Below are 71,310 nucleotides of genomic sequence, written 5' to 3' on the forward strand. Positions count from 1 at the left end.
ATCCGACAGTGTACACGGCGCTAGCGTAGCGAGGCCTGGCGCTGGGCGGGCGGTAGCGGCGCGGCCAAGAGAGGTATTTCACCCGGCCCCCGCTCGCGAAGCACATGTTGTATGCACATGTATGCACTGAAAGGGGTGTGCTAGATAACAAATTGTCCAATCGGAAGCCCTGTGGGATTTCTATGCATGGATTCAAGGATGGCTGCGCTGCAATAGTCAAAAGTACGTGCTAAACCTTAAACGTGCTAAACCTTAAAGTGCTAATTTTGAAAATCGGCAAAATCTGCAAAATCCGGAATTTATGGTATGAAAATCGTACCACCCGTAATCGGCCGATTTCCCGTAGAAATTACGGGAAATCCGTACTAGTTGGCATCTCTGGGGGCCTCAAGGCAAAATAGCCCTCGAAATGCCCAAAAGAGCCCCCGAAAATCAGAAAAAAGCCCCTGCAAATTTGCACAGAGTTCAATGCAAAACAAATTTTAGAGTGTTAATTTCATGCAGGCAAGCTTGAAAAGTAGCCCCCGAAAAATAAATATTAATTTTTTCCCTATGACCTCCTTCATTGTTAACCGATAGAAAACCAGATAAAGTTAATTGTTTTTTGTTTTTTTTACAAGTGTTGGTATTGATGTTAGCGAAGGCTTTAAGCTTGAGTTGAGTCAGGAGGAATGCAGAGATGAGTCACTCCTAGTTTTGAGTTGAGTGCAGACAGTGTTGATATTGAGTCTCTGCAGATTTCAGCTCGAGTTGAGCCAGAAAAAGCAGAGGTTTCACTTCACTTCACTTCAAATGAAACCTAGGTGAAGTACAAGTACTCAGCTCCTACAAGTTTTAAGCTTGTATTGAGTCAAAGGGGCTAAATACATAAAGTTGAGTCAAGTCTCCTAGTTTTTATTTTGAGCTTGTGTTGTAATTTGTAATGCATACAATGATAACACAGAAGAAAAAAGGCTTCACAAACATGAGTTGTGCATGATTTATCTCAAAACTCTTTCAAAAAGTAAGCTCAGAAAATTCAAAATAGGCCTTAGAAGAAAAAAATAAATAAAAATTGGGTTGTAAAACACTTTAAAACGTAATCTTAAAGGTTCTCAAGCCCCCTCCCCCCAGTATACTTGCTTTATGAACTGCATTTAGGGACCCATATCATTTAGTTTTCTCTTTTTATATTTGCAAGTCATGAATGAGGTCTTCTTTTTCTCTCAAAGATAAGCTAGAGTTCTGGAAATGTTAGAAGATAAATTCTCACAGAATCCAACAAAAATTACACTGAATGTTCTAGATTACAAATAAATGACATGTGCCAAACGATTTTGGTTGAAAATGTGTAGGGGCTGAGTAATGAGGAAAGAAGGATAAGGGAATCAAGGGACATGTAAGTAGGTCCGGCACCATGTGCTTAACACAGATTACGATGTGCAATTGAGAGTTATACTTTGGTTTTTATTAAAAATTAGTTTTTGTGAGGTTGTTTTTATTTTCTGGTTCAATCAATCAACCTACTGCAGGATAAACAATCCATAAAGAACTACATGTTCATGTATAGCCATGCTCTCTCGACATACGATGCCCATACCAGAGCTCAAGATTAGCTATACAAATATGTCAGAGAAAGTACGCTACAGGAACTTAAAAAAAATATGGTACACATAAGAACAAGTCTCAGCTTTCAAACCCAAAACACAGAACGAAAGAACAATACAGATTCGACCGCACGCATAACCTACCTACAAAAATCGGAGGAAATGAGAAACAAGAGAAAATGATGAATCGCCATGACGATCATTAAAATCTCCCCCAACCTGACTCAAATTTGGCCTGTAGACGGAAGCTGAGACCGGAAATTGTAATTTGACTGTAGCATTCAATTTCCTTCGGGAGCTAAGTGGAAAATTGCGTGTGCACGATAGTTTTTTGTTGTTATTGTTGTTATTGTTGTTGATGCGGTCGGGCCTTTTCGGGATCTATTCTTGGGGGCTACACTTCAAACTGGTTCATGCCGCTACAAACAAGCTGTTTAGTAGCAAACTTTGTATAAACATCTGTCACTGGTGGTTCTCCTTGACTTAATTTCTTCTTTCAGAAAACCATTAAAAAAATAAATATTTCTAAGATTTTTTTTAGGGGGGGGGGGGGAGGTAGTGCAGGTTAAATTAAGTATAAGATGAGCTATTGGTGACACCTGACCAATTTATTAAAGGAACCTGTTGTCGGGCTTGGGGAATTGACAAAACTTGTCACTACATGGTTGAGTTATCTTGTAAGTTTAGAATGACATCATCAAATGTGTCTTGTATTGAGCAGCTCTGATCCACACTGCACAGTGCAAGAGACTACATGTAAGGCACAACAATTGTAGACCCCAAAGTATAATCAGGGGAGTGTTTCACAAGGACTAAGATCAACTTTAAGTTGGACTTAACTATGGCAGGCCGTTCATGCAACTGTTTGCTCTCACAACTTACTGGCATTGGTCTCTCAAGGGATGTAAAAATCGTGGTCACACATCTACAGAATTTACATTTGTTGATAGTTTGTTATTGAAGGAAAAAAATTCATCTAAAGATCATATTGGTGAGAGCAACCCGTGGCATGGGGGGCCTGCCATAGTTAAGTCCAACTTAAAGTCGATCTTAGTCTTTGAGAATCACTCCCCAGGTCTCACCCCATTCCACACTATTCCCAGGCAAACTGAACCACCTAAACAAAACAAAAAAAATAATATTGCAGTTGCAACGATGATCAAAACTGCAACAATTTGCAATACAAACAGTGCACATCTTTCTCCAATCCATTTTTTTCCATTCAGCTTCTTCAACCGTATCGGGTGGTCAGTAAAACTGCCCATAAAGGGCCTGAAGTCATAGATTAAGGATGACAGTATGCGTGAGAACGACCGGCGGACGCACGCAAACTCGATCTCGCCCATGACGCATCGCTCCAAATACTCTCTCAAGACATGTGTGTGAGTAGCAACTGACAGGGGTCCTGTCGCTATAGGCCTACAGTCTTCCATCATTTTTTAGCTGGGAACTAGCTAAACTCGCTCATGGGGTATTTTTGAACGCAGCCTGCTTTTGTTTGTGCAGGTGACACTGCATGTACTAGAACATGATGTAGCTTGTTAAATGTGAAGAGGACAAATACTGGGTAGAGTGAAAAAAAATGTTGAAATGAAAGTTTGAATTCCAACTCTGAGGCCTTTTGCATAAAAAGTTGCATTCAAATGCAACTCACAAAAAGACACAGGAGGCTTGTCTTCATCAGCTCGAGTTTGCCAAATAACCTGCCATTTTAACTGTCCCTATCGCAAATTAGCCAGTTAATTTTTTGCTTCATTAGCCTGCAGTTGCAATTAGCAGGATATTTGGTCGAGAAAATATCCCGAGAAATATTGGTTTTGTTTCTAATATATCCTGCTATTTGGGAAATAGCAGGCTAATTTGCGCCTGTCTCAGCTAGTTTTCGATGAGGGTATCGGTCTGGTGAGGACGCAATTTGAGCTTCGGGATAATATCCAGAGTCTGAAAATAGCAAGTTATTTGGCAAACTTGAGCTGATGAGGACAGGCCTAAAAGTTTTTATTCAGGATTACCTAACGGAGCTATGTAGGTAATTTGTTTTAAGATGGGTTTGAATCAAACTTTTTATGCCGGAGGACATACAGGGTGTAATGCAAAATGGCACAATTTAATTATTATTATCATTTTTTTAAAATCCAATTCAGAAATTCATTGAGGGCCGATATCTACATGTATATGCCTGATCTATAGCGCAAACGACACTGAGAAAATCTAAATAAACTGTCCATGATTTACCTGGGAAAGACTGGGGGAAGTGGCTAAAAAAGCAATGTGGAATAGGTATGGCTTTAGCTGAGTTTTGAAATAAAATAGCAGATTACAAGAACACAAAATGTCACACAAGATCACAAATATTACATAAAGCAATCTAAATTGTTATCAGAACGCTAATAAATCTGAGGGTAAAAATGTTAACATATAAAGGAACAAAACATTTTTTCAATAAAAGAAAGTAACAAACTGTAATTTGTTATGAGAACACTATTCAATCTGAGGGTAAAATGGTAACATATAAAGGAAGAAAACATCGTTTCAATAAAAGAAAGTAACAAACCGTAATTTGTTATCAGAACACTATTCAATCTGAGGGTAAAATGGTAACACATAAAGAAAGAAATAAAGTAACAAACCGTAATTTGTGTCTTGGGCGGCGGAGTTCTTTTCCTCTAAGGTCCCTTCCATGGCTTGGGATTCCCCTAAAAATATGGAGAAAGAAATAAATATAAATAAATGGATAAAAGAGAAACATTTTAATTTTAATTATAGGAGTGTTGAGGCCTAGGGGTTTAAGGCGCTGGACTGGAGATGCGAAGGTTGAGGGTTCAAATCTCAACATGGCACTAATATCCTTTGGCAAGATATTAACCTGCACTTGCTACTCTCCACCCAGGTGTTAAATGGGTACCCGGTAGGATGCGACCGTCATTATTGGTCAAAGAGTTTTTGAGCGTCAAGTAACGCCTGGCTGGAATGCTCCCCAGGGAGTGGAGATTGTGCACACAGTGAGTGCGGGCTAGTATTGAATCCAATGACTTGGGTTTGTCTGTAAAGCACTTAGACACATCGTAGATGTATTAAGTGCTATATAAAAAGGAAATATTATTATTACGTGATGTCCATAGCTATTATTTGCCAAAGGTATTAAAGATATAATAGTGTGTGCTGGCTTTATAAAGAAGGGCACAGCAAGGCCCTGTTTCATAAAACTTGCCATCAAATAACGAGTTACAATAATGATAGGATATCACTTCTCATTCTCTATTTTTTTCAGAACACACAAATAAAAATTGAAAATTTGACCAAATTGTAATTATGTGCTTACTGATACATGAGGATAAAGTTTGTTGCATTGTATGTTACACCATTTTCTCACAAAGTAACATCTTTTAGTGGTTTTAAAATGGGCCTTAAGTTTCCTTTTATAGATGTAACTGATAAGTTTCCTCCTTTCCTCTTTTCTGAAGAAATAAAAAAAGTCATCACACTTAAACATTCAGGCAAGAAAACTTTGGAAAAAAAAGGAATTAAATCAAGGCTCATTGCCAAGAAGATGTCGACAAATATCACACAACCCCTTCGTCTCCTCTAGCACTTGGTTGCGCACTTGCACAAAGTCGACAATAGACCTTTCAAATAATGACTTAAGAACACACTTTTCTTTTCATATGACAAGGTCATGTCACATGTAGGGTGATAAAATGAACAGAAACTTTCAAGAAAAAGTTTTTGTTTAAATCTTTGTCCTTCAAAGTTGCCTACTCCCTCAATCATCTTAAGAAGTATCTTTCACACGACACACGATTAAAATCTGATGCATAGTAGGTAGCATAGTTTAGTAATCCACTAAAATTCAATCAATTAGCTGATTAGCTTGATAAGTTATAAATGAATATATTGTGATTTTTGAGAGAAATATTTCCACTCTCCACCACTTCAAAGGGCCACAACTGGTGAAATGTCTAAGAAAATTATCTTTGTTTATTTTTTGTTTGTGTATGGTTTAAAGATCATAATTTCCTTTGTGAGCTAAAATGGTTTCCCTTCATTTTCTTGTTCTTCTTTTTTCTGGGGGAGGGGGGGGGGGAGGTGCTTGTTTTTTATTTTGTTTGTTTAGTTTAGTTTTTCAATTTACTGTAAATTCCCTCCTCCCTTCAAACAAAAAAATATACTAATTCCTTCAGTTTAATCAAAATCACTAACAGAGGTTTGAAAATACAGTTTCTATGAATAATATTGTACAAAACAAACTAGGAAGTGCTTGCATGCAAAGGAAATCATATAGATTTTCCAATTGGTTAAATGGATCTTCATAACTTAACAAAATCAAAACATTCTTAATCATCAGATTTACCCCCCCCCCCCCAACTTGCACTGACCCATTTCTCTGATTTCCTGCTTTGATTGAAAATCAAAATAAGGTGGAATTCCCCCTCTAAACTCTCCTTCCCTCCACCTAAACTTTTATTCTATCTTTATTCCATTCTCATAACACATTATTATAGGTTTCCCATCCTCCTTTCATCACTTTCTCTAATTTTACTCTCTCTCTCTCTCTCTCTCTCCTACTCTATGTGTCTCTCCCTCCCCCACTCTCTTCTTTCTTTCTCTCTCTCTCTCTCTCTCTCTCTCTCTCTCGTACTCTATGTGTCTCTCCCTCCCTCACTCTCTTCTTTCTCTCTCTTTCTAGTCTCTCTCTGTTTCTATGTCTCTCTGTCTTTCTGTCTCTCTCTCTCTCCCTCACTCTTTCCTTCTCTTCTTTCTCTCTCTCTCTCTCTCTACAGTCTCTTCTCTCTCTCTCTGTCTCTCTTCCCGCCCACTCCACCTCTCTTTCTCTTCTCTCTCCTCTTTCACTCTTTCTCCCTCTCTCTCCTCTCTCTCTCTCTCCATGAGTGTACCTGTTGAATCATTCTCTGTTCATGCTCTCTTCCTCTCATATTTCAGCCCACACTGAGCATGCATGCTTGCAGGCACGTTCCTACGAAGAGGAGTATACAGTACATGTAGGAGTAGGATGACGTGTGCATCTCACATGGAAAACGGTGAATCATGTTGAGCATGTCTATGCTCTAATGTGATTATCGCTAATTTGCTTCTCATTAAAGCTTGGCTTGGAAACAAATTCTATATACACACACTTCAAGTGGGGGCCTTCGATCCGCGTTTTGGCAACAGATGGAAGTGGACTTGAGCAAAAGCTCTGTAATGTGCATGTAATGTTGATTGAAAGGTAAAATAGCAAATTACATGAAAGTTGGATGAAACCTGTGAAATATGACATGTATTGCTAATTAGATTCTATAGCATCTCCTTATTAAACTGGAATTAAAAAGCTGAAATGAATCAGGAAAATTGTCATTAACCATAATGAAAGCTAATGTTTAAAACCTCTTTAAATAGGAATATGGGCACAATTTTACCTAAATATGTACATTGTACATGTACCTGTTGTTACTTGCCCAAATCTATATAAATGGGCCAGTTTCTAAATTGTACTCGCGAGCAGCTGAAGCAAGCGTGCAAAACACTTTATTAAACTTTTATAATTCATATCGAAAATGTAAATTAATTTTCAGAATGAACAAGATATATGAAAAGCGAAAAATTACACACTCAAAACAAATCCACAGTGTGCACATATACATGTAAGACGTGACAGTTGTCAGAAAATTGGAGTTTGAAATTACAAGTTTGGTATTTCAATTTGCAATAGTTAAAGCCGATATAATGAATTCAGAAGAGCAGCCAATGGCCGATTTAAACAAAATCAAAACTGATTAAAACAGGGTGTAAAGCGGTTTCCAATAGGTCCAGTTATTCATCACTGGATAAGCATCTCTCTATCAAGGATTAACCACAGGTAATAGTCTTGAACTGAGACTATGACCAGAAATCCAACACCGTGCAGGTGCTACATAATCTAAGCGGATATAGGCTCCATGTACATTGAAGACAGGTCATTTAGTGCAAATGCAATTTATCCACTATTATTTCAAGTGTAATACACACTTGTCAAACAGGAAATTAAACTTGCCTTCTGGGACCAAGGCTAGTATTGATAATCATTCAACCCTCTCCCCCCCCCCCCCAACCAATCTTATGAATGGATAAATATGCGCATTTGACTTTCAAAAGAGGATGATTAATGACTTACGGTAAAAGAGGGTGGGGGGGGGGGGAGTCAGCAATCATATGACTTAATAATATATACAGGCGCGTACGCAGGATTTTTTCAAGGGGGGGGTTTTAACATTTATAAATCGGTCCGAAAATTTCGCAACGACTCAGCCAGCCGCTGAATAAGCGGGGGGGGGGGGGGGGGGGGGGGGGTAAGAGGACACATTTTTTTTTTTTTGACTCAGCCGACCGCTGAATAAGCGGGGGGGGGGGGGGGGGGGGGGGTAAGAGGACACTTTTTTTTCTTTTTTTTGGTCTCGAAATTTGGAAATTTGACATTTTGCTCCGTTGGGGGGGGGTAAGGTCACCTTTTTTAGGTCGGCCATGGGAATAATTTTTTTTTTTTTTTTTTTTTTTAATAATTAAAAAAAAAAAAAAAAAAAAAAAAAAAAAAATCCAAAAGGGGGGGGGTTTTAGTTTTTTTTTAGGGGGGTTTACACACAAAAAATTTCCAAAGGGGGGGGTTTAACCCCCCAAACCCCCCCCCCCTGCGTACGCGCCTGAATATATATATAATAATGTTTCTGTTTAACATTCCCCTGAGGGATAAAATGGTCTTCATGAAATATCAATAAAATACTGTAGTTCCTTTAATCATAACAAAAATTAATAAAGCAGTACAATAGTTTGCATGCCAAACAGCCAATGTGGGCAATTGTGATTTTTCATGTTTAGGAAAAGCAAAGATATGCCCCCTAAATTGCCCTCCCGGGCCTTGGGTGCACATAACCAAGTTATCTAATCATTCTCTTTTCTGGCACACGCGCAGCCTCTTAAATCCCTCACAAATGTTCCGATAAGACTATATAATGAATCGTTCATGTTTCCTAGCCTAGATCATGCACACATGAACATTCAGGCTCTTCCAAGTTGGGGCCAGCCATAGCTCGGACTTTGGAACTGAAGCTGAAATAATCTAGTTTAGGTTTAATCCAATCTTTGCTCATTCTATAAAGTAGAAAACTTGCACATTTTGAATTTTTCAGAATTCCACTGAAGGTATGAAATTGTTTCCTGTGATGTACCGTAAATCTCCGTGTATAAGGCGCACCTGTGTATAAGGCGCACCCCTATTTGGGGGGGGGGAAATATTTAAAAAAAAAAAAAAAAATTTAAATTGTTTTTTGTTTTGTTGTTGTTGTTTTGTTGCCGAAAACCCACGCGGGGAAGGACCTTCATTTTACATCGAGGTGCAGTTGAAGTTGTGAACTTGTCACAAATAATAGTAACAACAGTCTAAGGCTTCATGATACCAAGTGTCCCACACCAGCCTCATCACATCACCTAGCAGAAGCACTGTGTTCTATGCCAAACATCAATAGTCATGCATGATATGAATAGCATCCTCCATCTTTCTAATAATGGAGTACCTAGGATAGAACCTTGTGGTACACCATTTGTTATAGAAAACATAGAAAACAAAGGAGATATTACCAGGCATAGCGCCATAAATCGAAACTAAAAAAAAAAACTAAAAAAAAAAAAAAAAGTGTGCCTTATACACAGAGATTTACGGTACATGTAATACAGGTATGTATGATATCAAAATTTAGGTATCCCCCCCCCCCCCCCCCCCCCCACCTTCATACTGCAATCATAAGGGAAACTCTCAGGCTAAAAGCTATAACAAAATTATTCATTAACACATGACAAAACCCATGTTGTTCTAAATGGAATTTAATTAATGATAAAAAAACAAAAACAACACCACCAAAATTATGGCAAGCAAAGTCACCTAATGCACTTTATTACAATGTAAGTGCCTGTAGATAATGAGGTATTTGTGGTTGTTAGGTAAGTTGAGAAGGAGGTACAGAACGCAGGATTAAAAATGATAGTGACTTCGGTTGTGGTATTGAGAGGGGTAGCAATGGTTAAAAAAAAAAAAAAATATGGCAACTTGTTGGTAGTTTTGTGACGCCAGGGGGTGTTTCACAAAGATCCTTAGTCAAACTTAATAAGTTGGACTTAAAATTATGGAGAGCCATTTGTAGCCTTAAAATAAAATATACATGTATTCAAAAGCGAAAAATCAAGTATTTGAGACTTTTTATAAATTCCAAATCAAGAACATGAAATCTCCTTGATAATAGAAAATATGAATGATTTGAATCAACATTTTATGCCTTTAAAAATAACTTATTACAAAATATATTGTGAAAGATGAGATTCTCCACTTTAAAATGATATGTTATTTATCACAATTAGATGTTCCAAAAGCGAGGAGAACGTCCAGTCTAAAAATGTTACTTTTGATAGAGGGGAGGCCTTTAAATTCTGTAGTCTTCAAGCACTCTGGCTCCCAGGGATTGTGCAAGGTGACAAGAAGAGGATTAAAACGTTACAAAAATTTCTGTGAAGGGATAATCAGATTGTCCTAAACTTGGCAAGCCAAATAAGCACATCCTGTTCCTTATTTTGTCTAGGTATCTATGCAACCAATTGTTACTCTGTTTTAAAAACATTGGAGATCAAAATGAGACAGGGTCAGAAATATTACAAAACTATATATATATTACAAACTCAAGATTATAAAAAAATGGTTTATAAAACACAGCCAAAATACTACTGTTAGAGTGTCTGGTGCTTCTGGAGTTTGAAATTATTGAACAAATGTTTAAAAAACATTGGAGATCAAAATGAGACTGGTTGCCAGGGTCAGAAATAAATAAAAACTACTATTACAAACTCAAGTTTACAAAAAATGGTTTACCAAACACTGCCAATAAATACCACTTTCAGATTGTTTGGTGCTTCCAGAGTTCGAAATTAAGTAGAAGAAAAATGCTTCAAACTGAAATTTGACAAAATGCACGGTATACAGTGTAGGGTTGTTCAAATACGACGCAACATAGCCGCAGAAAAATTAAATTAGTAGTTACTTACAAAGAGGCTCTTTGCCCATGGCTGGAAGGACTGGCCAGTGGGGGACTTGGACCTGCATAATAAGAGAGGGAGGGAGAGACGGAGGGAGGGGGCAGGAAGACGGAGGGAGGGGGAAGAGGGAGAAGGAGAGGGAGAGGGAGGAGAGAGAGAGAGAGAGAGAAAGAGAGAGGAAGGGAGAGAGAGTGAGAAAGGGGAGAGGGAGCATGATAGGAGGAGGAGAGATAGTGAGGGTGAGAGAGAGAGAGAGAGAGAGAAAGACAGGAGGAGGAAGAGGGTGGATGGAGAGATAGAGGACAAGACCAGAGAGGAAAGGAGGAACAGAGATTGGGAGAGAAAAGAGAGAGCGGGGAGAAAAAAAAACAAGAAAATCAAAGTTATTGACATTCATATATTAAATGACATCAAGTCACACTGTACTGTACATGTATGTAGATGATTTAACATTCAATATCTTGTACATTGAGCAGCATCGATCAAAACGTCTTTTTCTCTAAAACTCACTACACAAGTACACACATGCCAATGCCACCAATGCTCATTTACAACACCACAATACCACATCACTGGTTGAACAACATCATTTTGATGGCCTCTTCATGCAGAGATAGAACACACCTTACAATGAAATTTATAATACGCATTATACAATCGGTATTCCTGTACTTCTGTATACCGGGTACTCAAAACATGCACCTGAAATCTTTGGAAGATGTAAAAACATTCACACAGGTGCCATGTGGACAACAATGTCCATGCATGACACATGTACAGTGTACAATGCATACATGTACACTGCGAAGTGTCATCTCAAACATGACAAGCAAATTACTTTGAGTATGTGTACTTTTTCCTAAACTGAGTTCAATACTGACCATCGCCATGTTTCAGCAGATATTCTTTTGTAGACGTTAAAATGCTGTGGACATCACTAAAGGCAGGAGATGCTCTGTGATTGCGTGTACAACAATCGCCCGAATGAAACTAACCGCACAATTGTGGGGAAAAGATTGCAATTACCAAAAAAGTGAAAAAGGGACCTTGATATGCACAGGACATGTGTAGGATTTCTACACATGCAGTCAATTTCGGGGTTGAGTTCTTCACACAGGTTTGTGGGATAACTAGCCCTGACATTAGAATGTCCTTCACGAAAATAAACACGATGAGTCACCGAGATTCACCCACGGCAGCGAAGCAAAAGAGAGAAAGAGAGTGAGAGAAAGAGAGAGAGAGAGCAGGAGGGAGAAAGACAGCGGGTAAAAAAAAAGTTTCCCCTATTACCGAAATGTCAAGATATATACAAACTCTCACTTTTCATCTTCATTATAATCAAAAGTTTGAGCTGTCGCGAACATGTGGCATCACAACTCCCTTCGCTACCCGGCAACCCGGCAAAAGTTCTTGGTTGCGCAATGTGCCTGCGTAGCAACTGCCGATCGAGCTGTTTTGCCCAATTAGCAGCGAGGAACAAGTAGTTTGTCCTTTGGTATGAAAAGGAAGGAATCAAGAAAGAGAAAGAGAAGAGAGAGTGAGAGAGAGGAAGAGAGAGAGGGAAAGAAAAAAAGAGAAAGAGAGAGCAAGAGGGGAAGAGAGAGAGCAAGTGGGGAAGAGAGAGAGCAAGAGAGAGAGATAGAGAGAGGGGGAGGGATGGAAAGAGAGATAGAGAGAGAGATAGAACGAGGGAAATTGAGTGATGATTCCAGATGGTAAACTAAAGTTAAATCTGGACCCCATTTTGATCCCCACGCAGCATTACAAAGTAATACATTTCCTTAATCCACAGTGACAATATTAGCAGGCCAGGCTACATCACTCAACCTTCGGAGGAAAATACGACATTTGCCTTTTTTCATCAAGATTTTGTGTTTTGGTTGCCAGGTTTCTTTGATCGCCTGGTAATTTGCTCTAGAATCCATCTTTCTTAAACTTATAAAAGATAAATTGATATGTATGGCAGCATAAAAATCATGAATGTAAAAAATACAAACATAATCATCATCACGAAGTGCCAGGTTTGTTAAAACATCGGTGGTCATGGCCCTCCATTTCTGTGGTGTTGCTGGCTTCATTTTTGGTTGCCCATTTGTTCGGGCTTTGTAGATATTTTCAGCATTGCCATTCACTACAAACATAGTCTTGCTAATCTAGCCAATCATTCTGATGTCAAAGATTTTGTGTTTTGTTCTCTGTTTCATTTTTTTGGTTACTTTCAAGTACATTCTATGACTGCATGTCTATGTAGAATTGAGGAAAAAAATGAACATTATGCATCTGGTTTTTGAAAAGTTGTTCCTTTACACCACAGGGGAATAAGTGTGAAAGTGATTTTTGTTTGTTGAAAAGAGGTGAAAATTCAAATTTAAAAAAAGAAAGAAATGCAGCTTGTTTGCAATGGTGAGACCAAGGATAACATTTATTGTAGATACATTTCTCATAATATTTTGGGTGTACATTAATAATGTTCTGATAAATACAGGTGTTTTTCTAATCATTTAACAGCCTTCAACAACATCCTTGCACATTTTGTATTAGGTAGGTTTTCATACAGAGGGGAAGGGGAGGGGAAAGGGAAAGAGAGAAGGGGAGAGAATGACAGAGAGAGGAGGAGAGGGGAGGAGGAGAGGGGAGGAGGAGAGGGGAGGAGGAGAGGGGAGGAGGAGCGGAGGAAAGGGGAAGATGAGGAAGTGGAGGAGGGGTGAGGAGGGGTAGGAGAGAGGAGAAGGGATGAGGGGAAGAGGAGGAGGAGGAGGAGGAGGAGGAGGAGGAGAAGGAGGAGAGAGGAGGAGGAGAGAGGAGGAGGAGGAGAAGGAGGAGGAGGAGGAGAGGGGAGGAGGAGGATGAGGAGGAGAAGGAGGAGAGAGGAGGAGGAGAGAGGAGGAGGAGGAGGAGGAGAGGGGAGGGGAGGAGGAGGAGGAGGAGGAGGAGGAGGAGGAGAGGGGAGGAGGAGGATGAGGAGGATGAGGAGGGGTGAGGAGGGGGAGGAGAGAGGAGGAGAAGGGATGAGGGGAAGAGGAGGAGGAGGATGAGGAGAGGGGAGGAGGAGGAGGAGGAGGAGGAGGAGGAGGAGGAGGGGGAGGGAGAGGAGGGGGAGGGAGAGGAGGGGGAGGAGGAGAGGGGAGGAGGGGAGGGGAGGAGGAGAGGGGAGGAGGAGGAGGAGGAGGAGGAGGAGGAGGAGGGGAGGAGTAGGAGGAGGGGAGGAGGAGAAGGAGGAGGAGAAGGAGGAGAAGAGAGAGAGATGGAGAGCGAGAGAGAGATATACATGTACATGTATCGAGCAAGACACAGACAGAACATTGTACATGAATATGTCCAGAGCAAGACAATCAAAATCCAAAATTCCGGCCTACTTGCTACAATTATCACCCTCTCATCTCAGCATAACTTGATCCTGCTTGAGCAGAGGTAGCTATGGACACTGCCATGTGAAGAGCCTGTAATTATAGCCCATGCCAGATTTAGCTCGAGGAGCTCACGCAAGAATGTATAGGGCCACTTAGTGGTAAAATGCAACCATGACTGAAGGCGGCGTGCAGTTAGTACAGCATTTTAAGCTTGTAGCAACGAGTTAATAACTTCCATTGATATAACGTATACGATAATGGGGTCATCATGGTATACAATACATGTAATACTATAAACGTGTACATGTAGTTCCAGTCTCTGAAGTATACTTTTTCTTTCTCCCTCTCTCTCTTTCTATTTTTGTGTTTTTCTTGCCATTATGTTCAGTACTAAAGGCTGCAGTCAAACGTTTAACTGTCCTGTATCCGACCGTCCATGGCTCTATCCATTTTCAATTGGACGGTTTCGTTTTCCATAAGTTTCAATTTTTTTTTTTGTCTCCCAGCTCAGTAATCGGTGTATTGACTGACCACTCGGAAACTAGAAAAACCCTCCAATTTGTCTGTCATCTTGGTTTGAAAGTAATCTTTCTAATAGATCTCAATATGTAGTTTATAATAACAATTCCTCCAATGTTTCTTCTATTACACATGGCGTACTACAAGGTTCTATCCTAGGTCCTCTACTGTTTTTAATTGACATCAATGATCTAACACATTCTTCTAAAAACAACATTGTTACTATTATTTGTGACAAGTTCACAAGCACAAATCATCACTTTCAACTACACATTGCAGTTTTTTTTTTTTTTAATCGTTTAACCGGAAACCGTTCGGTATTGACTGGCGGTTAAATGGAATTGGAGATATCTGTGATGTTACAACACTAGATCAAACACACATGAACTTGATTAAGGAATAGCACAGGAGCAAAACTTGTTTTAACACTGGAAATTAAGCACTAGAAAAATGGCAACAAACCTTCCAAATTGAGATGTTAAACAAAAATTGTAAGGACTTGAAGATTCAAACTTCCACTGAGGAAATTGGATAAACCATTCAACATCCGTTTATTATCCCCATGGTAACTTCAACTCATACACATGATACCTCATCAATGTCATGTTCATTAAGTCAATGAATTCATATGAAAACTTGTTCCTACCACATGTACACCTGTACCTGTGAAGTTTGTATCATACTGCCCTCTCTCAGTCTCTCTACACACAGCTTGTAATGCAGAAAGTAGACAGCTATATGTACATGTTTGTGGGTTGCTCAATACTGTCACATCAGATATTCACTCTTTTATGCTATAATTTTGTAATGTTATTTACATTATACATTTACATACAATACAGATCATGAGTTCCATTAAGCACCCACCATTGTTTTTTTCTGTACAATTTCACCCTTCAAATCTCCAAGTGTTTCAAAAAGCAAGAATCATTTTCTGTTTGTAAAGATGATTCTTAATCTTTTCCTTTCTATTTTCTGGCCATGACCACTTTGTAACAAATAACCGCTTTCTCTCCTGCTGAACTCCAGAAGCTCATAAGAAATCAATACGCTCATATTCTTGTGTCGATGCTGGTTATTGATTGATCAGAGATCTTCTGTTTTCATTTCTGCATGATTTGCAGCTGTCACATTGCTTTCCATAGAACAAATCGTCATGGCAATAATAGCGCCTCGAGCCGCCTGGCCGAGTCCCTGACCACTATTGGAGTTTGCGTGGATTTAATTTGTACGTCTGAGAGTAAACAATATTCAGTTCGCGGGGAAAATCAATTTTCTATTCCCTCAGGTTTTCATGAGAACATGTTTCATGAACATTTGGAAATATGCGCCGGATAACATGTTGACCAAATCGACAGTACACTTTGGTCTACAGAACTTGGAAGCCCCCCCCCCCCCCCTGCATGGTAAGAGAGACAGAGAGGGGCAGAGAAAGAGGGAGAGAGAGGGGGGCAGAGAGAGGGGAGACAGAGACAGACAGAGACAGAGAGGAGAGGCGGGGGGGGGGGGGGGGGGGAGGGGTGTTCAATGACACATATACCTGGATTCTTAAAACAGAAGAAATAAAACGATCCAATTGAAATTTCCAGAGCATAGCCTACCTCATATACATGCATGCAAACATCACCTGATGTGAAACCAATTTAAAATGAAATGTTTTACTTCCTGTGAATTACACAATATACTTTTATAACAATTTTTTAGTACAAATTTAGTCACTTATAAAACAATGGTCTCCTGATTTCAAGAAAGGTACAATACAGGTATTTAAAGCCAATTCTTAATTAAAGGAGTATAGAGGACGTTGCATACAAAAAACAGAGGATATCTCCCAGTTTTAAGGGATAGTTGAGTTTTGGTATAGAGGGCGCTACACAATATAATTTTTTTTGGTGATTATGAAAAACTGAGTGTCAAATTTGAAGAGCATACAATTTAAATGACAAGATCACCTTTGTTTGATCAAAATCAGTTCAGAGACAGCTGAAATATGCATAAATATAACCTAATATTTGTGGGGCCTCACAAATATTCAATCATTTTAAACCAGCTTTTCGTGTTGGTCATAATACACACAACCAGTCAGCCCTTGTATTGTTATTATTATTAAATTATTAGATTAACAGTCAGTCAGTCAGTCACCATATATTTTTGAAAGTGGGGCTGAATTGGTGTGATCGGATTTATTCTAAATTTCACTTATTTGGGGGAATAAAATTACCTTCATAGCAAATTTAGGTCTTAAAAAGGCACCAGAAATGCCATTTAAATAAGAATAAGAGCAATAACCATGCACTGTTAAGGCATTTGTGGTCTTAAAGAAGAACTTAACTGTCCCTTTAATCCCGCGCTTACTCTACTCAAAATTTTCTGCAAAGGGCAAAGATAAGTAAGCAACAACTATTCAAAATGTAAAATATCTAGTGCCTTTTTCCCCATTTTCTCTGGATACAAAAAGATGTAAAATCTCTTTAAAGATAAACTTGAGTTCTGGTAAAAAAAAAGAAAGAAAATGAATTCTCACAGAATCTAACGAAACTTACACTGCATGTGCAAGATTACAAATAAATGTCATGTGCCAAACAATTTTGGCAGAAAATGTATACTGGCTGAGTAATGAGCATAGAAAGATAGGAAATCAAGGTATTTTTTTTAATCGGGAGGATAAGGATCGTGATCGTAAGGTTGGGAGTTGGGGTGAATTATCGGGAGGGTTGGCATCTCTGAAATATCCCAGCGTTTATCCTTGAAAATATAAAAACAGGAGTTTAATAACATTTAATAAAATGTGATTAACCTGAGGCAGAGTTTGGGCCCTGAGATTTAAAGTACAAGTCCACTCCAAAAATAACTGACTTTCAATAAAGGCAAAAATCACACAAACCAATCAAAAAAAGTTTGAGCAAAATCGGATAGCTAATAAGAAATGTATGAATTTTTAATTAGTAATCATCTGTGAAACCCAAAGTGGCAACACTGTAATGTACCAAATGAGCTCCTCTCCAATTTGCTCTGTACATGAAATTTCATTATCTTAATCATGCATGAGGATATAGAATCTTTTAATATAAGGGTTGTACAAAAACTTATTTGTAATAATCATATTTAGGGTGAAAGGACTTTGTAATGAGGATTAATGTCTCATCGAAGGGCACCAGCGCATAGAATTGGTTTCGAACCCGGGACCTCCCATGTGATTTATAACATAAAATATTAAAAAGATGGTAAATTTTAAGGTAGACCACAACAACTTCAAGGGGGGGGGGGTCCCCAGCTTCCGGGTCTTGCACCATGCTCATGCTCTGTCTCTTGCTTGTTGGGTCATACACTGTAGTTGGAGTGTCTACTGGGAGAAGGGCAAATTATATTGCTCCTTCTTCCAGTGCTGGTCAAGCCTGGCTTTAAACTAAAAGCCATTCAGGCATGGGTGTCGATCCTTACGTGGTGCCTATTGTTCAGGGGGGATGATCTATTCATTCATCCCCCCCCCCCTGAACAATAGATATTGCGTAGGGATTGACACCCATGCATTCAGGCGATTTGTTTACGTAATTTTTCACTTTTTTTCTTTTTCGAGACCATCACATTTGTGGGTCAATCCAAAACTCAAGGATGATTCAGTACCATATACCAAAAAATTAATAATTTTTAGAAATGTTGCGCCAATTCTGCATTTAGTATTCAGGGTCGAACGTTAAGGCCAAACGTTAGGGCCGAACGTTATGACCGTCTGTGGAAATGGTCAACTCAAGCTCAATGGAATTCTGCAGCTTAGGCTTAGCCTTAAATCAAATCCCGAACATTTTTGTATTTCACTGGGACTTATCCTATTTCCTAAGCCATGACTATGCCAGATCTTTATGCATCCTATGAAATAAGGATCAACCACTTTTTTGTGAACAATTGTTATTTCCGATCCCAACGTTGGTGATGCAAAAGAAAGGATTCCGTGATGATGCTCCTTGATGCATTCCACACTTACTTTGCAGAGAGGCTTTCACTTTATGAACAACAAATCCTCGGGAAAATGGACAACCCGAGAATAATTTATCTTTCATAAAGTGAAAGTAGATCTAGTCTAGAGTAGACTGTGATTGTGAACTGAGGTTATTTCATTACGAAGCATCCATTTTTCGCATTGCCAACGCACTGATAGGGAACCAGAGTGCCGAAGAAAAAAAAAATGTCACAAAAATGTGGACGATCCCTATTTTAAGAACGCAATTTGTCGTTTCCAAGGATATCCTCGTTCTTGTGGAGATCCTCATTCTCGGACCAGCACCCCTTCTCTTCTGTTTACGTTTAGACTACAGTGTTTTCAAAGCAACAATGATGTATACTTTATTGGGTGAACTCTTTCATCTACATCTTTGCCTTGCCCTCATATCATTCATACGACCAAAGCACAGGCACTACCACTCACTGACATTATCACTGCAAATGCAATGCAAAATACACGAGAGCCAAGCCAAGTCCCTGCACTACCGGCGAGCTACACATGCACAACACACACTCGGACTGTCACTTGTCATTGACATTAAACATCCATTCATTCACATGCAGAATACACACCATAAACTGGGTGGGAACAATATTTATATCGATACGAAATATGACTTAAGCCACACACCAACAGGGAAAAACGTTTAGGAATAGGTTGGATTCATACCTTGGCCCAAGCCTTTACTCAACCCACTCACAAGTTGAGCTCCTTGGCACCTACAACTTCGAAAAATCACCTTTCATTGATTATTCTCGTCATCTGTAATTTTCGCGATTCTGTCAGCCATGTTGACAGTCCAAGTTCTAATGCATTTTGGGTACGGGGAATTTGGGTTACTTCACTATATTTGTAGGGGTTAACATTTTTTAATCACCTTTTCCAAGGCATTTTAATGAAATTTTGTGTGTATTTTCACTACAAATCTAAATAATTTATGTTTATAATCATACAGTTACTTAAATTTGTGATATTGATGAAAACAACATTTAAAACTACGAATATTAAATTCTTAGTTTCCCCTACTGGCGTTGTGGTTTCATCCAAAACAAACTTTACCAGGGCATGCCGTGGGAAAAACATACACAGTAGCTTTCAGTTCAGTCCCACCTATTCAAATTTGCGCTATACTAATTACAATATCTTTAGGAAGTCATGGAAATGGGGGAGTCTGTGCCTGTTGCGATTCCTAGTCAAAAACAAAAGAAGAAACAACCCTTTACAAAACAAAAACGATGGACTGATGGGGACAATAATCCATGTTTAACTGTAAGTTGTGAATTAGTAGATAAGGATTGATCATTGATTGAATTGATTGAGTCATGACATGACTTTGAAAGTTTGATTGATTTGACTAAATAATGATGGTGATGCTCTCCTAGTCCTAAGTCCTATTCTCTTCTTCTTCTTTCTCCTCTCCTATCTCCTCTTCTTCATCTTCTCTCTCTTCCCCACCCTCGCTTCTTCCTTCTCCTTCTTTTTTCTTCTATCCATTTCAAGGTGAACAATATTTAATTTTGTTTTGTTGCCAACTGCAACTTGTACAATAAATTATTCATTTGCAACTGACTAGTCGAGCTAGATGTGCAAAAAAAGGTGAGCTTAGCATAGCTCATAGCGTGCGTGGCAGTGAAGATATAGCTAAGGGTAAAAGATGACTTTGTTTTCTGTTCTCTTCTTCACATTTTTTCAGGAAGCAAATGCATCATACCAGTGCCTTCATGATTATAATTTTGACAGGGAGCGATGTAAAGGATACTTTGCTAACTACAAAAACTGCAAGAACTTTTGGGTAAGCACTTCATGAAATGGTAGCAGTATACTTGTACGGTCGGTATATCAAAAGTCCTTTGGAAGCACACAGAGACATTGTGATGTGCATTATACAAGAATTGTTATTATTCTATCGGTATAAAATATTTTAATTAATTTGTGTGATCGAGGAAAATCTGTCCATGACCATCATGATTGTCTTTGGCTGAAAATCTCTTTCTATCAACTCAGATTGAGAGATTTATCTAATTTAAAGGTAAAGACCAGTTTTGGAAACCCCCCCCCCCCTCCCCCTCTTACAATAAAATGGAAGCTCTTATTACCAATCATGTGAAAGAATTGACTCATACATGATGATACAAATTTTTCTGGGAAACCACCTACTACTAATACTTGATATATTTGGTAAATTATTATATCTATCCGCACGTTTCGCGTAGTCCCATATACATCCTTCTGTGTACAGTGCTTGTAACTTTACCAAGACTGGGCCAAATTTCTTATCATTTTGATGATTCAAGAACCTTGCAGTACCGTACACACCAAATATACTTTATATGCTAGATGATCAACCTCTTCTGATCGATTCCACAACTTTTCTTTCACAATGCAATTGAATGACCAGAACTGGTCTTTATTAAAAGAATTCCACTTAAACATCAAAAATCACTTGCTACAAGTTTATTTTTCCTTTATCCTTTTCAGGGCAAGATCATGAAGCAGCGAAGGAAAGATGGAATTACTCCAGTGCTTCCCGGTCCAGAAGAGAGGGAGAAAATATTAGGAGGTCTTACATCATGATACACAGTACACACAGAGCAGAAGCCACACAGACAGTATTCCTAAAGATGAATTGATAATATTTGAATTGCTCTTTGCAATTGAAGGCAAGATGAGATATTTTCTTCTGAATTTGAGAAAATTTGCATTGAAACTGTAAATGCAACACAACATGAATACTACATGTGCCTAGGAACAATTTATGGTTTTCTGTACGGATGAAACCCAATGAAAATTGAGGTAAAGCTGTGTGCTTGGATTTTATATGTGGTATGTTGGACGATCGATCAAAGGACGTGGGTTATAGTTTATACACAAGGAGAACTGCAGGTCAGGAATCCTAGATCTTTTCTACCTGTACTCTTGGCGAAGGACACATATTTTTTTGTCTTAAAATCATGAATGGTGCAAATGGTTTGAATGGTTATCAGTATGAAAGAACACTGAAAATCACAATAAGAAAATTACCATATCCCATTTTTCAGATTCACAGCTCAGTTGCAATTTGATCCTTTGCTGAATTGTCTGATCTCCTATTTGCCTAAAGTTTCAAATTGGTCAGAAAACAAATTTGTCTGTTCTCCATATTAAGATGTAATCATGATTTCATTTAATGTGTCAGTCTAATTTGTTGCCTAATGCCCATTTCAGCTGATATCCATTAAGTGTAATCATCATTTGTAACCATCATGTGTATTTGAGCAAATATCCAATACAATTTTACTGGCCACTGAGGGATTTGTCAGAGGACTTTGTATAACATATGAAGACCAAATATGCAGTAGACAAAATAATCTTGTTGCCCAACTAAACATTAGACTGGCTGATAATTACTGGTAGGCTGGAAATTGAACAAACTGATGATTAATCAAATGGATATTAGATGAACTGGGTGTGGACAAAATAATATTTAGCCGCTTTGGTGGTAGACAAAAGAGGTACAGACAGAACATGAAGATTGCTGTTGTTGTTGGTTTTTATGGCATTTTTCCATCATCATTGGATGACTTTTGCCAGGCAATGTGAGAGGGCGTAGTTCTGGTCCTCTCTGGATACTATATGAATAGTGGAGTTGGATACTTTATGAAATGGCATTAGACCAAATGGCAAAACTACTTTGATGAGTCAAGTTGTAGATTTTTTTCTCATTTGATTATAAACAGAGATTGAGGTTCAATACAGTATCGACATCTTCAGATGATAACTGAATGGTAGTCTTGAGTACTGATAATGTAAGAAAATAAATTCTTACATATTTAACAAGAATCCTGCTCTTCACACGAAACTAAAATGTACCCATTGGTTTCAGTAGAAAAGTATGATTTATGGGATAATTCTGAGTAACGGATGGTACAATTTGAGTTACAAGTCATACTGTTACACCCTAAATGTTTGACGACATCCGTTTTCTTTGCAAATAGGTTTTGTGAGCTTCCAAGTCTGTTGTGGTAGATTTGATATAATGGGATATATGTAGTTTCTATGTGCAGGAGGTCATTATTCGCAGACACCTGATTTGGTAAATGTTAAACCTTAATGGATGTAAAATTCTTGTACACGTACAGCTAACTGGATATCCCAGCAAGAAATACCCCCCCCCCCCCCCCCAGACAGACTTTGGGTGGGGGAAATGTAAGATGATGCCTTTTCCTTCCAAGGCGATTTGAGACGGGAGCAGTGATTTATTCATAAGGCATGTGGGCCATGAAAGTGAAGGCCACTCCCTGTGATTGATTACATCTGTTATTGGGTAAAAAACAAATTCCCCAAGCTCATGTGTCTTTAATCATATCAAGGCACGAAATGTTCACAAATAACGAGTCTTCATGAAATTGACATTCATGCACACACAATTCTCTGACTACAGAAGTCCCAACAACATAATATGTGCAAAGTGTGATAGATATATATTGATACAACGGACTGGTTACACAAGACACAAAGTTTCTATTTTACAATGCATAATTTCAAAGATTTTATTAAGAGAATAATTATATTGCTCATTCAATTGCATAGAGTATAAATATTCATGATATATACTATGTATATTAAAAACCTTGTGCTATAAACAAGAAATATCATCCTGAGTGTTTCTTTGGTATTAAGTATACAATTACACACTTCCACATAATACTCGCTCAATTATAGTTCACATAAGTTGCTTCTTAAATTTCTGTATTTTGTTCACAGTATCAGAGGATACATTTTTCAAAACTTATACCTGAGTTGCTATACATGATTTAAAAGCATATTACCAAATGAGAATATCTACTGTATGCTTTGTGTAGAATTTTTTTTTTTTTTTAAAGGAAAATGCTGATTGAAATACAGTCTTGCTCTACTGGAGCTACAATAATGGCGGTACAATGTACATGTACATTATTTGTCATAATGGATCTTTCTTTCTTCATTACATCAAATTTAGTTCAAATTTCATACATTGCATTAGTCTACCCAAACTTCACAACCCGTTTCAAATATTTTTTCTGCTTTTACTCTTCGACTGGTTTTCAACGTTGTGTTCATCTACAAAATGGCAGATAAAAATAGTTTGAACTGAGAAGTAATTACCCTCTGTCTTGAAATGCACTGAACATTTTACCCTGGAACATGCGGACATTCCTTAAAAAACCTCCATCATCTAAGCTCATACAAGCAGACATGTCAGATTATTCCGTTCCAGTTCCTTGGCACTTTAATATTGTCCATTCCACTTACTACTATGCTGTGACTAATAACTTTAAATTCATAATTCATACTAATAATGTCAAATATATAATGCAAACTAATAATTTCAAATTTATAATGCAAACTAATAATTTCAAATTTATAATGCAAACTAATAATTTCAAATTTATAATGCAAACTAATAATTTCAAATTTATAATTCAAACTAATAATTTATAATTTATAATTTATAATTTATAATTCAAACTAATCATTTCAAATTCACAATTCAAACTAATAATTTAAAATTCAAAATTCATATAAAAAAAAGAAACTACACACATATTTTTTCTTTGGTCAATGAGTGGTACATTAGGCCAAATAAAAAAAAAAAATGTTTAGCGTCCTGTTTTTTCGAAAAATAGGAAGGAGGAGGCCCTTTTTTTTCTTTCAAAATGGCCGCTCGGTACATTTTCCTTGACAGTCGGCTATTTTTCAAGATGGCCGCCAACATTTTTTTTTTTTTTTTTTAAATCAGAAATAGATCCATTTTAGCAGTGTTTTTATGTTTTTTTTTCTTTAAAAAAAAAAAATTCAAAAAAAATTTCAAAAAAACCCCCCCAAAAATAGGAGGCGGCCCCCAAAAAGGAAGCGGGCGGGGACGCTAAACATGTATATTTTGTTTAAATGGCCTTATATCTTTGGTAGTGGTTCATGTAATCGCTACTATACTATAAATAATTAAGTAGTTAAGTACACAATTGTCTACTTCTAGTCGAGGCACATTCCAGTGTAAAACTGGCGCATTTCTCAAATACGCGTAAACAGTTTACTCATGATTGATATACTGATACAAGAGGGCTATCTGTGTAGTGATGACTCCAGGGTCCCATTTCACAAAACTTGTCATTAGTGACAAATATTTATTTTTTGTTGTTATAAGCTACTGAAATCCTTGCTTCTGATTGGTAATCAGCAGATTTATCACTGATTTTTGTCATTTGTCATTGAAAAAAGGCTTTGTGAAACGGGTCCAGGTTTCTCTCAAGGTCTCTGAAGCAATATCGCAAACTTCAAATTCAAAACCGGTATATGCTGCTAGTAGATAAAAGGAATCAATGCTTTTCTGTTGGTCGGGTATTCCTTGAATTTGTTCTTGTACCTGTAGTAAAAATACAACAGATTGTCTGTTATTTTGCATTGCATCAAATTCACTGACAAGTTTATCATCTTCTTTTCTTTAGGGGTGTATAGAAGATTTTCCCTCTAAATTTGATATTTTGTTTTGGATATTCAGCCATCAAAAACAGTTTTGACTGCTTCATATTTCACCCCTCCCCAAAAAAATCTTATTCTGCTGTACCTACCTGTAAAACTTTATATTCAAAATAATTATCTGATAATTAGAAGGACATTAATGGACAAGACCAAGATATTTTGTCCCATATACAGTAAACAATTTAATTATTCATATCCCTTGTAAATTTGATGTTTCTTGTGTTTTGTAACTCAAGAAGGAAATGTGGAGTGGTTGAATTAGGGCCTTAGTGGAATACTTTAATATGTCACATTCTCAAGAAACACAAATTCAGAAGAAAAAAAAAATTTCACATACAGGTACCAGTACTTAAAAATTACAAAACTTGGTAAGGGTATGAATAATTGAGTTGTTAACTGTATATTATTCTACCAGCATCCTCAAAACTTTTACTGTACTTGACAGTTTTCTCAAAATTGATTTCTCTTTCTAGAGCTTTAATCAGAATAAAAATACAGCAAATGACACTTGCCATGTACATTTATATTCATTTTTCCTTATTCTTGGAAATGTACAGCGGGACAGCAAATTACAAAATACTTTGGATTCGCCCTAATATCTTAAAGCCCCACTGCAGTACTTATAGCTACTTGCTCCCTCTTTATACCAAACAATGCCTAATCAGTGCCGGTAGGTCCCCCATGTTCCTCTTTTTCTTGTGTTAATTAAATTGAGAGCTGATTTGATGAGATAACCACCTGTCAGTGATCTTGTAGGGAGGTCTAATTCCCCCTGGCCAAACTAGTGCAGAGGGGCTTTAGATCGCAAAGTTTACCCCCCTTCTGTTTCTCAGCCAACAACACACATACATACCATTGATGATTGTCTCTTGACCGAGGTATGAATGTTGAGCAGCCAAAGAGCCACCACACCAGTCCAGCTGCTGACCAGTTAGCCAGAGCCCAGCCGAACCACTCGATCAGCTCCCCCAGGTAGTTTGGGCAGGACACCAGCTCAAAGAGACCTCCACGGGGGATGTAGTACCCTCCACCACCTGTACGATAGACACACCCGTTTCAGATACATCATGGTAAAATAGACAAAGATTTGCTTTCTTGATTCAAAAGGTTGTCTAGCAAAAAGCCTCTTGCATGGACAGTTGAAATTAAACAAATAATCATTTGGAAATAATCAGGAAAGCTAATTTTGAAATGCCTTGTAATTGTTATCTATTTATTTATTGTTTTGTTTTGTTTTGCTCAAAGGAACAAAGAAAGGTGGTCCTAGTAGACAAGGTGGTCTTTATGTACAGGCTTCATTAAGCTACTGACTATTCAAAGGTCCATATTAACAGGTACTCTTTCTATAGAGGTGGTCAGAATAAACTGAAAAATAATGTTGGGTAAATTCTGAAACTTAGAATAAGTGGAGGAGCAACAGATACCCAGGGAATATGTCTGACTTTCTTTACAATTATGCTTTGTTTATGTTCAAAGAATTATCATACCTGTGTGTCCTTTTTTGATTTATTGACTGGAGCCCTAAATATTCCCTCATAAATTAACAAGTAGAAGAAGCGGCATCAAAAGCATATGTTTCTGATTACTAATACAGTATAATTATAGCAGTCCATATAATATGCACTACAATCAAACCTGTCTTAGTGGCCACCTCTCTATAAAGGCCACCTGTCTGTAGGGGCAATGCACTTTGTTTCCTTTGAGAGAGAAATGTGTGTTGTAGAACCTGTCTAGAAAGGCCATCCGTCTACAGTGGCCACTTTTTCTGTTTCCCTTGGGTGGCCTTTATAGACAGGTTTGACTGTATTTCAGAATACGCTCTGTACTTACCCGATGATCTTAGACTCCTTAGTTTCCAGTCTGCCCATCTGTTGATGATGAATCCAATCACATACAGTGCCACACCAATAATAAACCTTGGATCGCTAGAAAAAAAGAGGTGTAGAAAATGCAGTAAAAAAAAACATTTTGAGATTCACAAACCATGCAGACTACCGAACCAAATACAAAAAAACAAAAATGTTCTACATTTCAGCTAAGATTATTATACATTTGTGTTTGTTGTTCAATTTTTTTGTCAATACCACACAAATTTTGTTGACAACAAGTATAACAGTTCTTTTTAGTTCTGAAGAACTATATCAAGATCATAATCATAAATGTCAGTCAATTGAACTGACATATATATATAGAAGAAAAAAATGTAGCCTTGGTCAAGCAAGCAAAGGTGATTATCTTTACCCCCCCCCCCCCCCCCCCCCCCCCCCCCCCCAACAACAAATACAGAATCAGTTACATAACAACATAGTATTTCTCTCACCTATGTTTTATTCCTTTCATCAGTTTGGCTACATTAAATATCTTTCTATTCCATACTCACTAGTAATAGTTGTCACTATATTTTGCTGATCCCGCCCAGTCAGCATTCACAAAACTGAAAATTGAGTTTGGAACTATTCCTGCAACAGTGATCCTGTGGAAGATACACAGAGAGAGCGAGAGAGAGAGAGGAGGGAGAGGGTCAGAGAGAGAGAGAGAGAGAGAGAGAGAGAAAGAAAGAAAATAAGAATATTTATGTTAACTGATTATATTCTGTGTTATTATACATTTAAAGTTGTTTAACATTCAACAATAGGGAGAGAGTCTCTAATCCACAATCGAATACCTAAATAATAATAAATAATTTTAAAAGCTCTGCTTAAAATCTTTGTTAGTACAAATACCTGGTAGAAAATGGAAATGTTTAAAAATTGAATAAATGTATGGACATACCACAGAGGAACTTTAGCCTTGCTGTACTTCATGATACAGGGATGTATGAACCCTCGATGAAAGTAATGAGCCATGAAGAGAGACAGGAAAACCACATTGACGGGATCAGTAATGTCACCATAGAGAAAAAACACCTGAAGAGAAAACAAATACCGGTAGATAAAATAACTACTAGAATGTTCGACACTGTGACATCTGAAAAAAAAGTATAGAGAAATTTAGAATCTAATTCATGCACGAAACTGTAACATTATTTGTGAAATATTCATGCTGTAAAAAAGGGAAACATAATAAAATTCCTTTATCGAACAAAAGGTTTTTTGTCACAACAATAATTTCAAAGAGTGTCACAAATGCTTCTGGTTTTATAGTACCGATAAATTGGATACTGGTAAAATGCTCCATTTCATCAATGAGAACCCTGCCAGAAGCAGTCACAAAATACAAGAATAGTAATCATAATATTCTGAGTTTAAATAGTGCTAAATACAGCGACGATGTCTCCAAGTGCTTTTACAGATATCTAACTATATACCATGATTGTTGGATTCATAATTTCCCCACATATAATGTGTGCACATTCTTCACTCCCTGTGGACCAATCCAGCCAGGCACCAGCTCATCAGACGCTCACAATAATAAGTAAGCTACAATGTCATTCATCACCTGGGTATAGAGTGGCAAATGTGGACTTATGTGCTGGGCTGGGATTCGAACCCCAAACTCTTGAATTGATAGTCAAGTGCATAAACCATGACACCTCCACATATATTCCTAAACTGTCTGTTTTCCCAATAGGTGTTGTGGTCTAGTGGATAAGTCACCCAACTGCAAAACACAAGGTACAGGGTTCAAGTTCCGCCGCAGCACTTATGTCCTTTGGCAAGATGTTAATCTACATTTGCCACTCTCCACCCAGGTGTTAAATGGGTACCTGGTAGAATACGAAAGTTAATGTGGTTGGATGAGCAAGTGTGCGGGTAAGCCTGATTTTGATGACCATGGTAATAATATATCTGTAAAGTGCTTTAGCACATCGTTGTACCGATGTATAGGGCGCTATATAAAAGCGAAATATTATTATTATTATTATTAATATAGAATTGCTCTATTTGCACTTACCAAAGGAAAGAGAATGCAACCTGGAGGTCCATCAGAGAAAAAGTGACCAATCCGCTGAGGGATAAGACAGCCACTCCTTACTTTACTTACTTTACTTTACTTTAAAACACGATGTTGTAGGTCTAAGCCTGTTCATCGATCCAGGATTCTTCCGTGATTACTGCTATTTTGTGGAGGGAGGAGGTTGTGTAATAACATGAGACAATAGACAACACCTAGACCGGCTCATACAGAAGGCTTACTGGTACACTCTTTGACCAGTGACTATCAAGTCTATTCTTAAAAGAGTTTACCGACCCAGCTGCCACAACGTTTTCTGGGAGACCGTTCCACAGTTCCACGACTCTATTGCTAAAAAAGTATTTTCTTATATCTAGCCTTGAATATTTCTTTTCAAGTTTTCTAGAGTGACCTCGAGTTCGATCTTCTGTACTCATCTTAAAGGGCATCTCTTGCACAGTGTACAAGCCATTCACGTACTTATACACATCGATCATGTCCCCCCTTTTACGCCTGTGAACAAGAGTTGGTAGTTTGAGTTTGGTCAAGCGCTCCTGGTATGTTAAATTTCTAAGGCCAGGAATAATCTTTGTTGCACGTCTTTGTACGCTCTCCAACATTCTCTGTTCTCCTAATCTGTATGGGGACCATGCGGCTTGTCCATATTCTAAAATGGGCCTAACGAGGCCTTTAAACAAAAACGGCATAGTATCAGTATTGAGGTACATAAATGTCCTACGGATAACTCCAAGTACTCGATTCGCTTTGAGAACTGTTTGGGAAATGTGATCTTTAAATGATAGTTGTGAATCTACTAGGACACCTAGGTCCTTTTCTACTTTTGTAACAGATAGTGTTACAGAGTCTGTCCCCTTTTTCATACAATAGTCTGTAGAGGCTTCTGCCGGTAACTTCCCAAGCCTTAAAACAGTACACTTATCAGGATGAAAGCAAAGCTGCCATTTCTCAGCCCATTCTTCCATACGTGACAGATCCTCTTGAAGTTGCTTTCTTAAATCTGCAGTATCAGCACGGACATACAACTTTGTGTCGTCCGCAAACATCGAAATATTTGAGTTGACAACTTTTGGAAGGTCATTGACAAATAGCAAAAATAAACATGGACCCAACACACTGCCCTGCGGCACTCCACTCAGGACTTTGCCCCACTTAGACTGCTTGCCTCTGACCACTACTCTTTGCTGCCGTCCACTCAGAAAAGACTCTAACCATGCAAGTACATTCCCACGAACTCCATACGATTCTAATTTGAGAAGCAGTCGGTGGTGAGGCACCGTATCGAACGCCTTCATGAAGTCCAAATATATGGCATCTACTGTGCCTCCATCATCCAAAATCTGTGTCCACTGGTCCAACACTTCTAAAAGATTGGTGATGCAAGACCGACCAACTACAAACCCATGCTGGTGAACTGAAATCAAATCATTCGTCATAAGATGGTCAAGCAATTGCTTACGCACAAGATTCTCCATCATTTTACAAATAATGCTTGTTAGACTAACTGGCCTATAATTTTTACTATCACTTTTGTTACCTTTCTTGAAAATCGGGGTAACATTTGCAGATTTCCAGTCCTGGGGTAACTGTTTACTTTCAAGACTCTTTTGGAACAGCAAAGAAATCGGTAGAGCTAACACATCTGCTAGTTCTTTTAGTAGACGGGGATGTATTTTGTCAGGCCCCGGAGATTTATTAGGCTTAAGTCTACGCAATAATTCAAACACATCTCCTGACGTAATCTGTATGTCGTCTAGTGGAGTGTCAAATTCAACATCTAAAGGGAGAGGAATATCTTGTAAATCTTCCTGGGTGAAAACTGAAGAGAAGAAATCTTGCAAAACCTCAGCCTTCTCCTGATCCGTTTCTGTTTTACTCCCATCAGGTTTGGTTAAATTACAGACACTTTCCCGAGTTGTTATTTTTGAGTTTACATATGACCAGAAGGCTCTTGCATTCTTCTTAACTCCTGAGGCTATATATTTCTCATATGAACTCACCGCCTTCCTACACTGCCACCTTGCTTGGTTGCTGGATCTACTATAACAACGTCTTTGCTGTTCAATTTCTGCACTAGAATACTTTTCCCGATTTTTTTCGCTTTTCATCTCTTGCCACTTTCTGAAATGTCTATGTTTTTCTCTAACCACTTCCAGAGTCTCTCTGTTCATCCAATGTTTTTTCCTCTGACTTACGTTTAGTGTTTTCTTTGGTGTATAACGATTAAAGATGTCTAACAGTGTAGTTTTGAAGAAAGACCATGATTTTTCCATGGACATCTCCCAAAATTCATTATTCCAATCAATTTCCATAATCTTATCATACATTGCATCATAGTCTGCTTTATCATATGTAGCGTATAACCAACCAATCGGACTGACTGCACTTCAATAAATAGTGACAATTTCAAGCATGATGCGATACCGTTCACAAAAGGCGGTTCAACCTGAAATTTAATCAGAATTAAACAATCATAAATAATATGTCAATTTTAAACTGTTTACAAACAATCTTGCATCAAATTAGTTGTATGATTAATGCATGTCTACTGAAGTTACATATTACACTGAATTCCTCTTTATATACATGTCTACAGTTACCAGAATTTATCTACATTCTGTCACTTTATACAACTGCCTATATATAAATGATATTAAAATAACACAACACGGTCTGTACAACAGACTATCCCCATAGCACTACACACATGAACCGTATTATGTAACTGCACGTGTAATGCATCATACAAAGTTACTGTGCGTACAAATCACTTTCATAACAAATTTTATACATCAAATTATCTGAAAACTATGAACTGTATAAACCAACACCCAACTCAAACTGACGGCTAGTTATCAATTATCAACATCATATGTTCAAATTATACTCACAACATTGGGCTTGTCTGGAAATACTAAATATTGATCGCAATCAGAAGGATGACTTTTCCCAAAATTGAGAATCATTTGCAGCTAAATTGTTACGCCCCCACTCGGCAGACCAAAAATTCAACCAAAAAAAACATCGCTTCTGACGTCATACTCCGATCGTCAACTAAAACAAAAAATGTCCTCACAAACAGAGATTAGTATCTTACATTCCGGCCCCTAAATGTGAAGATTTTACTGAACATTTACTTCTCTAATCTCTTCTTATTCTCAACCTGGACTTACAGGTATATATTTATCCAAAATTCCAAAGGAATCCCAAAATTTAAAACATAGCTATCTATACTGAATGCCTTCATACACCAATTAACAAATAAACTAATTTACATTAATTTTCATGAACACCTAAGCAACCAAACAACTTTCTTTGCAAACGAAAAAGAAAAAAATTGTTCATGTCTAGATTTCCTTGTTACAACACCAAAAAGGACTACAATTTCCTTTTCAAATAAACTTTCAACAAAGTTGGTTGCCATACTACCTGTATCAATGTATAACATGCTTCAATAAATTAACTTTATAAATTCTCACATTAAAATATGAAAACCAAAATTTCACTCTAAAAAATCTCTGTTGGCAACTGTTACCACTACAACCACTTCTTTCAATCCCATACAAACTAAAAAAGAAATCTTATTATGTGTCACCCAATAAAAGGAAATATTGATTCTGTAATCAACACTATGTACGATTTCACAGATACTGTTTAAAACTGAATTGAATTCACATACCAATTCCAGTACACATAGAGTCATGTTGTTGTACCCAAATATAACTTCACAAGACATTATCTGCTAGAAAATATAAATTTTCCTAGTCGAAACTTCCAAGTCCCTACATAGACAAATACATCATCTGCATATACCATTTCAATCTTTCTATACACAATCTGCATATATGACATTATCGATTCTGGTATTACATATTCTACCAAATAGCCAACGCCATGTAATTTGGTTGTCATGGAAACAGTAATAAACGACATATCATCAACATGTATAACTGATTTGAATGTATTCATTCTGCTACTTTAAGCTTTCTCCTCTGGAAATAAACCTAATATAGAATACATACAAATGCATTCATCATATGAATATAAAGGAAAAGCACATTTACCATTTCTAATAAATATAAAGTTTGTTTAGAAGGTTGAAAAACAAAAACGTTACTTTCCAATATCATGCTAACATAAATTACACCATGTCAGTCTTGCATTATGGTATAATCCATTTTCTTCAAAAATCTTGTTCTTTGACCTTCTCTGAGTTATTAGAGGATCAGAATAATATGTATTTCCTCTTATGACTAAATATCAACTTTGTCTTGCAACATATTTTCTTGCTTAGAACTTCTTCTGAAACGCTGAACCTTCCTCAAATTTCTTGTAAAAGTCTCTAAAAATTCTCTGAAAGTTGCTCAAATGTTGACACTTAGTCCATGATGCTGATGCACAAAAATTCCTCAATTTCTTGACTGATCAATGTTACTCTAATACGCGATAAGATCGATGTCAGTTCCGCTTTCTGGTTTTAAGAACACAAAACACAAATACCTCTACAATTGGCACGGGACAGCGCTAGGCTTGACCCCTCATCTTAGAAACACAAAAATGTTTCTAAGAATCTGCCTCCAAAATTAAACAGAGCTTAGTAACTGGTCTCCCGCAGTACGCTGGTTCAGGTCTTCACTTCACACTGTCGATCGAAGCCTTTCTCGTCTGGCCATGTCTGAAGGACTCTTCCCAAAGGCCAAACATTGCGGGGTGTGTGCTCGTCGACTGACAGTACCAAATCGTAAACCTGGATGAGGGAGGTATCGACATGTTACGTCACCTGGTTGACAATCTTGCTCTTCCACCTCCTCGGCATAACCTTCTGTGTACTTGTTGTGCAGAGCATCATCTCTACCTAGCTTCCTTCTAAGACTCTGCAACCTTTGTTCTGCTACCCATGGTTTGTCTGTCAAGCTACATGTAGGTCGTTTCTCCTTGAAGGGTATGTGAAACTGGTACTGTTCCATCTCTATGCACTTCCCTTCATTCTGTATTTCAAGAGTCTTTCTGTCATTCACCGACATTCCTTTGTCTGGAATAGCAGCAGCAGGGCCATGCAAGGACCATCCAAGTACAGTATGTACACTCTCTAAGGGCATCAGGGCAAATGGCGCATCTTGCCCTATCAGGAGTCCCACTTCTTGTCCGCAGGCAAATGGTAGATCCAGCCCCTCTAAGTGCTGCCATCCTTCTAAGTCTGGCATACTGGCCATGTCATCACTCAGTAAGTCGGTCTTCCTGTTGGTAGAAACCTTCTGAAGCTTCACTCTTTCTGTCATGAGACCTGTGTCTACCATACGACTCACAACTTGAGTCTGGATCCTTCCATCAGGATCGTCCAAAGTTGATATGGAAAGTATGCGCTCTTCCCCCTGTGCTGACACTTTCCTTACTAGGCCCTCTGTGCAGAAGAAAGTGGTCGAACCAGAGTCCAGTAGAGCGTAGGTCCGAACACATCTATCTCCATCTGCTGCCTGAACATGCACTGGACCTATGGGAAGTACACATCGCATACCGGCCCCTATGGCGATTCCGTAACTTGCTTCTGACCCAGTTAATATGGAGCCATTCTGTTCTGTGGTTTCACTCTGATTAGTGGTGGTATCATACTTCAAGGGCTCTCCATGCTGGGAGAAGTCCTTGTCTGTTACAGTAGTGCTGACCATGTTGGGTTGCAACTCTGAGGGCTGTCTCAGCTGGTAGACACCCTTCTCTAAATCTATAGCCATGCTGGGCTCCATCGTCAAGGCCCCTCTTCGTTGAGAGACATCTTCATCTGCAGCAGCAGTCATGCTCTCTCCACACTGGGAGAAGTCCTTGTCTGTAGTGCTGACCATGTTGGGTTGCAACTCTGAGGGCTGTCTCAGCTGGTAGACACCCTTCTCTGAATCTGTAGCCATGCTGGGCTCTGTCGTCAAGGCCCCTCTTCGTTGAGAGACATCTTCATCTGCAGCAGCAGTCATGCTCTCTCCATGCTGGGAGAAGTCCTTGTCTGTAGTGCTGACCCTGTTAGGTTGCACCTGTGAGGGCTGTCTCAGCTGGTAGACAGCCTTCTCTAAATCTGTAGCCATGCTGGGCTCCGTCGTCAAGGCCCCTCTTCGTTGGGAGACATCTTTATCTACAGCAGCAGTCATGCTCTCTCCACGCTGGGAGAAGTCCTTGTCTGTAGTGCTGACCCTGTTAGGTTGCACCTGTGAGGGCTGTCTCAGCTGGTAGACAGCCTTCTCTAAATCTGTAGCCATGCTGGGCTCCGTCGTCAAGGCCCCTCTTCGTTGGGAGACATCTTTATCTACAGCAGCAGTCATGCTCTCTCCATGCTGGGAGAAAACCTCTTCCTCAGCTTTTGCCATGCTGAGTCTTGTCTGTAGCTCAAGCTTACACCTTCTCTGCTTCAGCTTAAACTCCTCCAGTTCAAGAGCTTGTTGTTCATTGAGAGCTGCTGCCTGGGCTGCCAAGGCCGCTCTCTTCACCATTGCTTTGACTCTAGCTCTGGAGGTACTGCTCGTACTGCTCTTGCCAGTCTGGCTTGCTGAATCCCTGGGCTTGACGGACTCTAGATGGGACATATCGCTCATGTTGACTTAAAGCACTGTTGTTGAACTTGATGTAGCGTATAACCAACCAATCGGACTGACTGCACTTCAATAAATAGTGACAATTTCAAGCATGATGCGATACCGTTCACAAAAGGCGGTTCAACCTGAAATTTAATCAGAATTAAACAATCATAAATAATATGTCAATTTTAAACTGTTTACAAACAATCTTGCATCAAATTAGTTGTATGATTAATGCATGTCTACTGAAGTTACATATTACACTGAATTCCTCTTTATATACATGTCTACAGTTACCAGAATTTATCTACATTCTGTCACTTTATACAACTGCCTATATATAAATGATATTAAAATAACACAACACGGTCTGTACAACAGACTATCCCCATAGCACTACACACATGAACCGTATTATGTAACTGCACGTGTAATGCATCATACAAAGTTACTGTGCGTACAAATCACTTTCATAACAAATTTTATACATCAAATTATCTGAAAACTATGAACTGTATAAACCAACACCCAACTCAAACTGACGGCTAGTTATCAATTATCAACATCATATGTTCAAATTATACTCACAACATTGGGCTTGTCTGGAAATACTAAATATTGATCGCAATCAGAAGGATGACTTTTCCCAAAATTGAGAATCATTTGCAGCTAAATTGTTACGCCCCCACTCGGCAGACCAAAAATTCAACCAAAAAAAACATCGCTTCTGACGTCATACTCCGATCGTCAACTAAAACAAAAAATGTCCTCACAAACAGAGATTAGTATCTTACATCATAAATGTATCTTGTTTCTCCAGTTTTGGCGCCTTGGCCTCTTATTTTCATGTCAAAAATCAATGTATAATGATCACTTCTGCCAAGACTGGCAGAGGTTGTAATATCTGCAATAGCATGTTCATTAGCTGTAAAAACCAAGTCTAAGACATTGGAACATTGGCCACTACGGTGCCGTGTAGGCTGAACTTGGTGCTGTACTAGGAAAGCATCTTTAGTGCTCTCAATAAATTTATGAGCTGGATGCTCTACACCCTTTGTACAAGATTCTAATCCCCAGTCTATGTCTGGAAAATTAAAATCCCCAATTAACAAAACATCCTGAAAGGTACTCTGACCCACTTCTTGGAAAAGTGCACACAACCCATCATTTACACGGTTATCTGCGTTTGGACTTCTATAAAAAAGACCTACAAGGAGTTTACCACCTTCCTGAAAATCAACTGTGGCAAAAACTGCTTCTTTGAAGCTACTAACAGAAAAACTTGTATAGGCCTCTGCTTTGAGGCTCTTACATATATACAAACAAATCCCACGGCCATTTTCGTAGAGATTATGAAAAATATCGAAACTATCTAGCTTCACTTCAGCTACTTCAACATTGTAACGTAAATTCTTTGGCTTAACTTCTGTAATGCCAATTATATGTGGTTTATACAAAGTAATGATTGATTTAAATTCATCTCTTTTATTCAATAATGAATCTACATTTGCATAAATGCACTTGAGTTTATTAAGTTTACAACCTACTGGTTGATTTCTGGGAAGTCTTCGCGGCTCTCCAGGTCTTTTGCTTGTTCTACGGGTGTTTTGTTTGTCTTTCTTCTCACATTTGTTTCCATTCTCTTTGCTTGTGCTGCTTCTATATATGTCCCGATGTTGGTCACCCTTCCCCTCCTTCTCACCCACTGTGCATTCATATCCCCTTGACGGGCTGACTCTCCCTTTTTTTCCTGCAATTCCATGTATAAGTTTTTTTCTTCCTCTCTTTGGATCGGGGTTAAGTCTCTACGAATAACAACTCTCTTTGTGTTAACAAATTGTTTTAGTCGCGGAGCTGATTTTATGATCGAGTCCCTTTCTTTGACTGTTTCGGTGCTAACTCTAAGGGGGCGTGGTTTGCCAGCGGCCGTTTCCCTGCTGTATTTCCCCAAACGTCTAACGTCTATGATCTTAGTGGGTGGAGCATCAATCTGTGTGAGTATTGCCCGAAACAAGTTAGTATCTTCCTCTTTCCTAATCTTATCATCTATGCTATCACTCTCCTGAACGTTGAAAACCACAGCATTTAGTTTTCTTACCTCTCTCTCTTCCATTTCACTCACACAGAGTCCAACATCTTTGTTTGCATTTGTTTGTCGGTCCACTTTCAGCGAGTCCAAATCAGATTTGACTGCAGTGAGTTGTGTCTGGATGGAAACAACCTCAGACCTATCAGCCTTTTGGTCAATTTTGCCTATCAGGAGTTGTATATTGGTTGTAAACATTTCCATAGCCTTGTCTAACTTATTCTCAATGCTGGCAAGTCTATCAATGCCAGTTGGAAGCTGCGCCTGAGCCAAAGGATCTTTTAAACACCTGGGGCACTTCCACTGTATCTCAGGCTTAGATAATAACTTCTTTTCAGTTTTGTTGTATGGTAAACACTTGAAACACATCCATCCACCACATAAACCACACTGTAACATGTCAACCTTTGTGGAGTCCTTGTACACAGAGTTACATGGGCCAATGCATGCTGTTCCATCTGAACTCACTGAAAGTGAAGCATTGCCGTTGGGCTGCAACACCGATATTGTATTGTCAGCCCTACCAGTTTGGCTCTGAGAATCAGTCTGGGAAATTATCAGCAAATCGTCACTGATATTACTTGCAGCCATGATTTTTTTTTTTTAATTACAAAATTTAGATCTAAAATCCTCTTTATATAGACTAGACTAGACACTCTACTTCTTAATTAATTTAATCAATTAAGTACAACCAAGCACAGGAGCTAGTAAATAGCCAACAGTGGATAGTCAACAGACAGACACACACAGTACACTGCATGTGCACTGACACTATCATCCACACACAACAACCTAATTAATACACAGACCAAAGTCAAAAAGATGTCACAAACTCAAACTTCCAGAAGCATGTCTGGGACTATGGGGTCTGGAGAAATCAAGATGGCTGCCAAGGACTTTCAGCTTGATCCAAATGAAAAACTTCTGAATCACTTCAATTGAGCATCAATCCAACTCACAAAAATCCATGAAATTATGCTGGGATATCAAAATAGCTGCTGAAACACACAAATTCCTGTAAAAGCTTGAAAATAAGGTGATATTTTAGCAAATTATCTAGAGCAAGGCCCTAGGGTGTCTTATCTCAATCACAACCTCCTTATAGCTGTCTCATCTTTTCTCTGAAATGAAGAAAAAAATTGTAAACATTGAAGAGAAACTACTAATTGAAAGATTCTTTGAAGATGTGAATAATCAAGGTTAACATGGGAGGAATTGGTGTATAAAATACTTTTCTGTTCACAGGAGCTGTTTTAGGATTTGGCGTTGTATAAGTGCAATTGTTTTAACAGTACAACATTCAAGTATTACATTGTTTTTTTTTTACCAGAGCTATTTTTCAAGCTATTTTACAAGTGCTAAATCACTCCTGTCTAAATTTAGAAATCAAACAGTTTCTCTCCCCCCATGTGACTTGGCAAAATAAAACAAACTTAATTATCATGGAACAGCACATGACCTAGGGCCTATACTTAATACATGCACACAAAAACATTAAATGAATAAAAAGATCTGTAAATTGGTAAATAGATCTTTAGACTGAATACAGCAAACAAATATGAAGGAAAATATTTTATTAATAAAAGGTCAGTTCCTACAATTAATCTTTGCCCCAATTCTATTACCTGTAGTTGTGTTATTGAGTCTTGTTCAGTTGCCGATACATCATCTCCATCAGTAAGTTCGACACGAGTAGCTCCATTTTCGGTGACCTCCTTATAAGAGCTCACCTTGTCCTCGTGTTTACCGTAGGTGGCGGGCTCCCGAAACTGAACCACGAAGGAGATAAGTGTAAAGACTGCACCAAAGATGACGAGGCCATAGTGGACCCAGTAATGGACGTTGTCCACGTCAAACTCCCAAGGGATGGGCTGCAGACGAAAAATTGATATTCACAAATATGACATGACATTCAGTGGTCACAATTTTGTTGTGTACCATACTTAGGCAAGCAATTTATTATTAAATTAGCAAAGTTTTTATTCACTTCAAACATGTCAATGCTGGTCTCTGAGATTTTGGAGTCATGCATGGCAGGTATGATTGGGGAAGCTGGAAGCGGAAGAGAAGAGCATCTTCATGATCTTCAAAGTTCAATCTTATTTCTGAAGAGTGAAGTTCATCTTGCTTAGCCTAGGCTTAGGCTAGTTAGATAATAATCAATTTAAAAAAATTTAACAGAACTGTATGGGCTAAAATAAGTTGAAATGACCAAACCAAGAATGTTATCAATCAGAATTAAATGTTGAAATTTAATATCTGTCATTGTCAAAACTCTCGATCTCATTGACATTGATGATTCTCTCTCTCACTCAGTCTCAGTCTCATTTTCTCAATGCATTCTTATTCCATCTTTTCATTTACCTCAAAAGTAGCCGATGTGTTGCTTGATGAATCCATACTGTTCTCTTATTACAACGAACGAAATGTGGGAATGTATAAAAGTCTTGAACATGAACTTAATGTACAAAGACGAGGTGATTAGCCTTTTCTGTTTACAAGAGTTGTGCAAGAATATATGTTGTTAAACTAGTTTTAATAGAAGGCATTTTATTAATATTTTTCCAATTATTAATGATTGTATGAAACTTTTCGTTGTTTTTATGGATTAGCTGTATTTTTTTGTAATTAGAAACTATTTCAATTGATCCCGTGACATGATATAATCATCTAGAATCCTTGAATAATATTTATTTTAATAATAAATCCTGGCTATAGACTAGGATTTGGAAAGTTTAATCATGGCGACCTCCGAATCACGTTTTGACTTTGAAGCTTCGAGGGGAAAATACTTGGTAAATTGATTTCCAATGACTTACACACTTAATGATAGTTACGAAATATTAATGTGATGATTTTTGGCAATTTGACATGTTTAGTTTTAGAGTAGATTAAGCTCATTTCATCTCCCGCAATTTGATACCGATTTGTGTTGGCCCATCTATTGCGGAATGTGTCGTGTTTTTTCCCCCTTCATGGAATGCGCCTGTCGTACGTAGTCATAGATCTAGGTGATTTAATAATTCTTTGTGAAATGTTATTCAGCATATCTTATTTTAAGAAGTCAGTATCTTCCTTAATGTAAGCTAAGAGAAGAAGAAGAAGACTGAATTGAAATGAAAACTGAAGTGAAGACTGTGATTGAAATTTTGAGTTTGATTTGAGTTTGATTTTGAACTTTTTTGAAGAGGAAAGAAAAAGAGAAGAAGAATGTACATAAACAGAAGTGGTGCTGGTCCGAGAATAAGGATCATCTTCGTAAACGTGGACAGACGCATCCTAAAAATAATGATCGTTCGCATTTTCGCAGACAATTCATATACCGATCCGCGCGTTGGCGATGCGAAAAACGGATTCTGCGACGATGCTCCTTGAATTGATTCATTTCACATTTACTTTGCACAGACACTTTCACGTTATGAACGATAAATTTTTGGGAAGATGGACAACACATAAAAGAAGACGGTGAACTGGGGGTGTTTTATTTGACATGCGGAATCCATTTTTCTCATTGCCAGAGCGCGGATCGGGATCTTTACACAGATCTGCGCTAAAGAATAACAAATCTGTGAAAATGCAGACGATTCTTATTTTTGAAGACACGATTTGCCAGTGTTTACGAGGATATCCTTGTTTATGCGGACGATCCTCATTCCCGGACCAGCCCTCCTACTGACAAAAGGAGAAGGAAAAGGAAAATAAAAGGGATTCTAAAAAGGAAGAGGAGAATGAAGTAGAAGTAACAGGAGAAGGAGAAGAAGAATTTAGAACAGAATAAAATCAGTTCTCTAATGGCCGTCTTATTTTTCATGATTAATGAAGACATGAGATTCTTTTGGCAAATTTTTTTTTATCTAACTTTTCTTTTGATATCATCTCTTCTTTATTTCGCTTTCAGATTAGTTTGGATGAATCTCGCAAGAAACAATCCGTTTCCTGTCTAAAAAAATGTGCAGACTCACTTGAAGGGAGGTTAGTATCATGAATTCAAAATACATCCTTTTTTGGAGCCTAGTTCTTAGTAAGACTGGATAAAGAAATCTTTTGAATGGGCAAGCATCAACTTTTATTTTAATTAAGTTTTATTGGTACATGCTAAATAGCGAGGATATTGGTTTTAGAATTTGTCATTACAGTAGTTATCCCCACCCCCTAGATTTGCATGTAGCCTTGTAGGCTATGTTTGAGGCCAGTCCAAGTTATCATATCATTTGTTGTCCTTCATAATATTATTATGAAGAACAAATATGAATCCCCCCCCCCCCCCCAAAAAAAAGGCCCAAAATGACATTGAAATTTGAAAGTATTATTTTCACTATAATGTGATCTGATTCAAGCTCTGTTAGAGCTGTCAGTGTGATAGAATTATTACGTATAGACTCAAAATGATGATTGTGTAGGTAATGTATCCATGGGACAAAGTACCTTGGACTTGGAGTTGCCTATGAATTTAAGACAAATAGCTTTTTCTAACTAGCCCATACAAGTGATCCTGAGTACAACAAATAGTTTCCTCACCACTATTTTTCATCTTGTATGTTTTTTGTTTTTGCAGTGATGCAGAGAAGAAGACTGCGTTGGATCAAGCATACAGAAACTATGTGAAGAAGCTTGTGGTAAGAACCTATCATTTGCTGTAACCAGGGGCTCGTTCCTAGAAACCAATGACAAGACAGTCATAACTTTATTTAAATGAATGAGGAATAAAAAAAGAGGGAAAGTAGTACCAGGAAATAAGAGATGCAATATACTTCAACATTTGTGTAGATTATACAATAGAAGTACTTTTAAAATATAATTGTGAGTATTTCATTACATGACCAGTGAATCAGTTTTGTTCTTGAGATGGGCTCCCCCCAAATATTTTCATTTGATGGTTTATAAAAATACACCCTTATACTATTCTTTGAAAAAATACGATGTAATGAAATTTGTGTTCAATGTGTTTGGCGTCAGCACAATATAAAAATTACAAAACTTCAATATTTCAAACGTTAAAACATATGTTTAAACCATTCACTTTACATATTTGAAGATAGAATTCAGCTCAGAATTAATATGGGTCTGAAAACTAAAGAATACACTACTGACCATGGCTTGCCTGCCGTGGCAGAATACCCATCCCTTTCGAGGATTTTTTGAGGATTTAAGAATCCTTAAATATAAACATGGCATATTTTCATAAGATTATCAAATACAAAAAACGATAACTCACTGTTTAAGTGAATGTGTAGAAAAATTATAGTTGGACGATGTATTGTCCTTTTTTGCCAGCCATAGTCTACCCAATAAATGACATGTGATGGCGCTGCCCATCGACTAAAAATTTATGACAGAGATATGACGGCGTTAGATGCTTCAAAACTACTTAGTCAGGATGTTGTCGTTGATCTTGGCAAAGAGGGCTTCATGAAATACGTAGCGGACAACTAGCTCACTAACGCTGATTTAGTCATGAAGTTAGACTTATGACGGTTTCTAGGAACGGGCCCCAGGGCCCCATTTCACAAATCTTTTCATCAGTGAAAAATGACACATTTTTTAAAGGATTTTTTAAAAGGATCTAAGACAAAGTTACCGGATCCCTTTAAATCTTGACTTCATGTGGTGTTGTCTGTTTCCTATAAGATTCAGAATTCAAGCTGTTTAAAGAAGCTAATGCAGTCAAACTTGCTTTAGTGACCACCTGTCTACAGAAGCCACATTTGTTGTTTCCCTTGAAAACGGTTTCTCATTGAATCGTGTACTAAAGGAACATGTCTACAAAGACCACCTGTCTACAAAGGCCACTTTTTGTGATTCCAGGTTTGACTGTAGTTTGTTTATCTTGGCTTACCAAGAAATACTTCTCTGTTGAACAGATGTTTTCATGTAAACAAAAAATAACCTAAAGTAAAAACCGGACTTCCTCTCATGTTCCTCATTCATATGCGACTTCAACTGTTGCATATTTGTCTTCTTCATGTAGGTCGGTGGTTCAAGCTGCAGTGACTTCACCTCCCTGGTCCACCTGTCTACCGAGGCCGTAGAGGCGGGTCTCTGCTCCCCTGCGACCCCGTTCCTCCTCCTGACCGACATCTTTGATTCCGTCACCATCAGCGTCTGCAAAGATGTCTTCCAGTTTGTGGAAGATAGGGTGGCCACATGGAAGCAGGTAGGGCCTTGGTTTGGCTTTTCCGATAGCTTCATTACCTATGGGGCATTTTTCATCAAATATATAGTTAGGGTTGTATTAAAATGGGTTTACATGTAAGGTTAAGGTTAGGGTTGGGGTTTGGTACAGTGTTTCCTTTTTTGAATGATTTATGTTAATTTGACTAATGTAACAGGAGAGCCACTTGGAAATTGGTTGATCAGAGATCTAGCAATTTCTGTGGCGCCATTAGCTCAGGGTTTATTTTTATGCGATGCAGGCTTATAATAAGGGTTGCAGTTGGTGGATAGCTTAGGTTCAAGATTAGGGTTAGGTCTGGTCATTTGTCAGACAGTTGACAAGTATGACTGGAGGGCCACCTGGAAAAAGGTCAGGGATCCACCTGCTCTGGGTTTATTATGTGATGTATGTAGGTTAAGGATAAAGTCGTAAATGGTTTTAGGTCAGGGTAAGAATAAGGTACATTGTTCAGGAATTTGACTAGTGTCAGAGGTTCCCAATGAAGTAATTATTGCTGTCATAAAATCTTGCACTTACAGATTTAAAGACAAATCCTTTTCCTGAGGTCCTTCTAACCTATTCAGAGTGATGTTTGTAGTTTGAAGTTTGAAGTTTATTTATTCCATATTAACATAAAAAACAATTTAATTTTTTTTTTTATACAAGCGTAAAGATTTCAAATCAAGTATGATGTACAGAAAATAAAGATATGACAGGCAAGGTAAAACAATGTAAAATGTGGGGAGCCTAAATAAAAAGCATAGCTTGTATGTGAATAGGCTCCCGTACTGAGTAACACAATATAATAGGTCTGAATTTAAAAGGTATTATAGGAGGCGAAAACGGGGTAGTATAGTAAGAGAAACGTACAAGGAATGCCCTTTGTCACAGAGGAAAGTTCTACAGCAGTCCTCCTGTCCTGTGCTTACAGTTTATGAACTTTCAAGAACCATTTGTCAGGTATTTAATATGAATAAATTTGTTTTTATTGATGTAGAGTTCTAAAATATTTTCTTGATTTGTTCTTTTTTCAGAGTGACTTCTATTCTTCAGGAAAGAATTATCTGCTCAGGATGTGCAATGGTAGGTTATGATAGAAATTATGAATTTATGTAAATTGTGACAATAACACAAATGACAGTGAGTCATGCAGTAGATCGGTGTATCAAATATGCAAACTCACTTATTACTTTATCAAGTTATAAATGTGTAAGTACAAAAAATTAAGAAAAACTTCAGTAATTTCTTTCCAATTCATTTCAATTTAAACACATAAACCCTCCCCCCCCCCCAAAAAAAAAAAAAAACAATATGTGTGCTGGTACATCATATATAATAAAAAATGTGAGATATTAAAAAACAGTAAAGGATGAAGAAGAAAGAAAGAAAAAAAAAGCTGTAAGATTGGATGCTTGACAAGATGAAGATTGTGTTTCAACTAATGGGTATGCTATCTTCATTGGCACCAGCAACAGCAGCAAATTAATCAAGGTTCTGATTGTACTATTGTTTGTCATTTTCAGATTTATTGAGGAGGTTATCCAAGTCACAGGACATGGTGTTCTGTGGTCGAATCCAGCTCTTCTTGGCCAGGTTCTTCCCTCTAGATGAAAAATCAGGTAAAGACGTAACTACATGTAGGTGTAAAGAAGGCTTGAAACCCGAATGATGATGATGATGATGATGATGATGGTAATGATGATGATGATGATGATGATGATGGTTATGATGATGATGATGGTGATGAAGATGATGGATAACGATGGTGATAATGATAATGGTGTTGGTGATGATGGGGCGAGGGGTGGGGGTGCTGTTGTTGCCAAATGTAAGTTGATGATGATGCTGCTGATGATGACAATTATTTTGATGATGATAATGATGATGACTCTTTAACTGTGTTTGTTTCTTTTTATACCTCAAACAGGTTTGAATCTAATGAGTAACTTCCATCTAGACAATGTGACCTCATACAACAGAACCAAGCTGGAAGGGCCACTTCGCACAAGGGTCCCACAGGTGAGTCTCCACACTAGTATTACACAGGAACATGCCCCCCCCCCCCCTCCCCAATCCTATGGCCCCACCATCCAGAATTATACCATATTCTAAAAAAATTATCAGGATTGTACCATTTCACAAGCAATGTTTTACATTCCTCTCCTCACTTACTCTCCATTGTCATCTTCACCATACTACTACAGTCAAACCTGCTTGAGTGACCACCTGTGTACAAAACCACCAATTTTTGGTTTCCCTTGAAAAAATGGTCTCTCATTGAAACATGTACTAAAGGAACCTGTCTACAAAGACCACTTTTTGTGTTTAAGAAAATAATTTTAAATTCACCATGTGGGTAGTCCTGAAAAGGACTGTTGGCTTTGAAAGGTAATAGAAAAGAAAAGAAAGTGAGAGAGAGAGGGATATTCTTTCAGTTTCATCCTTTAATAAATGGATAGAGGTAGATAAAATTAAGACATATTCTTTCGTGAGTTGAGTTCTGAAAAGGACTGGTGAACCAGGGGAGTGTTTCACAAAGACTGAGATCAACTTTAAGTTGGACTTAACTATGGCAGGCAATTCATGCCACTGGTTGAAACCCTATGGTTTCGCTTTATGGTGAATCCGAATGACTAGCACAACTCGTCTCGACCAAGCCACAAAACGGCTTGTTATCATATTTCAACAATTCATCATCCAGTTTTAAAAAAATTCATGTTCTATCCATATTCATGTTGTTATAGTTCAGAAATAATAATCGAAATATATTCACCGAAGAGCCGTTCGGGTTGAAATTCGTCATCCTTTTCCGTCCCCTACTGTGATCATCACATGTTATAAAACTATAAAATTCCCATACCACCTTTGGTACAAGCTCGCTGTTTGGCTGTAGATTCACCTGGGGCGTCATTGAGAACACCCATAGATTTGGCCAAAAACCGGTCTGGATTTCAGTACCTCAGCAGTCACTTCGCTGTTACTATAGAAGCTTCTCGATTTTGTGCACGAACTGCAGATTCTCTGTCCGCGTTGAGCTTGCGAAAACTCCCTAATGTCACACTTTTAACAACGCCCATATATTTCTTGTTTCCAGGCCATTGACAAACAGGACTCCATGGACTATGAGGAGGGGGAGATGGGTTCTGCGACCCCCGTCGACTACAAGCTCTATCGTCAGTTCTGGGCCCTTCAGGACTTCTTCAGGGCTCCCCTCCAGTGCTACACCAAGGAGAAGTGGAAGGATTTCTCCAATGTAAGTTGGATTGAAGAATATTGTCATGTGTTGTTTAAAGGGATCCGGTAACTTTGTCTCATATTCTGAAAATCTTGGATTTAGCCCATGCTGCAATTATAATTGTAAACCTGTAGGTCAGTCAGGAACCCCATGACTTTTACAAGCATCGCCTGTCTGATTATTAGATATATATGATTGGAAATCAAAATGTCAAAAAACTGTTTTCCTAAAGGTTTTTATAAGTAGTTTATTGGAGAAAATGAGTACCGGTATTGTAAAAACGGTCACTCAAAGATTTTTTACTTTTTTGAGGCACTTCATGATCATTTTAAAGCGCAATTTGTTTAGGGCCTCAATATTACACCATATATCACAGACACTGAGATATCATGTAGGGCCATGCATTTCAGATTTAAATGTTAAACGATGCCTTTTAATGCTTTACTCCTTCCACATTTCATTTTGAGATGACTATATTGTAGGCATATATTTTCACCAATATGTCTTCAACTGAAAGCCAAAATGGCATTAACTAGTGTCACTTTAACAATAATTAGCTCCCTTCTGCCTGTTTAGATGTTATTCTATTAAATTTTAGAGCTTGTAAATGGATTCTGATATAGACCCCTGTTTAGGGTTTAAAAATGGAAAACTGGTTTTTAATTTGCAACATGAATGGTAACAATAATTGTGTTAATACTGCTATACGAATTTGTTACAATTGTTACTATACAATTCAAAAGTATCTCTGTACTGCAACTGGTAGAGACTATTCGTCTGCCTATTGGTTCTGCAAAACAAACGTGGTATTATTTCATTTCATTTCATTTATTTATTTCACTCTCTTTTAAAAACATCAAAGTATGTACATGTTCGTTCATTATCAACACACATGTAAGATAAAAGGAAGTGGGGAATCATGAAAGCCAAAATTGCTACTTGCGCCCTCCATATAGCAAACAATGCCTAAGCGGTACCTGGTAGTCCCCCTTGGTCCCCTTTTTCTTATGTGGATTGAGAGCTGATTTGACGAGATAACCACCTGTCAGTGACCATGCAGGGAGGTCTAATCTCCCCTGGCCAAACTAGTGCAGACGGGCTTTAAGAGTCATTGATGTATTAATTATAGCTCTCTATGTTATCATGATCAGAATGCCATAGCTGTCCTCGAGGCCTTCCACAGCATGAAACTGGAAGACGTTGCAAGTGGTAAGAAAAAGAAGAAGAGGCGTAGCCACCATCGTCAGCAGCAGAAGCAAGGAGAGGAGGAGGAGGCTGACTCGGGTGATCAGGTGTCCTTCGCAAAGTACCTCACCAGCGAAAAGGTATGGGTCATCTTTCAAAGTCATAGTATAGAGATATCGACTGCTTTGAGAGGCCTGGCTGTTTTATAGGCTCCAGGGTTTGTTACATCCTGCTATCACCCCGAGGCATAATATTAAAGCAGTCTTTATATCTTTTATATGCCGAATTGAAACAAAAATCTACCAAGAATTCTTACCTTATCCTTTTCTTGAGTAAACATTGGTTAAAACATCACAGAAAATCTGAGACATTGTCAGTTAATCTTCCCTGAAAAGAGGACTGATTGTTACAATCATTTGGGAATCGCAGACAAAAAGCACTGTATGGTATCCGCGCTCGCATAAAATAAGTTTTTTCCCGGTACCTGGAATCTTTCAAGAATCTCACTCATGAACTACATGTATTCACTGTTACTTGCATTGTTTGTTTCTTTACGGGAATGGCTAAAAACACAACTCCAATTTTGACCAATCAGATTGCTAGATTTCTAAAGAGAGATATATAATGATAACTATTACCTTTATTAAACCAGTTGTGATGTAGAAAAATTACTGTGTAAATCAGTATATTTTTGCGTTATATATTTTCGCAGACAACTTAGGCAACTTGGTGAGTTGTTATTTTGGTGATAGTTTAAGTTTGTTAATTTTGTTTTATTTATCATTTTGTTTGTTTGCACAATTGGCCAATATAGAACCCCCAAATTACAAAGGGGGCCCTTTGCAAGAAGACCCTAATTTTTTCAGTCTGAAACATTTGTGAAAATTTTCCTTGAATGAGGTTTAAGAGAAAGAGGGCAAGGTGAAGAAACTGTGTTAAACAATGCCTTGATGTACAATCCCTGCTACTGTTTGATCGATGCAGTTGCTCATCTTCCTTTACATTTATCTTTTCTCCTAGTTGTTTGATCTTCAGCTGAGCGACGCGATGTTCAGACGCTACGTCTACGTCCAGTTTCTCATCCTCTTTCAGTATCTCAACCAACAAGTCAAGTTCAAACAGTGAGATTTTTCTTCTTCAAATTAACTAATTCCGAAGACATTTATGAGATTACATGAAATAGCGTAATTATTTTAAAGCCCAACTGCACTTCTTTTAGCTACTTGCGCCCTCTATATAGCAAACAATGCCTAATCGGTAACCATTGGTCCCCCATGATCCCCTTTTTCTTATATTAATTAAGAGCTTATTTGATAAGTTAACCACCTGTCAGTGACCATGCAGAGAGGTATAATCCCTCCTGGCCAAATTAGTGCGGTTAGGCTTTAAGTCTAGTTCAGATGTGACAAAGTAAACCCACTAAATAAAGAACGTCGCAAAAAATACAGCAGTAAAATCAAAACACTTACCTTTAAATATATTGCTAGTGGGAGTTAGGAAGAGTAACTGATCTTGAGAAGGCCCAATAAGCACACCCCTTTACCTTTGTGTTGTAAGGTACAGAAATGTGAGGCACCCTATGCTTATGTCATTTTATTTTGCAGCAGGCGCATTTTTTAAGACAGTTTGAGGCATTTTGGAATGGGACTTAACCAGTGTGATAATAATTATTTGAGGGTGACAAATTGACTGATTTGCAAAAAAAAACATCAGAATATGCCAATAATCTATTTCTCCTTTGTTTTTGTTCATAGTACACATGTAGATCTTAAATTGTTGGAAGTTTTCTGAGGATAATGTTCAGCATTTTTCATTTCATTTGTCTTGAAGTTGTCTTTTGGAAGGTGTGATTTGGGATGGTTACATGTATGTGATGATGATTGCGGTCCCCTGCACTTTTTCAACAGATAATAAAAAATTATTGTTTGTATATGTTGCATTAAACCTTACGTTTATATGTTCTTTGTTATTCAGTTAAAATCAAATTTTTAAAATAATCAAATCAATGTCTCCTTATTTTCAGAGCTCATCATGTGCTCACTGACGAGATGTCCCTGTTCATCAAAGAAACCAAAGACAAGGTCGTCGCTCTCCTCAAAGAAACCCCACCCTATGGAGACCAGTTTACTGCAGGGATTGAGGTAGGAACAAAGAGTAATGGGGGTTGTTTACTAGTGTATGTTTTCAATTTATTTGTCGAAGCAATGAAGCTGCTGGGGGCCCTAGTAAAAAATGATATACATGTATGATAATGGATGTATGTACTGTATATGGGTCCGTCCAGAAAGTTGGGGCAATTTTGTCACATACCAAACTATGTCTCCTATCAACTGCACCAATGTTACTCAAATTGCAGAGTATGAAGAGCGACTATGAATGGCATTCTGTTTTATTTTCAGCACATTTTGAGCAGAGAAGAACACTGGAATGCCTGGAAGAACGAGGGATGTCCAAGCTATGTCAAGGAAAAGTAAGTTTCACTCATATATATATATATATATATATATATATTAAATGTAGAGTACACCTTTCCCTTAAAAAGTTAGGTTCGTAATGTGTGCATTAAACGAAAATTACCTCAAACTAGGAGAAGAAGATTACAAAGATAAACATTTTACATTTTGATCATTAATATCCCAACTCAAATGTTGAGTCTCGTATCAGATTGAAATTAACATACTGTGAAGTTATTTATTTTAAGTGAGATTCATGATATTATCCCTTCGAGTAACCTTTGTAAAACTTTGCAATGATTTTTTAATTAGAACTGTATTGTGTCACAAATAAAAGCCATATGATCAGGTGCATCATTCATGAATTCAAAAGATGATACCATTGTGCATTGCATCTGTCCTTTTTGCCAATCTTTTACTTGCCAGTGTCTTTAGTAATTTATATCCTTCAAATTATGTTAATCTCCTTTTTACAGAGGGAAAACAGAACAAGCCAGACCAAAGTCAAGGTGAGTGCTACAGATAAAGTTTTACTGTATTTGCCGGCGTAAAGGCCGCAGTATTTTTGGAAGAGAAAATATCAAAAAATCTGGGTGCAGCCTTTGCGCAACAATTAAAAATTCAGCTGTCAAAACAGTAAGTCCATTCAGACATATGGAACTAAAATGACTATACAATGGTACAGGACATTTCTAGAATAACTCCACACATCTTACCGAAAATGTTATGTTGCATTGTTGACATGAAGACAATAAAAGAAAATAAACTTCACTTATTTTTCTAACAAAATCTACTGGTAGATCTAGATCTAAGTTTGTGCCATTGCATCGCTAAAAAGTGAAAGAAGGGACAGACCGTTACTTACGGAGCTAGCTGCAGCAAAACGCAACTGCGCAGGTCGAAGACGCAATTTCGTATTACACCGCACATCGTGGTAGGGGTAAATGTAGGATACCAAATATGCCTGCGATAAAGTACTAGCTTAAAAATCGATGAAGATTTGCTAAATTACGATCATTTTTTAGGTAAACTTCCTGTAAATTTATAAAAATATTGATGAATTTTGTATCAGTTTGTAGAAAAAATAGTGTTCCACAAGAAAACTGATTATTTTGTTTGGTTCGTTTTTTTTGGGTTTTTTTTCCCTCTATGAAATGTCAAAGTTAGAGGTGCGGCCTAAGCTGCGCTGCGGCTATATCATCGGCAAATATGGTATTCCTAATCAGCTTAGAAATGAAACGTCAGGCTGGTATATACATGTATATGTAAAGAGGAAGTTGAGCTTTGAGAAGGGTGGACATCATCTGTGAGCTTTGTCGTTGTGTTTATTCCTATGTCAAATGAATATCAAAGGCGCAATGTCACATGGACATTTTTTCTCTCGAAAAGCCCTCTTATTCCAAATATAACTGATGATGCTTTGAAACAAAATTGTTGCTACGTGTCCTGGCCTTTAATATTATGGTCTTTTGCAGGAATGATTATTATAAAATGAAATAAATTAAAATCGAGTTGAGTAGAGTCAAGTCGAGTCAAAGCAAATCAAATCGATTCAGTTCAATTCAATTCAATTAATTTCAACTTAACTCAACTCGATTCAACTCATCTCGATTTAACTCATTCCAATTCAATGTAATTTGACTCGACTCGACTCAGTTCAATTCCATTCAATTTTTTTTAACTCCTTTTTTCCTCAACACAGAGCCAGGAAGAGGACATTGGGGGAAGAGCTGAATCTAGCTGGAGCTGCCAAGAAGATTGATTTGGGTAGTCCTGAGCTGACTAAGTTATGGAACGTTTACCCTAGCAACCTAGAAGCTTGTGCAGCAGAAGACAGGTAACCATGGCGATTTGTTAAAGATAAACTCTCACAGAACCAACAAAACTAACACTGAATGTTCAAGATTACAAATAAATGACATGTGCCAAACAATTTTGGAAAAAAATGTATAGGGGCTGAGTAATGAGCATAGAAAGATAGGAAATCAAGGTAAGTAGGCCTGTCACCGTTTAACGCCAGTCACTATGTGCAAATGAGAGTTGTGGTTTTTATTGAAGAGGATTTCCTGCAAGTTTTTATTTCACTGGTTCAATTAATCTACTGCAGAATAAACAATCCAGAATGAAATATAGCCATGTTCTCTTGACATACGGTGCTCATACCAGAGCTCCAGTTTACCTTTAACAAATAAATTATTCATACCCTTACCAAGTTTTGCAATTTTTTCAGTATGTGAAAAATTTATTTGTCCCTATTTATGTTTCTTGAGAATGTGACATATTAAAAGCGACATCTAAAACTATTTAACAAAGGGCCTAACGTTGTTATATGTATAAGAAATGTATTTAGAGTTGTCCCCGGTATGTTGCAGATCCCAGTTTATGACACTGATTTATATTCGTTAAAAAAAAAAAAAAATGTTAATTGTCATTTACCTCTACTTTGACTGGATTATGTTTTACTTTTTCCCTCTCCAATACAAAGATAATAAGATCCTTGAGAAATCACTTTGAGAATAATGTTGGGACTGTTCCCTTTGTAATCCTAACCAGTCCACCATTTTGATCCTCCATCTGTCTCCTTCATTCTCAGGATATTTCTCCCTCAAGTTGAAGAATTCTTCCAGGATGCCATAGATCAGGCTGACCCTGAGGCTATGATAGAACCAGAATACAAGTAAGTTTGAGCCACACCCTACCCCCCCCCTTCCTTTTACCTTATTGAATGATATCACTTGAGCAAAGCCAAGAAGAAGCTGATGTTCTATGGGTGTGTTTTATTCCAGGTTCAGCTGGACAAGTTTTGGTTGGATTTATTTAATAGCAGGATAATTTGGAATCATTTCTATTTCCACCGTTTTTATTCAGTACGTTTGTTGAGTATATCACCAACATGAGTTGATGCCTGTCTATTTTGATCCCTTTTATCCCAGTCAAATCTAATCTTTCATTCGTGATTCAAATTTGTATTTGAAGACTTTAATTCCAAAAGGAGCTAAATCCATTTTTGTAACTTCAGAGGGAAAAAAATTGTTTACCAAAATTTGTATAGGCATCCTATGGAAAAGAGATATTAGAAGGTGCATGTTTTCATAATTCCTCCCAAAATGTAGGTAAATAATTTTGTTGATATATGGGTACTTAAGTGAACAATGTTCTGATATCAATAACTCAATCTTCATCAAAGGTAGATTTAGCTCCTTTTGGAATTAAACTCTTCATTTCTTGCTCTTCTCCCTACAGAGTGGTAAACAACAGTAACTATGCCTGGCAGGCCATACGTCTCCTAGCCAAACGCAGCCCTCATTTCTTCCAGACGGTGACGGCCACCAACCCTCCTCTCAAGACGGTCCCCGGGTACCTTGAATATATGGTCACCAAGATCGCCAAAGAGTTACCCGTGAGTCTGCTGTATAATCACCTTGACGTCTAGCTAAATCTGACTCTGTTCCATTCCTGTTCCAGGGCCCTCGTCCATAAAACTAGTTGTCAATAAAAAATAAATAACATTATATAGCGTCCCTATGTGCTTCCAAAGAGCTTTGGAAATTATAACCCTTGCTTTAGCTCTGGCAGCCGTTATCAGCGCACAGTGCTTATCAAGGAATAACCAGGTACCCATTTGCCTCACCTAGGTCGAGAGCGGCAAATGTAGATTAATTTCTTGCCAAAGGAGACATACAGCATTGCTTATAATGAATACAGGATATGTGTTTTCATACTAGATTTGATAATTTTATTATTCCCTTTTCTGTTTTGTTATCTAGCAAAATGAGGAGAGTAAACCGGAAGAACTGAAAACAGAGGAAGAGACGACTGAAAATGATGAGCTCTTGAAGGGCCCAGAAGAAGGTATGTGCCAAATATTTTCATATTCAAAGGGATTGGGTATCTGCAGATAAAGTATGATTTAAAGTTTTAGATACATTACAAATATCATTGATATGAATAGAAATAATAATGAGCCCATGATGGATCCCTGCGGAACACCACATTTAAAGGGATTGGGTATCTTTGTCTCAGATTCTGAAACAAAATCCTGGATTTTGCTCATGCTGCAATGATAATTAAAAATCGAACCTAACTTCACCAATATGTAGGTATGGACAAATCCCCTTCTGCTGCTGTCACCGAGGAGCAGTTCACACTTGTGGCCTCCAAGATTGGGGACAGCTGGCAGACGCTGGCGGTCGAGCTCGGCTTCAGTGACGACGAGGTGACCGCCATCCTCTCCGAGACGTCCGACATCAAGGAACAGACCAAGCTGATGCTGCAGCAGTGGCAGGACAAAGAGGGCGCCGAGCCGTCGCGGGAGACGCTCATCGCGGGACTGATGGAGAGCGGGCTGGACGACATCGTGGAGTCGGTGTTCATGGAGAAACAGAAGAAAGTGGAGTTGGTGTTCGAGGAGAAACAGAAGAGAGTAGTTGAGAACGGTGAAGGAATTGTTGCAGAGTCAGAACCAATGGAGATGGACTCGTAGGGACATGTGTGAACGACACATGGTCACTTAAAATTATTTTTTTTAAACTCTTTAATGGCTTGGGTCGACTAAGCAAACACACAGTGGACTGCCACAGTCAAGTTTTGTCACAAATGTAAAGGGTGAAAGAATTGTTGCAGAGTCAGAACCCATGGAGATGGACTCTTAGGGACATGTGTGAACGACACGTGGTCACTTAGAATGATTTTTAAAACTCTTTAAAGGCTTTGGTCGACTAAGCAAACTCACAGTGGACTGCCACAGTCAAGTTTTGTCACAAATGTAATGTACATGCTTTTGCCATCACCTGTACAGAAAGACCAACTGTCTACAAACAACACTCTTTTTGTTGGTCTGCATTGAATAGAGATGTACATTGACACTTGTATTAGAACCTGTACATAAAGACCACCTGCCTACAGAGACCGCTTTTCTTGTCCCCCTCAAGTGGTCTTTCTATACAGGTTACACTGTACTCCATATTACGCAGCACGTAACGAGTTAAGAACTGTATCCTCTTGGGCAGTTGGCCAGGGGGGTGTTTCACAAAACTTGTCATCAGTGACAAATGACAGCTTTTGTTATAAGCTACTGAAATCCTTGCTTCTGATTGGTTATCAGCAGATTTGTCACTGATTTTTGTCACTTGTCATTGAAAAAAGGCTTTGTGAAACAGGTCCCTGGTCATAGTTGAAACTGGATCTGCAGGATGGAGTATATCATTCTTTCAAAAGCATTTGTTTGTTAGACATGGGGAAGTAAAACTTGTGTCCGGGTAAGCCCCGTTTGGGAGTTGGATGACCCGTCCAGCAAGCAATAACCTCTTTAAAAATGTGTAGAGGTGTTGTGGTTGAGTCGTTACGTCGCCGAACTGTCGATCACAAGGTCCCTGGTTCGAGTCACGCCGCGGCACTAATGTCCTTTGGCAAGACATTGATCAACATTTGCCACACTCAACCCAGGTGATGTTGATGGGTACCTGGCAGGAATTAATTCCTTGAAATGCTAGAGTGCCGTATTGGCAGCACAGCTAAAGCCGGGGTAATAATCTCCAAGTTTGGAAGCGCTTAGAGACTTAATTCATGCTATATAATAGCTGAGTATTATTATTATTATTATTATTCGGTATACACTGGTTACCAGTGTATCATCTCATCAAATGCCCACACCAGTGAAACTAGTTGGCATACTGCTCGAAATGATGTTGTTTACAAGTAGATTTGTTTTTCTTTTGTTACAGAGAGAGAGAGAGAGAGAGAGAAGTGTTACCTCCATGTTGATTTTTAAAACTATGACAAAAGCAGCTTTTCTAGGAGTTTTGGATAAAGTATTTTATCAGTTATCTATTTTCACTCAAAATGCGTTTATCAGCTGTACATAGGGGAACTCTACTTGTCTTTTTCACTGCTCCTCTAATTGCTATTCCTTTTTGTTCCTAAAGGGGTTATCTCACTGAGCGACGAACGCTTACTGACGTTGCAAATTTTGGATTTGCCACCTTTTTTGACGAATGTTGGTGAAAATCAAGGTTCGCCTCTGCGACATTTAGTGATGTTTAGCAACAATTAGCAACAAATGTTTGCGAAAGGCAGTTTGCAACTATTAGCGACTGTAATCAAATGTTTGGGACAGTTTTTGAGAAGATTAGCAACTATTTGTGAATGTTTAGGACCTTTTGCTAACTCTTGGTACTCAATAGGTCGATTTTATATAGGAACCATAATTTATGGAAAAACTGTTTGCGACAATGAAAACCGCTTGGGAACTTTCTTGCAACCTTTTTACGAACCTTTTGCAACCTTTTACGAACCCTGACGAAACCCCAATTTCTCATCGTAAAGCATTCGCCGCTCAGTGAGATACACCCTTAAGTCAATGAACTTGTCATAAAAACAGTCATCGTCCTTGAGATGAGAGCAGACATCACCAGAGGATGACCTGTATGTCTAGAGTTAATGGTGTTAAAAGTGCAGCTCAAGTCACAGTCCTTGAACCTCTAATAGCATCGAGCTGGAGCTGGAGAAGATCTATTCACACTCCATACAGTAAATTCTTTTTTTATTTTAGTCATTGCATATAAGTCACCTTTATTTCGGAAGAATACAACAGAAGGTACATTTAAATTACCCAGTTCTTCTGCCAGAAAAAGAGAAAAATTGACTGGCAAGAGGAAGAGTCACAAACACAATACCATACAGGAACATACAGGAACAAATGTTATTTAAAGAACAAATACATTTAATTGACTATACAATAGCTTTTAAAATCACCACTTAAATTTTGAACAGATTGAGTCACAATGTCCAAATGTAGTACATTGCAACCCGTACATTAATGATTTATGTATTCCTCCTAGAGGGTACAGAGTAAATGGCCTGTTCCATAACCTTTGTACTGATGACCCCCCTCTCTGGATATGACCTGAGTTGATAGGACAAACTGGATTGTGAGAGTAATGATAACAGTGTTTATTGGTCTAGTGGATACGTCACCAGACTGTGGATCACATAGTTGCGGTTCAAGTCCCATCGCAGCACTAATGTCCTATGGCGAGAGATTGATCTACATTTGCCACTCTCCACACAGGTGTTAAATAGGTACCTGATTGGATGCGGACATTAATGGAGTTGGATTGGCAAGTGTGCGCTTGTAAAATGGCGCCTGTCTGGAATACTCCCCAGGGAGCAGAGCGTGTGCACTATCATGTGTGGATTAGCAATGGAATCCAGTGACTGGGGTAATAATGATAATTGCAATTTAATGCGATAGGAAACATAGTATTAAGCGCTATAAAAAGGTATAATATTATTATTTACTATAATGCAAATCACATGATGATACATCTATGTGCACTTCCAAATGAATCGAAAAGTAGAGTATTACTCTTGCATTACTGTTAGCTCAGGCAACCATTCGATGCACAGTGTGTGCATTCAAAGAAATAAATCCTGCTAGGTTCTTTTAAAGAAATGTCATACTGTACCTAGTTAGATTATTTGAATATTTTTTGACATCCATCTCTGCATTCAGTACCAATAACAGATTGAGTGACACGAATAGGAAGGGGAGGGGGTACTCCCCCCGCCCCTTCCTCTTTCAAACCCAATCTGGCTTACCTTCAGTACATACAAATGTGCCCCTGAATAAAAGGGTCCTGCCCCCCCCCCCCTACACTTTCCCTTATATATTGTCAATCGAGGCTTGGCTTTGTGATTGTATTATGGTTCACGCCTCATGAAATGCTACCTTGTGGAATTTTCTGTAGAGAGAGTGGGATAAAGTGCCAACCCAACTATTGTGTCAATGCATCTCGGAGTTGTAAATAAATAAATAAACGGCAGTGTGAAAACCATGTGGTCCCTTGGCTTGTCAATATTGTATTTCAAGTTTGACATGAAAAAACAAATCTTGGGCTGACCCTAAGAATGGAATGCATGAGGGTGTTTATAAACATGTCAGTCATAAAATGGACTGGAGCCGTTGAGGTATGGGAGAGAGAGTTTAGAGAGGTCTTTGAGTTTGAGAAGTGTTTTTCTTTTCTGAGTTAAAACGGAGATGAAGAGAGATTAGGAGAAAGTGGAGGACAGTTGAAAGGGAGATAAAGAGAGAAAAATATACACTGGTGTAAAATTTGGAATGTCTGAAAACATTATTACAGTGACTTTCAAAGAAATCGACCTTCCCTGTAAGGTAATTTCAAAAGCCTTGTGCGTCTTCTATTGAAATGTATGAACATGACATTTGGATAACGACATATTACATAATCTGAAAATTATTTCTTTAGGTACTACAAGAGAGTATTCAGCTCCACCCCCCCCCCCCCCCAAGGATGACAAAGCTCCTCAGTATTCAGTCTTTGGGGAGCCGGGGTACACCCCCCCCCCCCCCCCCCTTCCGTTCAGGGAGTAATTTGGCCTTTTGTTATCGATTTCTGGGTATGCAACTCGATTGGGAAAAGTACAGTTTATGTCCTACAATTTTTAATTTAGATGTTTATGCGTTTTTATGCCAATCGCTTGATGTTATTTTCCTCCTCTTTCTAACAAGACCAATTTGAGATACAAAACGCAAGACTGTGTAAGCTTGTAATCGTGTCTAAAAGAAACAATTGATTGCGAAGGTTTCAGGTTTCCCTGCTAAATATAGATTCCAACCCCCTAGACGATTTACCTCGTCATCTATCGTGATTTATTCGATAAAACTCCTACGCTACTAATTCTGTGCATTTTATGAGATGTCTGCTTTCATCATCTAGGGTCTGTAACCCTTAATTGAATTTCTTACCTATTTGATTCCAAATTGTCACACTGGTCCGGCCTAGCTATATATACACTACATATCACTAGCTTGCAGAAAGAGTTCCCCAAAGTTCCCCAAAAGAAGAAGTGTCCCCAAGTTTTTAAAGTGGCGTGAATTAGGTTGACCTAGTAAATTTAAAGTTCGGAGGCATGTATGTGTTGCTACCAGAGAAAATCCCTCCCCTTCTTTCCGTTAACTTAATAGGTTGTCCCGTTTCTGTGCTAAAAGTAGAAAAAAAAATTTTTTAAATAAACCTCACGACTCTTACCGGTTAGTGGTCAGTAGTCCGTCCAGCCACTGAGGCCGGGGGGGGGGGGGCATTTGTGAGTGCTACCGGTCATCCTACGTACCTGTAGATTAAATGCAAGATTTTTTTTTAAAGGCCACGGAGAGAGGGGGGTAGTGGAGAGGGTCGTAGCATTTGTATTATCACTTTTCTTACGTCGCCTTCCCCGTCATTCCGGCCCTTCGTCCTTCAACTCCCCCCCCCCCCCCCCCGCCCCACCCTCTCTCTCTCTCTCTCTCTCTCTCTCTCTCTCTCTCTCTCTCTCTCTCTCACTTCCACTCCCATCCCATCCTCTCTTTCTCCCCCCTCTCTCTCTCTTTCAATTCGACTTTGGGGCACAAGCCCCTGTCTACCTTCATAAAAAATAAAGAACTTCTCCACCCCTTTCATGGTTTTCTTCCCCGCATCCACTACCAGCGAGTGGAATGAACTCTATCTTTTGTCATATTAAGGGGAACCTCCTTACCTTGACCTTGATCTACGTGACCTACTTTTCACCTTCCCGCTCTCCCGAGGGCTCCATCTCCTTTTCAAGTTTCATGAACTTGTTATTTTGTTATGTTTTTGCAGACTTTTCTCTTTTTTCCCGGCGGTTCACAGGCTAGTAGCGTGGAGTACAGGGTGGTCCCCAGTTCGCTGCCATTGCTGTCCGGCGACAGAAGCAGTTTCAGGGAAACACAAACTTTTAGATAATCCTCCCCCTTCTCCTTCTATATTTACATAAACATGTTGTCAATCATAATGTACCCCTTTATAATTTTGCATTTTACATATTTACATAAATGTGTTTGTGTCATAATATCCCCTTTATAAGTTTGAACTTTCGTCAAGCTGCTTTTTAGCCGCTGCAGAATTCATCCTTTCTCTTTCAATTAATTTGTCCTGACTTGTTTTCATCGATAGGCGTCCGTTGCTGGCCAGGGGTTGGGGTTGCAGCCCCCACCCCCTCCTCATGATTATTTTGAAATTGCAGTGTACTAGTATTCGGGCAACCGTCAACTCATCACTTCATAGTAGAGCAGCAAAGTGGACTATCTGTAATTTTTATATCTTATTTAGCATATCTTGATCAGAATCTAAGATATCAAACATATTGCCCGCTCGCTCGCTCGCTCTTCTCGCTTGCCATATTTTGAAATTGAAAGGTTATGTTTACTTTTGAGCAAGAGAGATCAGCCCCCTTGCGAAATTGTGCTCTACATTCTATGTCACATTTAAGCTTTTTCTAACGTAGGTCTAGTCATCGTCCACCTCTTAATATCTTTTCTCCGTTTATTTTCCTCCTACTCTTTAATTTTTAAATTGGCCTTTCCTTTTACCATTTTATATTTTCTTTTAAGTTCGTCCCTCTCTCTCTCTCTCTCTCTCTCTATCTCTCTCTCTCTCTCTCTCTCTCTTTCTATCTTTCTCTCATTGTCTCTCTCTCTCTCTCTCTATCAATCTCTCTCTCTCTCTCTCTCTCTCTCTCTCTCTCTTATATTATGACTATTCAAGCGTTTTATTCAACTTCAGGATTCTTTTTCACTTCTACAGATCTCTACACACCTTGTCAAATTTTTCAATTTTCTTTCTTCTGAGTCCCTGTGTAGTGGGACCAGGCAGGAGGCGCGATCCTCCAGCAATTCTGATACTGTTACATCCACGCTACACTAAAATAACATCGCACCTCGAGTATTCCTAGCGATCCTCTGTTATATAAACAGCCACAAATCCCACCAAACAGCGAGGATTTCTGCATTTTCAATGCCCAAAACTACCGTCTTATAACAAAATACAGGCGTAAATACACAAACAATGATGAACTTCGCCTTAAAAGGAAAGAAAGGGTTTTACGCCCAACGAAAACACAGCCCGAACGCTTGGGTTTCGCTAACTTTTGAGCGCTTGGTCCCAAGCTATTGAGTGCGCGAACTTGAAGTCTTTCCAAGTCCAGAAAAGATAACATCGTTTTCAACCTTGATTCTTTACTTTGCCAGATCAAGTTCTCACAACATTATTCCACATAGTTCCTTCAACCGTTCTTCTTCTCAAAGTATGCTGAACCGGCTGCGAGGACGGGAAAGGGGAGGGGGCAAGGGGGCAAGGGGCTTTTTACTTCGTTTGACGAAATAGATTTTTTTTTTTTATCCCATACATGGATGGACACTACGACGTAAACTGGGGCACTTCACTCGGGAGAGGGGAGGGGGCACCACATTTCTCTTCTCTAATGCCTCTCTGGCGCATTAAAGAAATGGCGTATCCACCAAGGGAAGAGGGAGGGGGCTCCCACACTTCGGTTAAACACACAAAACAACGATGCATGCTCTGCGGATTAGTTGACGGTTAGTGTTGGCTAGGTTTGTCAGGTACACCCCCCCCCCCCCCTAATCATCAATCATTTTTTCCTGACTATGCCATTCATTGTTGCACATTTGGATATATAGAGAAATAAGAGTATGGAAGAAGGTACAACAAACACCCTTTCAACAGCCTTAAAAAATAAAGATAAACTATGGCGATAGGAAGAGAAATAGAAAGAGAAATTAAACAGAAGGTTGAACTCTTTACCTTTAGTTCGCTTTGCTTACCCTTGGTTGACCTTTCCTCAGTCACGGTCAAAATGTTACCCGATTCCTTCTCTTTCTTTGAGTCTGGATTTCTTTCCCCCACCCCCCCCCCCCCCCTTTCATTATCTTTACAATTGCCACTCACGTACAGTGGCGTAAATACGGATGACACAGGGGTGAACGTCTCCCTCTCTGTACAATGGCGACCAACCGGCAACAAAAATAGTCAGGAAAAAAGCGAGGGAGAGAGTAGAAAGGTTAGGAGATGGGCGGGTTTGGGAAGAGAAATATAGGGGGGGGGTGGTAAAAAGGAGACACTAAGAACCCTTCCCACTCTCCCTCCCTAAATAATGTCCTCGTTAGTCTAAATTTAATCCATCGTGAGAGACAGTTCTCCATCCCCAACAAGAAAGGTGCCCTCTTCTGCTCCCATTCTAAACGTTTTCAACAACTCATTTCCTCGCTAAATTTCAATTTCATAAACGTTAAATATCGATCGTTCAAAACTTATGATCTTTCATAATCACTTCCCTCTTTAACTTCTCTTTCTTGATACATTTATTTTGCCCTTTCATCATTGTAATAAATCCCTTTTGCCAATGAAGTGAAACATCACAGCTTGAATTCATCGTTAAATTCTTACAATGCATATGCATCTTTTTCCTTTTAATTTCGCGGTTAATTTCCTTCGCGTCTGGTTATTTCTACGGTATGGAAAAATAAATTGTAGGCCCCTATATCGTTTAGACTCTAGGGAGAAAGGATGAATTTTCTAGATAAATAGAGGTTTTTGGAAAAATCTTGGAAAAAAAACTCGGTGGGAAGGAACTAAAGAATTTTACCAAAGGGTAGAATCTCCATATACAATCTGGTCTTCTTTTCAGGGCTACGGAGCCAACATCCCTGTCTCTCTTCCTCTCTTCCCCTCTCTCTCTCTCTCTCTCTCTCTCTCTCTCTCTCTCTCTCTCTATCTCTCTCTCTCTCTCTCTCTCTCTCTCTCTCTCTATCTCTCCCTCTCTATCCTTTCTCTCTCCCTCCCTCCCTCCCTCTATCATCATCATCAGCATCAGCATCCTCATCATCATCCTGCTCATCATCACCCTCATCCTCATCCTCATCATCCTCATTCTCATCATCATCATCCTCGTCCTCATCTTCGATACCTTCAAAATTCAAATTATCTTTCGTTCGAATGACCATCCAAAAAATGAATAATACTCCAGTCCAGTCCTCCTCACTATACTCTCATTCTCGAATCCATACCCTCTGTCTCTCTCTCTCTCTCTCTCTCCCATCATTTCTCGCAAACATTCCACAGTCATGGAAAATATTTTACCCCCACAGCTCGGCACACGCACGTGGGGTAGACCCGGCGTCGGTGACCCGTAGAAAGGGGGCTATATACCAGTTGGAGCATGACATTGAATCATAGTGATGTACATGTTCATGATGTAGGTTAAATAAAACTAGGAAAAGTATATGGAATATAAGTTGTGACATTGAAGAAGTGATATTTTCACCCATATCCGTTCCCATCCACTAAAATGAACGAGTTTTTAATTTACAAGGACTTGGCTTCGGAAATTAAGAACGGATCGATGGTTTTTCTCTTTTTGTTTACTGTTTTATTCGCCAACCTTCATATTCTTTTTGGTTGATCTGATTGAAAAAGTAATATGTACTAAATTCAGTGAAGAAAAAAAATTGGACTTAACTCTTTCCGGTTAGACCATAGTTCGCGCGTGACCTTGGTTCGCTATCTAAAATAAATTGGTAAGATTTTAAAATTCTGATACTACCAATGGAAAGAGGAACCTGAAATTACCCACAATCGAAATTATTTGGTTACAGGAAAAGGTATAACAGTTTAATGAGCATACATAATGTCTATTAAAGAACAATGTAGACTGGTACAGATGTTAAAGGGATAGTTGAGTTCTGTTGCAGAGGGTACTACACAAAATAATTATAATAATTATTATTAATTAATTAATTAACGGTCACCGTATTTTTTGAAAAGTAGAGCTGAATTGATATGATCGTATTGGCTAGATATCACACTTTTTGAGGTCTAAAAATATCTTCATAGCAATTTGATGCCCTAAAAGGGCACTAGATATGTCATAAATAAGAATAACAGCAATAACCATGCACTTTGAAGGCATTTACGGTCAGAAACAAGAACTATATCCCTTTAACTGAAGTTCTGCATTAAGAAGAGGATGAAGGAAGAGAGGGAGAGAGAGAGAGAGAGAGAGAGAGAGAGAGGGGGGGGAGGAGGGAGATAGAGAAAGAAAGAAATAGAGGGTAAAAGGAAAGGTCATTTTAAAAAAAGAGTAAGAGAACAAAAACGGAGAAAAGAAAAGAACGATGACTAGTTTGATAGTGCATTCACCTCTCTCACACGCCTTATGTCCCAGCTCTTCTAAGGAGAGCCCCCAAGTTCGTGCTTAATCTAATGTGGTCAATATACAATCTGGATATTTTGACCCTGGACATAGCTTTAATCCTGCCTTGACCCTCCTTTACTCGCATTAATCGGCCCTTCTTACCCTACGAGTAAACCACATTAATGCAGGTCGTTACCTTTGCACTCTTAAAATTGTACTTAAAATTGCACTTTAAAACCTTTTAACATAAAGACGCGATGGCTCAGTGGTAGAGCAGTGGTCTTGTAACCGTGAGGTCCCGGGTTCGAAACCAATCCGATCTGCTCTTGTCCTTTGGTAAGGCACTAATCCGCAATTCCGCATTACCATGTCCCTCGGAGAGTACTTGAAGCCGTCGGTCCCCTGGTTGCGTACAAGCATACATAATTATGGTTTTATAGCAGTCAGGTTAAACAAACAAACCAACTAACCTTAACATGGTCTAATTGCCTTTACCTGTTTTGTCATCGTAGGTAAGAAGACGTGTATACGACGAATGCGAAGTTTTTAGTGCCATATGAGAACGAAATTGGACATAAAGGCCCGAATTCACAAAGCAAGGTTTGACCTCAAACCTCCTTTTGTTTCGCCAAACCTCCTTTTGTTATTTACAAACCTGGTTTGTAAAAAACAAAGGGAGGTTTGGCGAAACAAAAGGAGGTTTGAGCTCAAACCTTGCTTTGTGAATTCGGGCCAATGTGAATGCCGAACAGTGTGAACACTGAATTGAATCACTGGCGCATGCACTTATTGCATCCATGGGCTTGGTTTAATAGCGTAGGAATGTCGCAATTAAAGCGACGCGCCTTGTGCAACAGGCATGACGCAAAGGCATGTGACGCAAAGGCACTTCAAACTATTGCCCGTTGTACACGAAGCGACATTTTCCTGACGTAGGAATGCGTCAGTTACTGGTGCGGTCATATGACGCACATAAACCTAGGTTTATCGACAAACCACCTTTGTGAATTCTGGCCATTGTGTTTGACATTTCTTTGTTTTGTTTTGTCTCATTTTTTTTATTTCGCCATTAATTTTGAATATTTGGGCTACAATCATGAAAACTTTGGCATTACTTAAAACGGCACCTTTGTCGTGAAAAATGATGATTTGATTGTAATGGGCTGGCGCCAACATGCGTCCGCCATTTATCCAAACTTCCCTTGCTATAGACCAGATATTCGGCCTACAAGCAATATCGCAACGTTTCGCCGATAACCCTTTAAACTCTGCTAAAAGGAAAAAAGTGCAGGAGCGAGTCAACGATACACAAGAAATATGTCGTCCAAAGTTGAGTGAGAAATTCCAACAAAGTCCGATTTCAAGCACAAGTGCATTGACCCGTCAAGTTTTAGGAAACATATCAGAGAAAAAATGAATCAAAAAATGTTGGCGGGGGAACTTTTGTCGTCACGATAAGGGTATCGAACTCTCACGTTGATATTTCTTGCGCGATGAAAAGTTTATTCACGAAATTATTTCTTTTGACATTCTGCTCTTATTTGTGGATATTACCCAGAAATCACGTAATCCATCGCTCTATTTAGAACCAGAAAATGTGCCAATGCCCACGTAGTCCCGCCTGTATGCAACTCGCGTAGGGTTTAGGGGTCAAATTCCCCAAAGGAGTATACGCAGACCCATGCCGAGTTTCTGTTTACTCCGTAATTGCAAACCCATCCAAAACAATTCGACCAAAATGGTTCAATTTGGTTAATATCGGGAGACAATGTTGACTTAAGTACTTTCCTAAACTTTCTCCCCTACAGTAGGAATTTGTATTTAAAATTGGGATACCGATACTGCTTTAAAGGTAGAGTAAAAACTTTATTTTTCAATTTATTTTTTTAATAAAAATTTGTTTTAAAGTTTCAAATTGCATTCATGGTCTTTCAAATAGTACAAACAAATTATTATTTGATGCTCATTCAAAAACACATTGAATTTCTTTGGACATTATAATAGACTTGACCCATTTAAATATCAAGTCGAGTGTTATTAGTACAATAAGGGAAATGTACTTAAATGTAATACTTGATTTTTCTTGTTTATTCATTCATTTATTTATCTATCTATTTATCATTCATTCATCTATATGTCCCTCCAAAATTTAGTATTTGAATTTACTTCAGCCGAGGGTATTAATTCGATTTAGTGTATTTATATTATATTGAACTAAAATGGTTATAATTGAAAACAAATAGATATTCTAAATAGGTGTAATAAATTCGAATGCCTACTGTCCTTTAATTCGCTTATCCAAATATAATACTATCAAATTTTACTTAGACAAATATTGCGAAAAGGAAAAAAGTATAATTGAAATAACGTCTTATTAAAAAAAGATAAACCCCCAAAAAAATGTTATCAGGGGGCTGCCCCTACCCTAAACTATTATTTGTAATCCCCCCAAAGCTATCTGCCTTTAAAATAAAAGCAGAATGTTTGACTAAAGGACACAACATCTTTAAGAAGTACGCGTTCCGCACTACCTTGGGGGCCCATGCCTTAATTTGACGAATATCAAAAGCGAAATGCAATATGCGTCTAATATATAAGACTTAATCCTTTATTTACATACCGCACATTTTTCTATAATCTCTGTTTGAAAAAATAAAACACTGTTGAGCTGTTGGGATCTATAACATCCAATATGACGCAAAGAAAAATATACAGAGTTTGGAATGTGAGGCTGTTAGAATAAGCTGAATCTTAGGCTTTTAGAGTTAAGTTCTTGAATGTTAGATATTAACTTTTCTCTAGAAACTCTGCGATCAAATTCCATTGGGATTGTTTTCTTATTCATATTCTTAGGACCATTGTTTTCATCATTCGTCCTCTTCTTCTATAACTACTCAATTTCTTTCATCAAACGTGGAATATTCTTAAAGGGACTTGGTAACATTGTTCAGAGGAGGTAGTGAATTCAATGAATGCTAGATTTACAATTAAAGATAATATGAAAGTTTGAGTGAAAACAGACCATTATTAACTATAACAATTGGGGAAAAACTGATCTGATTGGTTTCTTAATTCTCCCAACTATGTTATTAAAATTTGACATTTAAGTGTTGACAGATTTTTAAAAGCCTGTCTTATTTCTTTTTTCATGGAAAAACGGTTGGGAAAATTCAAAAATAGTTGGGAGAATTTACAGTTAGATGGTGTCGCATAGTGACGGCTACAAAGAAAATCATAAATATCGGTGAGGTTTGAGATTTTTGTTCAGGACTGTTTGCTTGTTAGAGGGGTAGTACAGTAGAAAGAATATAATAAGTGACATTTCATGCAAAAAAAAATGCTATTTTTTCATCAACCTTCAACAATATTACCTAGTCACTTTAATAGTTGGTTTTGTAGAACAAGGAATGTTCCTTCAGTGTTTACTTAGAATCTTACAAGATTGAAATGCAGCAGTGTTGTTATGATTTTAAACTATTCCATGCCACACCCCTCCCCTTCATATCGAACACTAGATAACAAATCAAAAAACATCTAATTTTCCAATTTATTCTGAGTTGCTATTTAAAGGGAGCTAACCTTAATTCATTAGGTTTCCATTAGAATCTACTATCCAAATGCGGTCGTTTTAAAAAACGACCGCATTTGGATAGTAGATTCTACAAAGGTTGATAAAAGGGGAAATACTTCATAATCGTTTTCCCTAATGAAGCGATACTATCATTCCGCTAATAATAGCGTACCTTTTTATATCTTTCTGATAAGAATCACAAATAAATTGTTGGGTTACAGTTGACAAAGTTGGGTATGAATCCCTTTGTGAATATGGGGCACAAGTCTCAAGTTTAACCCCTATCGATGCACTTTCCTTACCCCCTGTGATGGTCATGATATATTGGTAGGTCGTCAGCCAACGCTAATCCGTGGCGCACGTGAACGTTAACCTCCTTCATCGTTCACACTACCAAAATTAACCGTATGGCTATACGGAAAGTAAAGAAATGTTTAACTATAAACCACAAGTTTTTTCTTCTTTTTTTCCCAACTTGTTTTTGATGGTATGAACGCCCCATATTGAAACGTCTCCCGCGTTTAGTCTACCAGAATTAATCGTATAGCTATATAAGACTTGAGATGTAATTACCCTTTTATAGTCTGAACGTCTTATAACCGAACGTTGTAAAGCGGAACACACGTCATGTTTAAGCATTGTTTGTAAAAGACCGGCGCCCCCAACCCTATGGTGTCAGTGTCCGGTTAATGGCTTTACACTTTCTACGTCATTGACTGTATTGATTTTTCATTCACGAAACCTGTTTGTGATTGAGATTCTAGACATGCTGTAGCGTTATTCTCGTGGTGAGTGTGTGGGGGAGGGTGGGGGGGGGGGGTCCCGTAAGCTCTTAAAAATGATGGGCTCTAGACCACCTCCCCACCTATTTTTGCCCAGTAGGACTTTACATTTATTTTTGTATTGTTTTTTTTTAATGAGAGGTTGTTAATCCCTTTGGGCGGGGGCCTCTGCACTGGCCCTCCCCTGATGGACTCCCCCATGTTCTTCCAAACATCTTACCACAGACACTTCATTCATAAGTAATGTCAAACTCTGAGATAAGTTCCCAGGCCTAAGTAAAATGGTCTCTCTCTTTTTTTCATATTTTTTTTGGGGGGGGGGGGGGGAGGGGGGTGTGATGGAGCCCCCTTTGACTTTGACGAAAGGGCAATTCAAATCCCAGCCCCAGATAAAGACCGTTCATTTTGGTAACCTCTGGTGGGCAGACTACTCCCGGCGGCTCGGCCAAAGGCTTCATGAGGGGCCGATACACTTTCTACAGATCGCCTCCGACTAAAAGAGGATCGCAAAATCACTTCGCACATGCTAAGCGTTCCTGACAAATAATTCGTTAACGTCTTAACGCCAGACCGGCCTGGCCTGGGCGAGAGAAAAAATGGAAGGCTAAACCATAAGCTGATATATCTAGGATATGCATTTACCAATTTTAAATCGCCCTTCCAGTAGTGCGAATGCACTCTGCCGGATATTCTCGGACGAGGCTTCGGAGTGTGTGCAACAGTTGCGAAGAACGTGCAGAATTTTTCTTTGACAAAATAGGGATGCCCATGAAGGTATTGACCACAGGCAAATGTTATGGAGGGGCTTTGCTGAGGTCTACATCTAAAGAAATGTACACACCATCCCTTTGAAACGTCCCCAATAACGACCAGAAAAAGTGATATTTTACCCCGAAATTGTGCCTCTTCCCCTCGCCCATTTAAAACCAGTCCCTGGTATTGGCCCTAAAACGCATATCATGCCTCTCAATAATTTAAGCCACCGCCTTGCCTTGACAATCATAATTATCATTAATGTCATCGCCAAATCAAATCTCTTTAAAAAAAAGTTAACTTGAATTCGATAAGATTCTCTGCCTGCGTTGGTGGGTTATTTGAATAACTTGCAAACTAGCAACAACAAAATGTATTCAAATTAGTCCTGAGTAAACGAATAATATGAATAATAGTCAAATACCTCCCTTTTACGGTGCAAACCTCTATTTGAATTTGAATGGACTCAGTTAGAAACAACATTTAATTGTAATCCATTTGCCGTCGGCTATGGAAAAGAAAGGTGAACTTAAATCTGATTTCAAATGTTGAGCGGGGAATCTCTTATTTTAAGAAGAAAAAAATAATGCAGAGATTCACCCAAAAGAGTTAAGAGCCTGTAAATTGATGAAATACAACACAAGTCTTGAAGTGGTCGATTCATCTTCATTTCATCTTTTTAAATCTCTAACCCCCCCCCCCCCCCCCCCCTTATTTTCCTTCTCTCTCTCTCTCTCTCTCTCTCTCCCTCTCTCTCTCTTTTATCCCCTTCTTTCTTCTTTCAGGGCTTGTTGAATATAGGCGGAAAGAGTCTTTATACGCCACTGAGTGTTGATATAAACCATTTAAATTCCATGTTACGTTCCCATGAATGTGTGTCATAGAGAAAAGACGCACTTGCATTACTAGATCGTTGCATGAGCGTCAGAGAGAAAGAGAGAGAGAGAGAGAGAGAGAGAGAGAGAGAGAGAGAGAGACGCGTTCTTTGTGCTAAATGGGGGCACTACACTTTTTCACGGAGATTTAAAAGCCGAGATAGCTAGGTTGGTGTCACTTTGCGAGAGATAGCCGGAACGATAAAGATGAACCGAAAATTCGAAGAAAAAGGACAGAAAAAGAGAACATCCCCACATTCCCGTAGACACCATCTAAAGGTCGATTAGAACCGGGTCATGGTTGAATTGGATTAGTCGGGATTAATGAGGGATTAAGATGCATTCGGGAATCTCTTTGAATCGGATAATCAAGATTGATGATAGTTCTTCTGTTATGCTTCGTTTTAAACAATTTCCTTCCATTTCGGTTGCTGGAAATGGAAATAAATTGGTACTTATCAGATTTAAGCTGAGGAACATCAACCTCTGAGAACTCAATGTTCTTATAAGTTCCCCTTCTCGAGCATATTCACACACTCGTTGTTTACAACGTATTATTTTGCATGTTATTTACCAACCGTGGATACATTCATACAAAGTACAGTGACTCTCGCAATGGACATAAAATTGTTGGAACCATTCTTTGTTGGGAACAAGAAGGGAAAGGAAATGAAAAAGTGATGAAATGTCTTTTTTTTAACAGTCATTTTAAATTTCCATTCACAATGATATGATC

At 38.4% G+C, this 71,310-nt stretch overlaps 5 protein-coding genes across 6 annotated transcripts; 2 read left to right on the forward strand and 3 right to left on the reverse strand.

Moving 5' to 3' along the window:
• The first annotated feature begins 19,550 nt into the window (after positions 1-19,550).
• LOC582890 (coiled-coil-helix-coiled-coil-helix domain-containing protein 7) lies at positions 19,551-23,135 on the forward strand. The gene is made up of 3 exons (XM_011668656.2): positions 19,551-19,775; positions 20,200-20,298; positions 20,985-23,135. The coding sequence occupies exons 1-3, from the start codon at positions 19,662-19,664 to the stop codon at positions 21,078-21,080; spliced, it is 309 nt and encodes a 102-aa protein (XP_011666958.1). The 5' UTR covers positions 19,551-19,661; the 3' UTR covers positions 21,081-23,135.
• Positions 23,136-24,361: 1,226 nt separating this feature from the next.
• LOC100891309 (steroid 5-alpha-reductase DET2) lies at positions 24,362-28,971 on the reverse strand. The gene is made up of 6 exons (XM_030983135.1): positions 28,899-28,971; positions 27,777-27,910; positions 27,385-27,477; positions 26,835-26,929; positions 25,858-26,038; positions 24,362-24,888 (listed from the first exon to the last, which is right to left on the reverse strand). Exons 2-6 carry the CDS (start codon positions 27,848-27,850, stop codon positions 24,825-24,827), a joined length of 507 nt encoding a protein of 168 aa, XP_030838995.1. The 5' UTR covers positions 27,851-27,910; positions 28,899-28,971; the 3' UTR covers positions 24,362-24,824.
• Positions 28,972-31,267: 2,296 nt separating this feature from the next.
• On the reverse strand, positions 31,268-36,261 carry LOC105439505. Of its 2 annotated transcripts, none has more exons than XR_004063737.1 (2): positions 31,808-36,261; positions 31,268-31,362 (listed from the first exon to the last, which is right to left on the reverse strand). XR_004063737.1 is itself a non-coding variant. In XM_030983134.1 (2 exons), exon 2 carries the CDS (start codon positions 35,489-35,491, stop codon positions 33,554-33,556), a length of 1,938 nt encoding a protein of 645 aa, XP_030838994.1. In that variant the 5' UTR covers positions 35,492-35,616; positions 36,062-36,261; the 3' UTR covers positions 31,333-33,553. The 2 variants fall into 2 exon arrangements, 1 of the variants encoding a protein (XP_030838994.1); XM_030983134.1 differs by having other exon boundaries at positions 31,333-35,616; positions 36,062-36,261.
• Positions 36,262-38,647: 2,386 nt separating this feature from the next.
• Positions 38,648-40,062, reverse strand: LOC105439652. Its single transcript, XM_011668875.1, has 3 exons — positions 39,924-40,062; positions 39,185-39,430; positions 38,648-38,680 (listed from the first exon to the last, which is right to left on the reverse strand). Exons 1-3 carry the CDS (start codon positions 39,957-39,959, stop codon positions 38,648-38,650), a joined length of 315 nt encoding a protein of 104 aa, XP_011667177.1. The 5' UTR covers positions 39,960-40,062.
• A 162-nt stretch (positions 40,063-40,224) lies between these two features.
• LOC589021 (THO complex subunit 1) lies at positions 40,225-55,968 on the forward strand. Its single transcript, XM_030983607.1, has 18 exons — positions 40,225-40,354; positions 41,458-41,531; positions 42,115-42,175; positions 43,528-43,713; positions 44,748-44,796; positions 45,237-45,332; positions 45,641-45,732; positions 46,808-46,966; positions 48,100-48,273; positions 49,154-49,254; positions 50,157-50,274; positions 50,533-50,603; positions 51,063-51,095; positions 52,289-52,423; positions 53,180-53,263; positions 53,830-53,986; positions 54,354-54,438; positions 54,687-55,968. The coding sequence occupies exons 1-18, from the start codon at positions 40,301-40,303 to the stop codon at positions 55,067-55,069; spliced, it is 2,112 nt and encodes a 703-aa protein (XP_030839467.1). The 5' UTR covers positions 40,225-40,300; the 3' UTR covers positions 55,070-55,968.
• Positions 55,969-71,310: the final 15,342 nt, after the last annotated feature.

Source organism: Strongylocentrotus purpuratus, unplaced genomic scaffold (genome assembly GCF_000002235.5).
Source record: "Strongylocentrotus purpuratus isolate Spur 01 unplaced genomic scaffold, Spur_5.0 spur5_scaffold_13, whole genome shotgun sequence".
In the NCBI taxonomy this organism is placed as follows: domain Eukaryota; kingdom Metazoa; phylum Echinodermata; class Echinoidea; order Camarodonta; family Strongylocentrotidae; genus Strongylocentrotus; species Strongylocentrotus purpuratus.

What these genes read in the sequence shown, in the direction of transcription:
- LOC105439652 (XM_011668875.1), bottom strand. Translation starts at nt 39,959, where the DNA reads ATGGATTCATCAAGCAACACATCGGCTACTTTTGAG. An exon ending in ACACATCGGCTACTTTTGAG is followed by an intron (nt 39,431 to 39,923) that starts GTAAATGAAAAG and finishes TTTCGTCTGCAG; the next exon opens with CCCATCCCTTGGGAGTTTGA. An exon ending in ACTCAATAACACAACTACAG is followed by an intron (nt 38,681 to 39,184) that starts GTAATAGAATTG and finishes TCTTCATTTCAG; the next exon opens with AGAAAAGATGAGACAGCTAT.
- LOC589021 (XM_030983607.1), top strand. Translation starts at nt 40,301, where the DNA reads ATGGCGACCTCCGAATCACGTTTTGACTTTGAAGCTTCGAGGGGAAAA. An exon ending in AGTGGAAGGATTTCTCCAAT is followed by an intron (nt 46,967 to 48,099) that starts GTAAGTTGGATT and finishes TATCATGATCAG; the next exon opens with AATGCCATAGCTGTCCTCGA. An exon ending in GCTTGTGCAGCAGAAGACAG is followed by an intron (nt 52,424 to 53,179) that starts GTAACCATGGCG and finishes CTTCATTCTCAG; the next exon opens with GATATTTCTCCCTCAAGTTG.
- LOC582890 (XM_011668656.2), top strand. Translation starts at nt 19,662, where the DNA reads ATGGAAATGGGGGAGTCTGTGCCTGTTGCGATTCCTAGTCAAAAACAA. An exon ending in ACAATAATCCATGTTTAACT is followed by an intron (nt 19,776 to 20,199) that starts GTAAGTTGTGAA and finishes ACATTTTTTCAG; the next exon opens with GAAGCAAATGCATCATACCA. An exon ending in AAAACTGCAAGAACTTTTGG is followed by an intron (nt 20,299 to 20,984) that starts GTAAGCACTTCA and finishes TATCCTTTTCAG; the next exon opens with GGCAAGATCATGAAGCAGCG.
- LOC105439505 (XM_030983134.1), bottom strand. Translation starts at nt 35,491, where the DNA reads ATGAGCGATATGTCCCATCTAGAGTCCGTCAAGCCCAGGGATTCAGCA.
- LOC100891309 (XM_030983135.1), bottom strand. Translation starts at nt 27,850, where the DNA reads ATGGCTCATTACTTTCATCGAGGGTTCATACATCCCTGTATCATGAAG. An exon ending in AAGGCTAAAGTTCCTCTGTG is followed by an intron (nt 27,478 to 27,776) that starts GTATGTCCATAC and finishes TATCTTCCACAG; the next exon opens with GATCACTGTTGCAGGAATAG. An exon ending in TATAGTGACAACTATTACTA is followed by an intron (nt 26,930 to 27,384) that starts GTGAGTATGGAA and finishes CTTTTTTTCTAG; the next exon opens with CGATCCAAGGTTTATTATTG.